Source organism: Urocampus carinirostris, chromosome 2 (genome assembly GCF_059441175.1).
Source record: "Urocampus carinirostris isolate Australia breed hairy pipefish chromosome 2, RoL_Ucar_1.0, whole genome shotgun sequence".
Classification (NCBI taxonomy): Eukaryota; Metazoa; Chordata; class Actinopteri; order Syngnathiformes; family Syngnathidae; genus Urocampus; species Urocampus carinirostris.
Window position 1 is genome coordinate 59,643,888 of NC_142350.1, and position 71,797 is coordinate 59,715,684.

General features: G+C 41.0%; 3 protein-coding genes and 1 long non-coding RNA gene across 4 annotated transcripts; 3 read left to right on the forward strand and 1 right to left on the reverse strand.

Moving 5' to 3' along the window:
• The first annotated feature begins 20,826 nt into the window (after nt 1-20,826).
• LOC148372766 (uncharacterized) lies at nt 20,827-21,853 on the forward strand. The gene is made up of 3 exons (XR_015849660.1): nt 20,827-21,028; nt 21,094-21,708; nt 21,775-21,853. It is a non-coding gene; the product is annotated as an uncharacterized LOC148372766 (long non-coding RNA).
• An 887-nt stretch (nt 21,854-22,740) lies between these two features.
• On the reverse strand, nt 22,741-34,055 carry LOC148372767 (uncharacterized). Its single transcript, XM_088327340.1, has 4 exons — nt 33,558-34,055; nt 27,630-27,684; nt 24,598-24,712; nt 22,741-22,878 (listed from the first exon to the last, which is right to left on the reverse strand). Exons 1-4 carry the CDS (start codon nt 33,996-33,998, stop codon nt 22,752-22,754), a joined length of 738 nt encoding a protein of 245 aa, XP_088183466.1. The 5' UTR covers nt 33,999-34,055; the 3' UTR covers nt 22,741-22,751.
• An 11,105-nt stretch (nt 34,056-45,160) lies between these two features.
• Nucleotides 45,161-50,484, forward strand: LOC148372768 (uncharacterized). Its single transcript, XM_088328110.1, has 4 exons — nt 45,161-45,526; nt 49,890-49,944; nt 50,046-50,163; nt 50,238-50,484. The coding sequence occupies exons 1-4, from the start codon at nt 45,194-45,196 to the stop codon at nt 50,266-50,268; spliced, it is 537 nt and encodes a 178-aa protein (XP_088184236.1). The 5' UTR covers nt 45,161-45,193; the 3' UTR covers nt 50,269-50,484.
• A 2,962-nt stretch (nt 50,485-53,446) lies between these two features.
• On the forward strand, nt 53,447-66,055 carry them4 (thioesterase superfamily member 4). The gene is made up of 6 exons (XM_088327344.1): nt 53,447-53,810; nt 58,049-58,238; nt 62,036-62,198; nt 64,275-64,385; nt 65,408-65,532; nt 65,621-66,055. The coding sequence occupies exons 1-6, from the start codon at nt 53,673-53,675 to the stop codon at nt 65,662-65,664; spliced, it is 771 nt and encodes a 256-aa protein (XP_088183470.1). The 5' UTR covers nt 53,447-53,672; the 3' UTR covers nt 65,665-66,055.
• Nucleotides 66,056-71,797: the final 5,742 nt, after the last annotated feature.

The window sequence follows — 71,797 nt, forward strand, 5'->3', positions numbered from 1 at the left end:
ACGAATCAACACTGTACATACCATGGCTGACCATGTTGCTAACGTTTACATGCACGATGTTCATTTTTTTGCAATTATTGTGAGTGTTCTACATCAGTGGTCGGCAACTTTTTTTGTACCGATTTAATGTCTGGCAATATTCTCAGCCAATAAAATTAGAAATAATAACAACAATAATTCTATCTATCTGTGTACCCTGTTCATATCCCTCGAAAGGGGTGACCGACAGCAAGAGAAACACAATACAAAAATGAAGAAAATAAAAAAAGGGGAAAAGTATCAAAAACATTTTGGGAACCATGGCCAACCCAAACAAGTTAAGCGCCTACTTTCGTCCCTCCAGATGAAACGGGACACAAGAAAGCGGCCGTGTCACTCGTATCAGGATGACACAACACTCTCTTCTGTCAACAGCAGGGCCCGACAGCTTTCACTGGTTTACCCCCGCCGCATCATACAGGTGCCCTGCCCAACCCTTAGAACGCGTCTAAACATCCCACTATCCTTTTACGACACCTCCTCACTCATTCCTATCACCAACAAGAGCTCTCGCTTCCACTATATTTAGACCTGATAACAGCATCCATTAACGTCAATCGCGACCTTCCTCTTGGTCTCCTTCCATTTACTCCTGCTCTGTAGATCCTCTCCAACATTCACTCCTCATCCATCCTCTCCATGTGTCCAAACCAACCGAGTACTCTCTTATCCACACAACAGCAAGGCAACAATAATTAAAAGCAGTAATACATCAGACCACGAGGTATCTAGAGCAGTAGTTCTCAACTGGTCTGACTTGAGTACCCACCATCCTACCCTAACTACTCACCAAGACCCAAATCTATGAAGAATTTCTACATTTTTAATGTATTGCATGAAAACATTGTGCAGTTTAGATAAGAGCTAATGTAGAATATCTAGTTTTTTTCAAGACAAAATAACCAGCAAAACCAAAATGATATTCCCTTTAAAGCTCGATTGGATCTAAAATGCGTCACTCAGTATCTTGGGCCATGTTTAAGAGACTCAACATGCACCAATATTAAACGAAAACTACTCAAACGTTTAGCTGGGTATACGTATTCACTGAACCTAAACAATAAACATTGCATTATGGGGAAAAATTTCCTAAGTATCAGTTATCCACACAATTACTCAAGTACGCAAAATGTTATTTCGATTAGCTTATCACTTAAATCCTCTGACACAAGTTTTCCACCCTTTTATATGTACTGTTAAGGAGACAGGACCCACTTGCGTTACGTTTCTCTCAGTTTTATTGGAAGAAAGGAAAGGGTTGCACCTATGATCCGGTGGACGCGGGGAAGCAGGTCTGTCTGAACGCGGAAGTGGGACTTCCGTGGCGAGCGATGGCGGTGTCAGGAACGGAAAAAACGGGTCAGTAGCCAGGACAGGAGAGCAAAAAGCGTGGTCGGGATTGGAAATGAGTCGAAAGCCAGGAGAGGAGAGTATACGTGGTCAGGATAAAAAAAAACTGGTCGAAGCCGGGGAACAGATGGGAGCAAAAACAGGTGGGAGTCGGGGTCGAAAAAGCTTGCCTAGAGTAAACTGAGGTTTGCAGACGGACTGATAACAGGTGACAGAAAGGAGTGAGTTGAAATAGGGACAGGGAGCCAGAGTCCGAGGCAGTTGGCGCCAAAGAAGTGGGCACAGGTGCATCACATTGGTAATCATGACAGTTAAAGGCCTGCGACCCACTAAAAACAGGTCCATGAACCTTCTTTTGTGTCGCAACCCGCAATTGAACACTGATCTAGATGTCATTAGAAAACTCATTCGATGTTGTCACACTATTTTTACTAACAGTACCACGTAGTCTCACCTTTTTTGTTATCTCGAAGGTCCAAATGATTGGTCAATCTCATTTCCAAGTACTTTTCTATTCATGGGGTATTATGGGAATGAGTTCAGCCAAAATATCGTCAAATTAAGATGATGATGAGATAAAATCCTTTGCCGTGATATCTACAATCTTAATCGGTTTGTGGATAGGATTTGGCACTCTCGCGATCAGGGTTCGATTCCCGCTGCATCCATGCTGAGCAAGTAAGGTCAGGGATGACTGACCAATCATTGCTCAGATACCCTCATTGTAACGGGCACCCAAACTTGACTTTATATTTGCACAAATTAATCAAACCGAGGCATTTTTTCTTCTTTCCGGGTGGCTCGGTGTCGGTCCGCGGCCCGGTGGTTGCCGACTACTGTTCTACATAAAATGTTTTCTCCACTTGAGTGGGGTGTACAAAAAAATTGTTACAAAAATGTGTATAAGTCTTAAAAGGGATTTTTTATATATATATTCATTAGGAGAAAATTCTTCATTTCAAGCTAGAATCAACATATTTTGGCCAAATTCGTTTTTTCTAACACCAGTGTTTCAAGTAATTATCAGATTTTGGATCTGAATTTTCCCTTTTTTTGTAATCTATGACAATGTCTCAATTATTTAAAATGCATGTTGTGAAAATAAGACCTGGAACATGAGTGATACTGTGTAAAAGTGAATGTGTTTAAGCCTCTAATGACGCCAAACTCATCTTTTGCCTTCATTATAGAAAGCAGGGTGACCGGGACCAGAATGTCTTCTGCTTCTTGAGTGTGTGACTTACTGTAACTAATGTTGGAAATGAGTAAAATGTTGCATTAACTTAAGGTTGTGGTGTTGTCTTCATTTTCTTTAAAGCCCCAGTGTGTAATCAGTGTCTGAAACTCATGAGAAAAAGTTACCGGACACCAGAGCAGACAACTCTGAAAAGTTGCCTGCCGAGCCATAAAGTTGCATGCCCCATTTTTTACAACTTGAAACACAATGAGACGACTAATCGCAAAAAAAACATGGTTGCAAAGTATTAAGGATTGATAATCAGAATATATAACAGAAAACCACTTTAAAATTAAGTTGATTATAAATCTACTTAAAACATTCATTGCAAGTATATGATATTGCTGTTTTCCATGTGCCGTCGTATGTACCTGTATTTACTCATCTTCATTCATGCAATGTTTGCATTGCGTCGTCTGTTACAAGCCACTTGAACTCCTCTTTTTACAATACTTTTAATGTACGTTTACGTTTTGTAGCGTCATTAATTCTGTTAGCTTCTTTTGAATCTGCCTCTACTTTGGAAAATCATATGCTAATGTCAAGTCAAGTCAAATTTAGTTATATAGCCCTTAATCACAAAAATGTCTCAAAGGACTGCACAGGATTACAATGACACAATTACCTGATCTTAAACCAACATGCGGGCAAGGAACAACTCAAAACCTCAGCGTGAGGAAAAAGAGAAACCTTGAGAAGGGACCTCACAAGTGGTAATCCCCCTTTCAGGATGACCAGGGTGAATTACATTTAGCATTACAGTACACAAACATCGTAAACACTAGGTAACATGTTGAAAATTTGTCCGGAAAGTGCATGACGGCAGCGACGCCCCCAGTCTGTAAACTAGTCCAGAACGTCTATGACAGCCACGACGCAGCTTCCCATCTCTGCCAGCTGGTCCATGCAGGCGTTCACATGCTTCAGGTCAAACGCTGGTCGTCTGACTCATCTCAAATCATCCTTCTCCTTCGTATCACCACCAGGCAGGCAGTCGGAAAAAGACAGGACAATACTGAATATGAGGTGGACATCAATCATAAGCTTTGGAATAGAAGTGTGTCTTTAGCCTTGATTTAAAAACTTCCATTGAGGTTGCAGATCTTATCTCCGGAGGCAGGGCATTCCATAGCACCGGGGCCCCAGATGGAGAACGCTCTCAAGCCTGCAGACTACTTAGCTCTCGGAGTCACAAGTAGACCTGCATTTTCCGAGCGCAGACTCTGTGCAGGAACATAGGGGGAAATCAAATCGGAGAGATAAGAGGGTGCATTTATATGTTAATAAGATAACCTTAAAGTCACATCTTAAGTGGACTCGGAGCCAGTGCAAGTTGGCCAATACAAGAGTAATATGCTAAAACTTTTTGGTCTTAGTCAAAAGTCTAGCTGCTGCATTCTGAACCAGCCGCAAACTTTTGATGCTAGACATCGGGAGACCAGAAAGCAATACTTTACAGTAATCGAGCCGAGAAGTAATAAACGCATGAATTAAAACCTCTGCATCTGATTGGGACAGCATCGAACGAATCTTCGCAATATTACGGAGGTGGTAGAAAGCTATTCTAGTAATATTTTTCACGTGTGACTGAAACGACAGATTAGGATCAAATATAACACCTAGATTTTTGACCGATTCACTCTGGGTGATATTACATTTGTCTAGGTTCAGGGTAGTGTTTGAAAACAACTCACGACAGTGAGCTGGACCAATAATCAACATTTCATTTTTTTCTGGGTTAAGGCGCGAAAAATTAAGTGACATCCATCTTTGAATCTCAGTAAGGCAAGCCTCCAGATTTCTACAACTTAACTCATTGATCATTGACTTTAAAATAAAATAAACATTGGTATAATAGTCCTCGATTTTTGCCTAGTATTCAAATCAAAGTCTTTTTTTTACTGTATGAAAGTTTTTATACTACTTGGTGGCGCAGTGATTAGCGCGTGTGCGGCACAGTTCTGAGGTCGTGGGAACCTCCTGCGTGGGTTCAAATCCAGCTACCAGCCCTACTGTGCGGAGTTTGTATGTTCTCCCCGTGCTTGCGTGGGTTTCCTCCGGGCACTCCGGTTTCCTCCCACATTCCATGATTGCTGGGATGGGCTCCAGCCCCCCCGCGACCCTACTGAGGATAAGCGGTGTAGCTAATGAGATGAGATAATAGTCCTCGATTTTTGCCTAGTATTCAAATTAATGTCTTTTTTTTTACTGTATGAAAGTTTTGATACTACTATGAGCCATTCAATATTACACACTGTGCATTAGCTCCCCCTAAACAATCAGAGATTGCGAAAACGCTGACGTTTGCCTCGACAGTTAGAAGGCCCTGGCTTCACTTGCTCAAAATCTGATTATTTAAAGCAACAGCTTTGTCGACACTTATTTTATGCTGCAGGGCCTCTGCAACCAATTATGAAGGCATCCGGGTAGATTTCTGACCCTGGCAACACGTAATGACTGATATGTGATTGGTTAAATGCTTAAATATGAAAATACATATCTGGAAGCAGCACAACCAGGGGAATAGCAATGAAAGGAAGTTGACAGACAATTTGGAAGTTTTCATAGGCAAAATACAATTTACCTCACATGATTCAGATGTTTATAGTCCAGCAGAGAAGGCCTTGCAGGCCCTGACAGCCTGCAACTGATAAAATGTCACACGTAAATATGATAAGAAAATACATCATGTTCTTATGTACTCGATTTTTTCAAAAGGCTGCTGTGAATGCATCGTGTTCATTCTTCTCGTTGCCGCTAGAGGTCAGCCTTGTCACTTAGTAAAATTGTTAAAACTGGGGAATCAGATTCATACAATTCTGTATTATACTGTAATGCCAATCCAAATAATAGTTGCCCAAGTCATCTTTTTTGACACATTATCAGGGTTGGGTAGGGTTACTTTAACTGGATTACTTTCAATGACTTTTGGATTACTCCAATACCAAATATGCTAATAAAATGGTCAATCTAACATATAGTTAACTTAAATCTAAACGGCTGCTAATTTGACTTTTGCACTAGTGGCAGTTTTTTTTATAGCTTGCCACTCCTTGCACATTTGATCTCTGCACTATTGTTACTTACAGTGTTATTACTACAGTGTTATTGTTTACAATATAATGGTACTGTGTACCTGACTTGTTAACCTGACTGCCCATCTTGCACATCTGGTTAGCGTCTCTTCTTGCACTATCGGCACTATGGTAAATAACACAATACAGCTTTATTATATCTGTACACTGAAGGACACTGAGGGAAACTGTGGGAGTCAGATCCATCGACATTTCGTTCTGTATACACGTGTACTAGAATGACAATAAAGTAGATCTGAATCTGAATCTGAATCTGAAAAAGACAAAAGAAACTAAATATGAATAAAATGATGACTCACAACACGTGATAAGCTTTCTCTCCTGGCTTTGATCTCTTTGATCTCCGGCAAAACTAACATAAAATGCGACAGAAACAAAATGAAAATAAATCCAAACAGCTTGCCAACATTTTGCCGTGCCATGTATTCCGTTACTCCCCAAGCCTGAACAAAATGTAGTCATTTTATTTTTCATAATGAAAACAAAATAATATACGGGGTCCCCGTTTTCAAGCACTATATTTGATATTTAGTTTCGTAGTTATCGTGTAGTATTTTTGTATTTCTGTAGAAGTATTTTGGAGTGGACACACAGTGACATCAGTTAACCACTCTCGGGGGCCCTCTAGTGGTGGTCGGACCCTAAGCAGCCGCTTATCTCGCTTATGCCTTGGCCCGGCTCTGGTTAAGAATGTGAATAATTAACACGGAAATCTGTTTAAATATTAATTATTAACACCGAGGTATTCTTTTCTCTCATATAGGCAAACAGCCATTTTATTTCTACTCCGGGTGGAGTTATACAACCTCTTTGTTGAAAGGCTGGAAGAAGTACTTAGAAAGAAACTTTATGATTACATAGTTAAAAGAAGAAGTAGGCCAATACTGTACAAAGGACAGGATTTTCACATGGTGTAAAATGACGTCACTATCTTATCTCGTTAGATGGCGTAATAAGTAAGAAGTCCTTTGGTTTTATCTTCGGAGGAATTCTGGAAACTGCCATTTGGAGGAGGAGGGAGGATTTAGGAAGAGGAAATAATCAATTATATTCATGAACTTGGATATATATGCAGATATACAAAGCAGTTTTGAAATATGGATTCCATTTATTAAGACACAGAAAAGGTCAAAAGCTATCTGGCCCTGTGAAAAAGTACCGCATTTTCATGACCATAAGGCTCAGTTTTTTCAATTTGTGTCACAACCTGAACAAGCAGTGGACCCAAATGTGTAACGTTTCACACAATGCTTTATTAAAGGATCTAGGAAGTCAGGGCGAGAGGACAAGACGGCGATCTTGTGCTCGCTGGGCAGGAAGAGCAGGAAGCCCTCGCGGCCGGTGACAGGTGGCAAGTCGGGTAGCTGGGACAGGAGAACGAAGCGTGGTCGGGGATCGGAAGCAATTTGGGTAACTGGAGGTGATCGGGAAGCCAGGGATGGGGGATGGTTACAGGAAACAGGGGACGGGATTACGCAGGATGCAGGAACAGGTCAGAATCAAAACGGGAGCCAGAGTCAAAAAGTGCTTGCCTAGCAGGTGCGGAGGTTCGCTGACGGACTGACAAAGAGTGACTGAGAATGAAGTGCTTAAACAGGGAGAGGGATAATTAGGAAACAAGTGGCAGCTGGGGCTGAAAGAGTGAGCGCAGGTGAGGGCAATTAACGGGCAAGTGACAGAATCGTGACAATTGGTACTGTGCGCCTTGGGTCTCATGTAAAGCGGTGGATTAAAGGTTAGGCGCCCACCCTGAGACTAGGAGGTCCAAGGTTCGAGCCTTGGCCAAGTCAAACCCAAGACTTTTAACATTTTTGGGTGAAATCCAATGATTTTTGTGAGATCAGTCCCATTTCCAACTAAATGACTTTTAAGCCTCTCCTGTTAGGACGCCATAAACTTCCCGCTTGTGCAGAATTTGACACGTGACGTGTATATTTATATATATAGGAATATATATATGAATATATATATATATATATATATACAGTGTTCTTGTATGCCCGCGTCCCTGTGTCCTAGACGCATTACTTTTGCTGGGGACTCATCGCAACTTTTTTGACACGAAATTGTCATTATCATTTTTTAACAAAAATTTACCTAACTCCAAACTTTTCGTCAGGCAGATCCGCCATTGTTGTTTTCGTCTCGCGGTTCGAGTTTTCGTCTGCACGCCGATCTGGAGTTCGAGTTGTGTAGTGAAAGTTTTTTCTAATAAACCTCATTCATGTCGAGCAACTCACAACAAAATGTTCATTAACAATATACACAATATAAGGAAACACATGTACAATATAACATGTTAAACTACATGAATAAACATGATTTTTTTTTGTATTTTATAAGGGCATGGAGCACACTAAATTTTGGGGACCCATAGATCTCTGTTGGGACCCATTGATTTTTGAGCATGCGAGTACCCGGCAACACTGATATTATATACATATATATATATATATATATATATATATATATTACTCTTTGTTTTATTACTCTTTTGTGAGTGATACAGATTTCTGGCTTGACCATCCCTAACAGGACCAACAGGCTTCCTATCAAAACCCGACGGTATGTAACAATATTTTCTTAACAATCGCGCTTGCATGCCATACAACCTGTCTTTCGACCTCCTTTGTATGAAAAATTGAAAAAGAAATGCCTTAGCAAATGACTGCTTATCTTATCTCTAGACACTAGTTGCACGACGGACTTAAGGATTGTGCGCAACAAGGACTCATTAGTCGCACATCATTGAACTGATTTTCCTGTCAATGACCCCTCAAAGATGGATTGTTATGTCATTTTTCTAAGTCAGGGGTGTCAAACTCCTTTTAGCTGGGGGCCACATGCAGGGTTGGGTAGGATTACTTTAACTTGATTACTTTCAATTACTTTTGGATTACTCCAATACCAAATATGCTAATAAAAGACAAAAGAAAATAAATATGAATAAAATTACTCAATTTTGTGCAGGCTTGGGGAGTAATGGAATACATGGAACGGCAAAAATGATGTTGGCAAGCTGTTTGGATTTATTTTCATTTTGTTTCTGTCGCATTTTATGTTAGTTTTGCCGGAGATCAAAGAGATCAAAGCCAGGAGAGAAAGCGTACCAAGTGTTGTGAGTCATCATTGTATTCATATTTAGTTTATTTTGTCTTTTATTAGCATATTTGGTATTAGAGTAATCCAAAAGTCATTGAAAGTAATCAAGTTAAAGTAACCCTACCCAACCCTGGCCACATGCTAGGGAAAAAACGTTCGGGGTCCAGACTACTAAGAGATAACGAGAAAAAAGAAAAGAGAAAAGAGAAAAGAAAAAAGAGACAAGAGATAAGAGACAAGACAAAGGAAAAAAGAGAGAAAGCGAGAGAGAGAGAGAGAGAGAGAGAGAGAGAGAGAGAGAGAGAGAGAGAGAGAGAGGAACAGAAAGAAAGGTAGGGAAAAAAAGGAGAGAAAGAGAGAAACGACAAAAAAAGAAAGTGTCATGATTACTGATGTGATTCGCCTGTGCCCGCTCATTTGGCGCCAACCGCCGCGGGTTCTGATTGGCTCCCTGTCACTATTCGAACCCAGTCCTGTCAGTCCCCTGTTGTCAGTCCGTCTGCAAACCTCTGTGTATACAAGGCTGGCATTTTTCAACCCTGACTCCCACCTGTCCCGTTTTTTGGTCCCGTTTGTCCCCGGCTACGACCTGTTTTGATCCCGACCACGTCTGTTCTCCCATCCCGGCTTACGACCTCTTTTTGCCCCCGACTACATCCACTCTCCCGTTCTGGCTTACGACTCGTTTTCAACCTTGACCACGCCTTGCTCTCCCAGTCCCGCTACCGACCAGTTTTTCCGTCCCTGACACTGCCATCGCTCGCTACGAAACTTCCAATTCCATGTTCGGATCCCAGTCCAAGAGCGACTTGCTTCCCGCGTCCAGCGAACAATGGATCGTGTGCACAGCCCTTCCTCTTTCTTCCAATAAAACTTGTGGTAAACGTCACGCAATTGGGTCCTGTTTCCATTCTGGTCCTGACAGTTTGTAAAGCGTAGACCAGCTCAGTGTCCTTAGGGTTGGGCACCCGCCCCCGAGACTGGGAAGTCGCAGCTTTAAGCCTTGGCCGAGTCAAGACTTACAACATTTTGGTGTGAAATTCGATGTTTCTGTGCGATCGTTCACATTTTCCACAAAATGTGACTCCTGTGACTTGTATGCGTCTCCTATGTGAACGCCACGATGTGCCGCTTGCAGAGGACACTTGACATCACATGCAATGCATAGTTTGTGGAAGTACTCATGGATGCTAACGCCTTAGCGTATCTAGCAGTTTGAAAGTTATTGTTATCGTATTGGTCTCACGGTTGCCATGGCACCCAAATGGCCCCCGCCGTGTGGCGCCAGCTTCTGTCACGGTTGCCATGGCGCCCAATTGGCCCTGCCAGTGGGCGCCAGCTGGAGCTCGTTGACAGATTGCTCCCTGTCAGTATTTAAACACTGTCCTGTCAGTTGTTTTTTGGTCGGTTCGTCTGCGAATCTCCGTTTTTCCTGTGTTTTGACTCTTGTTGTTCTCCCGCCACGATCTGTATGATTTTTCACTCTTTTTTTTTTTTTGTCCCCGACACCGTCATCGCTCGCCACGGAAGTCCCGACCAACGATCTCTTTGGTCCTGTTTCCTGTTCTGGCTCTGACCATTGGTGCTTTTGTTTCATCAAACGGTGTCATTTTTCCATCCAGAACAGGACTATGGTGGCGCTGAAACTTACAGCACCTTATAATGAAAAGAATGGATTGTCGACGCTTGGGCTAAGGTTCCCCGGCGTGTTTTTCGAGCTTTTGGAAAGTGACTTTGAAAGTGAAGGTATCGAACCTTTTATTGGAGATGTAACGAAGCTGTTCAGGTCAGAAACAGGACAAGGATTTTCACAGTTTTGTTTAAAATGGATTCCCAGTAACATAAATAATGGGAGCACCGAACTAGCTCTTTTTAAAAAAAGATTATGTTTTATCCGTGTGTTTCACTTTGTCATCGATGCTTGAATAAACCACAACAAAATCAGTTTTGCTTCCGTTGTATTTTAAAAAAAATAAACTTGTATGCTTGTCTGTGTTGTACTGCAGCCGCAGCAGAGGACACCCGCACCTTGTCATGTGTTGCGCCCTGTGTAGTGTTAAAAACAGAAATACAACAAGCTATGGATACTGCGCCTATTAACACAGTGTGCCTCATGCTCTTGAAAATATGCTACTTGAATTAACACGGCTAACAAGTTTTTATATAAGAAATGTATTTTTTCTCCCTTTTACATGCTTAGAAATTCAATAAATCTTAGGCAAGTAAGTTAAACTTCCGAAACTAGTAAAAACATGAAGCGCAAAAGTCCTTTTTGTGACTTCACCCGACAAACACTTTCAAGCACCGGATGAAAGACTTGTGGTCGGGGAGTAAGAATTTCACAATGAAACACAAACAATGGTCGCATTCTTAGTCCATTTATTTACAATTCATCCCCAAACATTGACACTCTTGAAAATTGATATTACGCTATGAATATCGTTGAAGGTCTCAAACAATGAAAACCAAAATGTATCAACAGAAACGACAGGGTGGACGTTTTCCTGTGCTAATATTAGCATGCTTTAGTGGTAAACCTCCATTTTAGCAAGATTATTAAAATGTGTGTTGTTTCTCGGTGGACATCTTAAACCTAAAAACAACAAACTAGACTCATTTGGCATCGTTCCCAAAATTCACATAGCCTAGGTGACTAAATGTAAATGGTCTGCATAGCGCTTTTCAAGTCAATGAAGACCTCCCAAAGGGCTTTACAATATGCTTCACTGTCAGGTTCAAAACGATGTCCGGATGAAATAAGGGACGCTTTTTGAATTATAAACAAACCTATTTATTCAAGAAAAGCTAGCACAAAGCACTCGGCGACCGCACTTAGATTGCCATGAAATAAATCCCACGGACTGATGCGAGAGCACCTTTCTTATTCTTGTACAAGGATTCTGATTGGAGGATTAAAACAAATCATGCGAACGTATAAAGCAGGGGTGTCAAACCTGCGGCCCGGGGGCCAGATCAGGCCCGCTAAGGGATTGAATCCGGCTCGCGAGACAACGCTCAGTGAAGCGCAAGGGAAAAACGAGCTGCAGGTCTAAATAAGTCCACTTGATGTTGCCAAAGCCAGGTGCCTCTCACAAAGACACTGTACTTGTATTCCTTTCTTTCTCTCTCTCTCTCTCCCCCTCTCTCTCTCTCTCCCTCTTTTCCTCCCTTTTTCTCTTACTCTCTGTGTCTCTCTATCACTTTCTGTGTCTCTTTCTCTTTCTTTGTTTCTCTTTGTCTCTTTTTCTCTCTGTGTCTTTTTACCTTCTTTTGACCCCCTCTTCCATTTTTCCTTTTCTCTCTTTCTCTCTCTCCTGCTTTCCCCTTCTCTCCTTCTCCCATTCTCTTTCTCTCCTTCTCTTTTCTCTCCTTCCCTCTTTCTCTCTTTCTATTTCTCTTTGGATATCATTCTTTCTCTCTCTTTCTTTCCCCCTCTCTCACTATTTGTCTTTATATCTTTTTTGTTTCTCACATTCTCTCTCCCTCTCTCTTCTCTCTCTCTTTCTCCCTTTCTCTCTTTCATTGTCCCACCCTCTCTCTTTTTCTCTCCTTCACTTTGTCTTATTTCTTTCTCTCTTTTCCTTTCCCTCTAATATACTAGTCCGGCCCCCGGGAGAATGTTTGTTCTATCGTGTGGCCCCCGAGGTAAATTGAGTTTGACACCCCTGGTATAAAGCATTCTAAATGGTTTGGACAGGAATCATTTATTTAAATGCAGTGCATAATGTTGGTCGCTAGATAGTGTGTGAGTATAATAAATGAGCAATAAGGATAGTGAAACTTTATAACACAATGCGTCTCTGTAATGTAGCTCTCGGGCAGACTTGGAATGTGGGAGGCAAGGCCATCTTGATTAACAGCTTAGCAGGCCCAATGAAAGGAATGAGGAGTAGCCTGAGAAACTGTTAGTGGTCTTTCAAGTTTTGGCTTTTTAATCAGACACATTCTATGGTGCCTGAGAACTTGTGCTTTTGACCTTGAAGGTGTTTGCAAAATCGTAAAACCACACATTTATTGAGTATACTTTAAAAATAAAGATATAAGAGTAAAAAAGTATAAGAGTACAAGAGTTTATACAAATACAAGAGTATAAAAGGCACATATAAACGATAAATTCCCCTTTACGTTCACAGTTACTCATTCACACACACTCACATACCGCCAGCCATGCTTTTTGGGGGCATTAGGGATTCAGTGTCTTGCCCAAGGACACTTCGACATATAAGACAGAGGAGCCGGGAATCAAACCTGTGACATCTTAATTCCAAGATCCCGCTTTAACTCCTGAGCTACTGTTGCCCATTCATAACTTTGTTCCATAACAATTTGGCAATTTCGGCTAACATAGGGAGACGAATTCTAATCATGATTTCTGAAAAGTTCATAGTTTAATAGAGAAAAAACATCAACGCTAACGCCGCAAGCCGTAGTGTTTGTATGATTTCTAAAATAAAAACTTATTATGTTATTACATTGTTGCTACTATTTTATTATTACCGTATATTAATTCCAGGTTTTAACAATTATTATTATATAAAATAGGCTAAAAAGGCCAGAAACACATTTGTTTAAAAAAACACAATGACCGACCGAACACTAGTAAACAATTTTTAAAACCGGCCTAGATGCTACTCAAGTGTTTTTAGGGGGCTACTGTCACGACCAGAACAGAAGTAGGACCCAGATGCGTAACGTTACTCACAATTTTATTGAAATATAGAGGAAAGGCAGCGCCAGCGATACGGTGCTCGCTGGACGCGGGAAGCAAGCCGCTCGCGGGATCGGAACGTGATTCGAATGCGGAAGTGGATCTTCCGGAACGGGAGATCGTAGCGTAGTTAGACGGAAAAACAGGTTGTTAGCCGGGACGGGAGATCAGAACGTGTTCGGGGTCAAAAAACGGGTCGTTAGCCGGGACGGAAGATCAAAACGTGGTCGGGGTCAAAAAAACGGGTCGTGGCAGGACACAAACAGGGAAATCAGGAACGGACGAGTGGAAAACGGGCGACAAAACAGGGCCGACGGGAGTCAGAGTCAAAAATGCTTGCCTTGTGAAAACAGAGGTTCGCTGACAGACAGGCGAGTGAAAGGACTGAGCTTAAGTAAGACAGGGAACCAATCAGGTAGCTAGCAGCAGCTAAACGACTCATTTCAACCTATAATTTGTTTAGAAACTGTTAGCTTAGCATTTGTTGGGACATTCTAGAAGCATACGCTTCCCTCGCTTGTACGGATTATAACAACAAACCTATTAACCATGTAAAAAAGCTTTACTTTACAGCCTATTGAAGGAGGCCCATCGCCAACATTTCGACCTAAAAAAGTCGGTAGATGTCATGGTGCATTCCAGGTTTACGTGGTACTGAGTTGCTCGACATGAATGAGGTTTATCATAAAAAAAAGTTCAAAAATGAAGTCGCTTGGACGTTCACTGTAGAAGGAAAAAATACATGCAAATATAATTAAGTAGAATAATACATTTTCTTATTCAAATTATGATTTCATTTTCTGCATTAAATTATTGTTGGTAATATACTGATTAAAGGGATAACCACAAACCCGTCTTTTTCATTTTCTCCTTTTATACTTCCTTTTTTTCTTAACTTCTATATACAACATAATAATTTGTAATATAATGCATCAAAGCAAGTGAGCCGTTTGAGATCCGGCTCTCTTTAACGAGTTGAGCCGAACAAGCCGGTTCTCTAAAAAGAGACGGACTTCCTTTCACTACACAACTCGAACTGGTTTGACTTGATTGATTTGCCGTTTCGTGATAGTTGGTGTATACCTAATTGACAAATTTGCGGTTTTTCCGTAAAGATTTTCTTGTACGTCGTACACGTCTTAAAATGCATAATATACGTACTTTGTATGGCAAAAACGTACTGGTTGACAGGTATGAAGTCTGTCTCCTGAATCTTGAAAAATACAAACAAACATGTGCTTGTTTGAAACTAGAAGTTGCAACCGTTTACCAAAATGGAAATCTAATGCAACGTTCGAGCGCTTTATCCAGACTTAGTCTTGCTTCAAGATAAAGCAGCAATAGACTAAAATAACGAATAAAACGGCGGTGTCGCTGAGTATAAGGTCTCTCTTCTGCACGATGCCAATGCCGGGCTCTGTAGGAATATGTCTGATATTTAGTTGACATGTAGAAGCACGAGAACAACCGAATATCAAACATATCACACAGCGTCCAACTGATCGGATTTCTCCAGAGTACGCCAAGGACCTAAAAACCTGAATAGAAATGAGCCAATAACATATTTGGGAATACAAAAGATAAAAAATGGAGGAAAAACAAAGGTTTGAAATCTGAAATACGACACTTACCCAGATTTTTCACTCCAAAAAGTCAGAAGATGGGTAATACCAAGTGAGCATTAACTGTGAAAAATGAATATGTGAGCAATACCTCTGTGGGACGGTATTTATACAGAGCAGTCTGGATTTGGAGGGTGACCCGTGTTAGCGACATGTGCGTTCACACACATATTGTAATTAGACTCGTATTGATCCGGGCCTGCAGCCTTTCCTCTCTGCGTCGGCCTGATCGATAAACACGATGTCCATCCGACTGTGAATTCTCTCTTACACATAGAAATGCACTCTAATGACTGCATCGACTCCATCAAGTGACTTCCAGTCGTTGCCTGTAGGGAGGTTCAACTTTGGAAATGTGACTGTAGTCGAGTCAAGTCAATTTATATAGCCCTTAATGACAAGGAGTCTCAAAGGGCTGCACAGATTATTACACTATATTACAGCCGACGCGAAGAGTAGGTTATTCATATGCAATGGAGTAGAAGTGTGTTTTAAGCTAAGATTTAAACATTTCCACTGAGGTTGCAGATCGGATCTCGGGGGGAAGAGCATTCCACAACACCGGTGCCCGGATGGAGAACGCTCTCGAACCTGCAGAACACTTCTTTGCTCTTGGGATCACCAGAAGACCGGCACTCTCAGATCGTAGGCTTCGGACCGGGACATGGGGGCAAGTCAGATCTGAAAGGTAAGAGGGAGCAAGTCCATGTATGATTTTGTATAATACTAAGAGAACCTTGAAATCACATCTAAGGCTAACTGGGAGCCAATGCAGGTTAGCTAAAATCGGTGTGATGTGATCGTACTTTTTTGTCCTAATTAAAAGCCTCGCTTGTACCAGCTGAAGAGACTTGATTCTAGACTTCGGGAGACCAGAGAGTAGTGCATTACAGGTTTCGAGACGGGAGGTAACAAACGCATGAATTATAATTTCCGCATCCGACTGAGACAGTATTGAACGGATTTTAGCAATGTTACGAAGATGGAAGAAAGTGGTTCTAGTAATTTTCTTTACATGCGTTTCAAAGGATAGATCAGGGTCAAATATGACACCTCAATTTTTAACTGTTGCAAACTACAGACTATTATGACACCATCCCCTGATCTTAAACCTACATGAGGGCAAAGAAAAGCGAGTCATCAATCAATAGGGGAACTTGCATAAAAATGCAAAGAAACTGTTTGATTTCACAATCAAATTATCCATCCATCCATCCGTTATCTGCACCACTTATCCACAGTAATAGGATACCACAGTCCTTCCTGTTTTGAAACAGCCAAAAAATGCTGAATTACAAGTCACACTTGCTAGAAATATTTGACCAAATAAGCCAAAGATTGATTAAGATTCCAACCTATTGAAGGATTTTATTATTTTGTGCAGACATGTAGAGCTATGTTAACTGTTTTTGATAATTCAAAGCTGTATTGCAAATAAGTCATTTTATGAAATGTGGGAGGAAAACGTATGACAAAGAGGAAATCCATGCAGACATGGGGAGAACATGCAAACTCCTCACAGGGAGGGGGGTAGTTGTATTTGAACAGGGGACCTCTGAACTGTATATGTATGATATATTATATATTTTGCGCATCGGCCCCACAGTTCAGAGGTCCTGGGTTTTAATCCAACTACCCCCCCTCCCTACATATATATATATATATATATATATATATATATATATATTATATATATTACAGGTCTTTCAAGGTTAGATTTCTAGATGATACACAGGTGTATTTGCAACTGTATCACACAAATTGTTAAAAAAATCATGCATTGTCCATTCATGCATCCATTATCTGCACCGCTTATCCTCAGTAGGGTGGCGGGGGTGCTGGAGCTCATCCCAGCTATCCTCGGGCAGTGGGCAGGGGACACCCTGAACCGGTTGCCAGCCAGTCGCAGGGCACACAGGGACAGACAATTCGCATGCTCATTTACACCTAGGGACAATTTGGACCGGCCAATTAACCTGACATGCATGTTTTGGGAATGTGGGAGGAAAGGATTTTTCTTTTTAGTTTATCTCTCTCACAGTGGACATGCACCTAAGATGGAAATTTCAGACCCCTTCATGATTTCTATGTGGGAGAAAGAGCAAAATAGCAGTGTGTTTAAATACGTATTTACTTCACTGTATATTTATTTCCTTTTTACCTACTTCTAAAAAACATGCTCCGTTTACATTATAACATGCCATAGGAATACATTTAAGGAACTGACATTTGTAAGATACATCTGTTCAATTACTTCTTTCAAATCAAAGACAAATATTTAATATTCATCTGATAATATGAACATGGGTCAAGACAATGAACAATAGTCTTTTTGAAATAAATGTAAAATTAAATGTGTTGTCATTTCATAGTTTAAACTGATGCTTTCACCTTTGGTGGTTTCGATTTTGTCTGGTGAGAAGGAAAAGCAAGTAGCTGGTAAAATGGTATCCATCTTTAAGGAGAAAATTTGAATTCAATAAAAAAATTAAAATAATACGTTGTTAACCCAATTAGTTTGACTCGTTTACCCAACGGAAACCCTTGACTTGACCCTTCCATTTCAACTGCCATTGTTTCAGTAGCCACAACTGCGTTGACCTTGCGGGCCTATTGGGGCAGAATGACAGCCCCGATTGGCTCGTGGTGAGCCCGGGGCCACTTTTTGATACACTCAGATAAACCTGATAATGTGTGCACACAGGGCCAAGGTCAAACATGTCCCACAAGGTTAAATAACAACTGTCTGTTTTGTCAATTGAAGTCTTGCAATACGAGTTTTTTACAAAATCAAATGATTGCTGATGAAAAGTGTCGTAAAAGTACTGTATGTACAGGCTTTGGGAGTAATGGAATACATGTGATGTAATCAGGATACAAAAAATGTAATTGTACTCAGTTACATCCAACCATCCTTCCATTATCTGCACCGCTTATCCTCAGTAGGGTCACGGGGGTGCTGGAGCCCATCCCAGCCGTCTTCAGACAGACAATTAATTCGCTCATCCACATCTAGGGACAATTCGGACCGGCCAAATACCCTAACGTGCATGTTTTTGGAATGTGGGAGGAAACCGGAGTGCCCGGAGGAAACCCACGCAAGCACGGGGAGAACATGCAAACTCCACACATGAGATTCGATCTCATGACCTCAGAACTGTGCCGCAAACGCGCTAACCACTGCCGTGCTGCCCTATTCCGTTCCAATTACAGAAAACAGACGTCATCATATTGAAGGTATATTTTTGCAAAAATAAGGATTACTTTGCAGGATTACAAATTGATTTAAAAGGATTTTTATGTTGCACACTACAGGGAACAATAGTGAAGTTTCTTTTTATTCTTTTTTGTCATGTCAGGTCGCGCCGCTCTCTCCCTGCTGCCTCATTCAATCCATTTATATAAATAATATATATATATATATATATATATATATATATGAGTAATAAAATAGACATTTACTGTATATGATAGTTCCTGTATTTCTTTCTATTAGAAGAAGCTAAATAATGTGTCAGGACCAGAACGGAAACAGGACCCACTCGCGTAACGTTTCTCACGTTTTATTAGAAGAAAGGGGAAGGGTTGCACCCACGATCCGGGGATTGCTGGACGTGGGAAGCAGGTAGCTCTGAACGCGGAAGTGGATCTTCCGTAGTGAGCGATGGCGGTGTCGGGAACGGAAAAACCGGGTCAGTAGCCGGGACTCGGAGAGCAAGATTTGGTCGGGATCGAAAACGAGTCGTAAGCCGGGACGGGAGAGCAGACGTGGTCGAGATCAAACAGGTCGTAGCGGGAGACAAAGACAAAAAACAGCACAGGCGTAAGTCAGGGTCGAAAAAGGGCTTGCCGTGTAAAAACAGAGATTTGCACATGGACCGACAACCGGGGATTGACAGGACAGGGTTTAAATAGTGTGGAAGCCAATCTGTCAACAAGCTGCAGCTGGCGCCACACGGGCGGAGCCAATTTGGCGCCATGGAAACCGTGACATAATGTCCCTTAGACAGTGTTGACAAACACAAAACTTTTAGACTGAAAAGCAGTATTGGGCACGTTACTCTAAAAAAAGAATTATTTACTCACTACTTATTCCAAAAAGTAACTGAGTAAGTCAAAGTAACTAGTAACGGTACCTGAAAAAAAAAAAAATGCTGATTTGACATTTTTGGTTTTGGTGACTCAGCTTCTTTCCCAGAAAGACATTCTACTCTGCCAAGTCAGAAGAAGCCAGAATGTTTTGGAAGTGATCAGGTAGGTCACCCGAAGAGTGAAAATGCAAAATGCAAAAAAAACAAAAAACAAACAAAAAAAAACCCTGACACAGCACTTTTTGTTTTGCAGATGCAGTTTTTCCAGAAAGACACTCCCTTCATCCAGGCCAGAACAACATTCAATTCCAACAGAATGTCTCACAGACAGTGACAAGGGTTGACCTATGTGAAGAAAAAATGCCAAAGAAGTCAACTCGGCACTTTTGGTTTTGCTGACTCAGCATTTTCCCGAGAAGGATATCCCACTCTTCCTGGCCAGAATGCCATTGAATATCCACACTATAATTTACAGGCAGTCAGGTACGTTACCCCAAAGGTGAAAACTGCTAAAAAAGCTGATTTGACATTTTATGGTTTTGCTGAGCAGCTGTCGCAGAAAGACATTCTACTCTCCCAAGCCAGAGGTTTGGCCAGGATTAGAATGTTTTACAAGCATTCAGGTAGGTCAGTTGAAGAGTGAAAATGCAAAAAAGTTTAAGAAACCCTGACACAGCACTTTTTGTTTTGCAGACACAGAAGTTTTTTCCAGAAAGACATTCCCCATCATCCAGGACAGTACAACATTTAATTCCAACACAATGTCTCGCAGACAGTGACAAGGGTTGACCTATGTGTAGAAAAGAAATGCCAAAGAAGTTGACTCTCCACTTTTGGTTTTGGTGACTAAGCATTTTCCCTAAAATATATTCCACTCTCACTGGCCATAATGGCATTAACTATCCACACCATATTTTACAGGCATTCAGGTAGGTTATCCCAGATGTGAAAACTGCAAAAAAGCTGATTTAACATTTTTGGTTTTGCTGACTCAGCTGCTTTCCCAGAAAGACATTCTACTCTCCCAAGCCAGAAAAAGTTTGGCCAGGTTCAGAATATTTTCCAAGCATTCAGGTAGGTCACTTGAAGAGTGAAAATGACCCCCCCCCCCAAAAAAAATCCCTAACACAGCACTTTTTTTTCTGCAGACGCAACAGTTTTTCCAGAAAGACATTCCCCTCATCCAGACAAGAACAACGTTCAATTTTAACACAATGTCTCACAGTGACAAGGGTTGTCCTATGTGTGGAAAAAAATGCCAAAGCTGACTCGGCACTTTTGGTTTTGCTGATGCAGCATTTTCCCTAGAAAGACATTCCACTCTCCTTGGCCAGAATGCCATTGAATATCCACACAATCATTTACAGGCAGTCAAGTAGGTTATCCCAGATGTGAAAACTGCAAAAAAGTTGATTTAAATTTTTTGGTTTTCCTGACTCAGCAGCTTTCCCAGAAAGACATTCTACTCTCCCAAGCGAGAAGAGGTTTGGCCAGGATAAGAATCTTTTCCAGACGATCAGGTAGATCACTCGAAGAGTAAAAACGGTTTTAGTGACTAAGCATTTTCCCTAAAAAGATATTCCACTCTCACTGGCCAGAATGGCATTGACTATCCACACCATCTTTTACAGGCATTCAGGTAAGTTATCCCAGATGTGAAAACTGCAAAAAAGCTGATTTAACATTTTTGGTTTTGCCGTCTCAGCTGCTTCCCCAGGAAGACATTCTCCTCTCCCAAGCCAGAAAAAGTTTGGCCAGGATCAGAATATTTTCAAAGCATTCAGGTAGGTCACTTGAAGAGTGAGAATGACCTAAAAAAAAAACTAACACAGCACTTTTTGTTTTGCAGACGCAGCAGTTTTTCCAGAAAGACATTCCCCTCATCCAGGTCAGTACAACATTTATTTCCAACACAATGTCTCGCAGACAGTGACAAGGGTTGACCTATGTGTAGAAAAGAAATGCCAAAGAAGTTGACTCTCCACTTTTGGTTTTGGTGACTAAGCATTTTCCCTAAAATATATTCCACTCTCACTGGACATAATGGCATTGAGTTAATTTAACACTTTTGGTTTTCCCGACTCAGCACCTTTCCCAGAAAGACATTCTACTCTCCCAAGCCTGAAGAGGTTGGGCCAGGATCAGAATTTTTTCCAAACGATCAGATAGATCACTCAAAGAGTAAAAAATGACCGCCCCCCCCCCCAAAAAAACCCTGACACAGCACTATTTGTTTTGCAGACGCAGTTTTTCCAGAAAGACATTCCCCTCATCCAGGCCATAACAACATTCCATTTCAACACAAAGTCTCAATGACAGTGACCAGGATTGACTTATGTGAGGAATAAATGCCAAAGAAGTAGACTTTTGGTTTTAGTGACTAAGCATTTTCCCTAAAAAGATATTCCACTCTCACTGGCCAGGATGGCATTGACTATCCACACCATCTTTTACAGGCATTCAGGTAGGTTATCCCAGATGTGAAAACTACAAAAAAGCTGATTTAACATTTTTGGTTTTGCCTTCTCAGCTGCTTCCCCAGAAAGACATTCTACTCTCCCAAGCCAGAAAAAGTTTGGCCAGGATCAGAATATTTTCAAAGCATTCAGGTAGGTCACTTGAAGAGTGAGAATGACCTAAAAAAAACTAACACAGCACTTTTTGTTTTGCAGACGCAGCAGTTTTTCCAGAAAGACATTCCCCTCATCCAGGTCAGTACAACATTTATTTCCAACACAATAACTCGCAGACAGTGACAAGGGTTGACCTATGTGTAGAAAAGAAATGCCAAAAGTAGTCCACTCTGCAATTTTGCTGACTCAGCATTTTCCCTAGAAACACATCCACTCTCCCGGGGCAGAACGACATTTAATATCAGCGCCATCTCTTAAAGGCGCAGAACCATTCTAAGGTGAAATTGTTGGCCGGAATGGGCAGATGGTTCCAGCGAATTTCTCGGAAGTGTTTACACAAGAACACAGATGAAATGTCCTCTCATAAAACGTGTGACTTCGGAAGATAAAGATTATCCCGCCATTTTGTTTTTCAACAGTGTTTTTTTTTTTAATAGACCGTTAGAGTCATTTCCTCATTGGCTACGTGATGCATTTCAAGTTCCTTATCACGAGCACTCGGCGACCTACCAAATGATATAATACACTGAGGAATTGTGTGTGAGAAGGTAAACAACTGCTACCGGCCAAACAGGCTGGGAATAAGATTTCAAGCAACCGAATACTCGATTACATTCCGTCTTTAGGTGCACATGGACAGATGAAACCGTTGTATTTCTTAATAAACATATCACATGATATAAAGACAGAACATGCAATTTGGCCTCCAATGTGAGACTATTTTATTCATTCCATAAAAATAAATAACATGTTGACATTGGATAGCAAGATCGAACTTGACAACTTCAGTAAGGGTGCAAAATTAGTAAAATAAAAATAAATTGTTTTTTAATGTTGGGTGTCTTTCTGTTCCCTCTTCAAGTGTTCAACGTCCTCAACCCTTTGCTGCTGGATTAGGAGCCTTAGCATTTGGTTGCTCTGCTTTTGGGTCCTCTGCGTTTGGCTTCTGCGTCTTAGGCACTGGGGCATTTGGTTCTTCTGGTTTACTGCTGCACAATCTCCTGCAAAAAAAAATATTAAAAAGAAGTGTTATTACCGTACCGTATTTTGCACCTAAAAGCCTTTATTTTTTTCAAAAGCTGACCATGCGCCTTATACTACAGTGCGCCTTATATATGGATCAATATTAAGTCGCAAAGTCTTGCAACTAAAGCAAGCAGCCGCCGACTAGATTTTCCCCCGAAGGCGAAGTCGTCCGCGGTGTATGCTGGGATTTATATACACCGGCGTTTCATTTCCTAACCAATGTGTCAATCATCATTTGAATCAGTCACTATTGGCTAAAGTTATTCGGAGGTAAAGGGGGTGGATCCTTTTTATCAATTACAGGCTCGCATAGGCTAAAGGGGCGAAACAAAGCCTGCAATTGGCCGAAAAAGATGAATGTGAATCACACGTTGGGTTGCACTACGGCATAGAGAAAACATGTTTTATTATCCTGTATTTGTAAATATTATACTCTCCTGGATTTACTACACTCACGGTTGTAAGAAGACCATGCTTACGTATCATTAATGAACGTGATGGCTGCAAGAGAACTTAGGTGAGCTACTACACAATAGAACAAACCGGACTAGTAGATTAAAGAGAAAGAAAAAGGGAGAGGAAGAAATGAGAGAAAAGAGAGAGGGTGGGACAAAGAAAGAGAGAGAGAGGGGGGGAGAAAGAGAGAAACAGGGAGAAAGAGAAAGAGAGGGAACGTGAGAAAAAAAGAGATAGGAAGAGAAATAGTGAGTTAGGGGGGAGAAAGGGACAGAAATAAATCCAAAGATCAAGAGCGAGAAAGAGAGAAGAGAAAAGAGAAGGGGAGAAAGAGAGAAAGGGAAAGCGAGAGAGAGAGAGAGAAAGAGAGAAAAGGAAAACAGGAAGAGAGCAAAAGAAGGTAAAAAGATAGAAAAAGACACCAAGAGGATCAAAGAAAGAAAAAAAGAGAGTGAAAGAGAGAGAAAGAGAAGGGGAGCAAAAAAGGGAAAGAGAAAGAAAGAAATCCAAACAGAAAGAGTGAGAAAGAGAGAAGAGAAAAAGAGAAGGTGAGAAAGAGAGAAGGGGAACGCGAGTGTGAGAAGGGGAGAAAGAGGGAAGGGGAAAACAAGTGAGAGAGAGAAAAGAGAAAAAGAAAAATGGAAGAGAGAGCAAAATGAGGTAAAAAGACAGAAAGACACATAGAGGAACAAATAAAGAGAAAAAAAAGACAGAGAGTAAAAGAGAGAGTAACACAAAGTGAGAAAAAGGAAGTAAAAGAGAGAAAGAAATACAAGTACAGCGTCTTTATGAGAGACACCTGGCTTTGGCAACATCAAGTGGACAACCTGCAGCTCATTTTTCTCTTGCGCTTCTCTGAGCGTTGTCTCCCGGGCTGAATTCAATCCCTTAGCAGCCTGATCTGGCATTTTAGAGGCTCAGTTAGCGGAATGAAGAAATTGGGGGGAAAAAAAAGGGTGGTAGATGATTGTCAGTTGAATGGCCTGTGCTTGCATTAGATTCTAATATCACACCCGGAGTGAATGACATCACGATTTTGTTTTTCTTCTCATTTTGAAGGCGATTTGTTAACCACTAGAATTCAACACTTTTTACTGCATAGATAATGCAGAAGGATTTGCATAGCAAGATAGATGACAAAATACTAATCCAAAGCACTGTAATAAGATACAGAAATATTACCAATCTCGGGATTACGGATGGAAAATCCCCAGAGAGAGAGACCGAACAATGCATACCTAGCGGAATCGGCTCCCTTCTTTAAAAAGGAACACAGTGGACTCGGCGCCTGGAGTTCCGTTTTCAGCGATTCCAGTTTGGCAAGCCATGAGTCCTTCTCTTTACTCGTTTCGCCTGAAAGTCAGACAAAGACATTTCAACCGGCAACGACAACAAACCTCGTTTTCTGTGAGTGATTGGCAGCAAAAACTCGGCAGAGATAATATCGGAGCCATAACAGAGGCTGGATGGTGCCCGTGTTGTTAGTATAGTGGTGCAAACGTTAACATACCTGTCAACAATGTTCCCTCTAAATTTTCCAGGGGTCTGAGCGTTCACACAAAGTCGGTGAGCAACGCTTGAAACAGCAGTGAGCGACAGCAACCCCAAGTGTGGCAACTAAATCATGATCAAACATGTCCGAAACTTGACATCACGTTACATTTTGCTGAGTTTCAGCCAATGCAAAATTATTTTTCACTTTCGAATGAATTGACTCATGTACGGTTGCAAAGGTTGTACGGCCTACAAACGTCATTTTTTTTTACAATTCTTTCACAGTTCCATTTTTTTATTCCTGGTATCTTTTGTCGCATAATACTAACATTTTTGGGGGCTTATTTAGTCGGTTATAAAATACAGAACTGTACTTAATCACATTTTTTTGTGGAAGTACAATGTTGGCAACAAGATTGACTTGATATAATTGAAAATTATTGGAATGCAACACAAATTTTTCTTCTTTTTCCCCTGTTTTAATTCCTTTAAAAAAAATCTCATTGTGTTTATTTTTTCCTAGCTTTTTTTCGTTTTGTCCTCTATTTACTTTTTTCCTTTGTTTCTTTCTTTTCTTTTTTTCTGGCTTTTTTTCTGAATTTCTCCTTTTTTCTCTTCCTTTTGTTTCTTTTTTTTCTCAGCTTTACACTACTTTTTCATTTTGGTATTTTTTTTCTTTTTTGTTCTCTTCCCCCTTCCTTTAAGTCATTTTGTGCATAATTTTACATAATATTTGGTCATATAGGGATGAAAGAAGAAAAACAACCTGAAAAGCCGTTTAGGACCCGAAAGAGCCGGTTCATTTTAGTGAGCCGAGCCGAAGAAGCCGGTTCTCGAAAAACTCTACTGACTTTACTCAACTTCGTTCTACTTCGACCTTGACTTCAAAATACCGCATTTAGAACACAACGTCATGCACTGTAACTTTGACTTAATCCGCTTCTTAATTAGCAATTTCGAGCCCTGATTTTTGTGAGCTGGCTAGATTTTCTTGTGCACATAAAAGCTCTGGGTAGTGCGCAATTGCGCACGCGCGCAGCTTAGAGGGAACACTGATCGGGACATTGCTATGAGTTAGATTTTGTATTGTGTGCACCTTATTCTGAGGACAGGACACTACTGTAGTGCTTCTTTCCGCCGCTACTGGCATGTGGTGGCGCTCTGAGAGCTCACCTAGCATCCACCCAGAAGAAGAAATCCGGCTTCCTCTTCTTAGTTCGTATGTGAACATTCTATACTGCATCTCTAGCGCACTACGAACTTTGACAGTTTTATTGTTTAATATCTCGTGCATCCATTTAATATGGTTGGTGTAAAGTGTAAAGAAGAGACAGGCCGTTTCTTTCGAAACGAAAGTGGAATAAGAAAGCTTGATGCGGTTGAGAAAACGGTTGGATCGCTTTTTTTCGGCCACTTTCTACCACGGAGGAGGAAGTCGCCTATCTCTTGAAGCTCATCTTTCAAAAGTAGGTTAAACTCAACTTTATCTTTATAGAGCATATTACTCTATGAAATATCTATTTTACAATACAAAACAATACAGGTGACTTATACAAGCCTTAAACATACTTATATAAACCTTAAACATACAAAATATAGCACTGAAGCAGCTTACGAACAAATTCAATTTACGAACGATCGTCTTGTTCATAAGTAGGGCAGCGTCCGTGTCGTGCCGAAAAATGAGTGCGCCTCCAGTAGTGTTAAATTCTAAAATACAGTGGAACCTCGGTTTTCGAACGCCTCTCAGTTCAAACTAATCGGTTTTCGACCAAAAATGTTGAGAAATTCTTGCTTCGCTGTTCGGTCAAAAATTCGGAGTTTGAACGCCGGTAATGCGTGAGTGCGTACGCTAAAGTGCCATGCTGAGCGGTGTACGGATGTAGATCGCCCCTACCCCTCGTGACCAACTGTTATCACGTGCGCACTTGCCTCTTTTTGCTTTCGCTTTTTATATCGGTGAACGGAGTGTTTTAGCCCCTAACTATGCCTCTGAAGAAGGTTGGTGCAAGCAGGACAGGTGAAAAAAGAAAAGTTGTTCGTACAACTATTGCCTTTAAGAAAGACATAATAGCTAAATATGAAAGAGGTGTGTGAGTTTCCGATCTTGCTAGCGAATACAGCATGCGCCTTCTGCTGACCACCACAAAGGTAAGAAATCCTATTCATAATTCTTTTCTTTATCTTTTTTTTTGTACACGTTTGTGTTGGCGTAATCTTTCGTACGGAAGATTACGATAATGCGAACGTACAATTAGCCTGGGTTAGCTTTATGATTCGAGGTAAACATTCAGGCTGTTGGAACTGAGCCCAAAATTCAGGGTGTTGGAACGGAGCCCCCTTTCCAATGAAGCGCTAGCCACTTGTGGTGCTAAATGACTTGTAAACGACCTGATTTTTTTTATTTTTACACGTTCATGTTAGCTTAATCTTTCGTACGGAAGATTACGATAACGCGAACGTACGATTAGCCTGGGTTAGCTTCATGTTTACATTAAACATTCATGGTAAACATTCAGGGTGTTGGAACGGATTAAAACGATTTACATTATTTTTAATGGGGAAAATGATTTCGGTGATCGAACAAATCGGTTTTCGAACAGGGTTCTGGAACGGATTATGGTCGAGAACCGAGGTTCCACTGTAGAACAAACTATGGACACTGCGCCCTTTCACACAGTGCGCCTTTATGGGCGTGAAAATACAGTCACAACTGAAAAAGCTGCCTTGATTAGCTTTGATGTGGCTTTTTTGCAAGCATGGACAATTTCATTACCTTCCAGATTCCGGCGATTTCCTTCTATATCAGCGATCTCCTTGTTTACCGATTTCTGCGGCAAAGGAAAAACAAAGTCAGCGACATTGTTTATCCGATTTCGATCTGTGGTTACGCAACACACCCATGCAGAACCCACAGTAAAATTTCCCACACCTCTTTATCGCAAGATGATCAAGGACAAAAGACACATTGTCAACATGTCAAAACCTTTTATTCTTGGTAACTGCTCAAAATTGTTCAACGGGGATGGTTTGCTCACGCTTACTTGGACATAATGGTAATATTGTTGCAGTATATGAAAATTTTTTTGAACTCTCCAATGGAAATACTGATTTCAGATTCAATCTCATCTCATTAGCTGCACCGCTTATCCTCAGTAGGGTCGCGGGGGTGCTGGAGCCCGTCCCAGCAATCATCGGGCAGTGGGCAGGGGACACCCTGAACTGGTTGCCAGCCAATCGCAGGGCACACGGGGACAGACAACTCACTCGCTCATTCGCACCTAGGGACAATTAGGACCGGCCAATTCACCTGAAATGCATGTTTTTGGAATGTGGGAGGAAACCGGAGTGCCCGGAGGAAACCCACGCAAGCACGGGGAGAACATACAAACTCCGCACAGGAAGTCTGGAGCTGGATTTGAACCCACGCAGGAGGTTCCCATGACATGAACTGTGCCGCACATGCGCTAACCACTGCGCCGCCGTGCTGCCCCGATTTCAGATTAAATTATTAATCCAATTCAAGGGACCTCATTACTCACAATTCATATGGCTATAGCTAGTTTTTAAATCTCGTAATGGTCTTAGACCGACACCACGGCAGCGCAGTGGTTAGAGCGTGTGTGGCACAGTTCTGAGGTCATGAGATCGAACCTTCCTGTGTGAAGTTTGCATGTTCTCCCAGTGCTTGAGGGGGTTTCCTCCGGGCACTCCGGTTTCCTCCCACATTCCAAAAACATCCATGTCAGGTTAATAGGCTGGTCCAAATTGTTCCTAGGTGTGAATGAGTGGTTTGTCTCTGTGTGCCCTGCGACTGGCTGGCAACCGTTTTAGGGTGTCCCCTGCCCACTGCTTGAAGATAGCTGGGATGGGCTCCAGCACCCCCGCGACCCTACTGTGGATAAGCGGTGCAGATAATGGATGGTCTTTGATGGTCCAATCCATTTCATTTGCTTTTATTATATCGGCCCTCACAGTCCCTGAGGTCCTCTGGCAGAGGTTTGTTGACTGTTCCTAGGGTGAGGACCAAAACCTATGGTCAGCCACTTCGGTCCTCACCTATAGAACGGTCTGCCGGAGGACATCAGGTCTGCTGGGCTCATGACCCACTTTTTAAATGTGGCTTTTAACTGACTATAGTTTTGATTTGTTTAACTTCTTGACATATTTTACTTTTTAATTAACATTCTTCTGTTCATGCCCTGCGACTGGCTGGCAACCAGTTCAGGGTGTCCCCTGCCCACTGCCCGAAGATGGCTGGGATGGGCTCCAGCACCCCCGCGACCCTACTGAGGATAAGCGGTGCAGATAATGGATGGATGGATGGATTTTTCTGTTCAATTCTGCAGTTGTTTTCAATTCTAACTTTATATTTCAGTGTTTCCTCATTTGGGGGCCCCCCGCCCTAGTAGGGTGTGGATCAATGGCTGAAAATCCTGAGGGCATCTGTTGCTGTTATATTTTGTAAAGCGTATTTTGTAAACTCTTAACAGTTTTTCTTTTAGATAAGCTCCGTTTTGTTCATATTACATAATAATGCAGTTCAACACACTGCTGTTCAAATAATAGTTATGATCCCATATCAACTTTGTATTGCAAAGATTATCGATACTCGCAGAACGAAAAGGGAAGATAGATGTAAAATCTAGATCTTGCGACAAATTTGGGCACGGGGGCTTTGTTAAAAAAAAACGTAAGTAATTCCTCGTTTTTCCACTGTGATTACGTTCCAAAACGCACACATGATAGGGGAAATCTGTGAAGTACCGTATTTTCCGCACTATATGGCGCACCTAAAAGCCTTTATTTTTTTCAAAAGCTGACCATGCGCCTTATAATACAGTGCGCCTTATTTATGGATCAATATGAAGTCGCAAAGTCTTCCAAATAATGCAGCAGCCGCCGACTCGATTTTCCCCCGAACGCCAAGTAGTCCGCGGTGTATGCTGGGATTGATTTACCGGCGTTTCATTGGCTAACCAATGTGTCAATCATCCTTTGAATCGATCACTATTGGCTAAAGTTATTCGGAGGTAAAGGGGGCGGATCCTTTTTATCATTTACAGGCTGGCATAGGCTAAAGCGGCAAAACAAAGCCTGCAATTGGCCGAAAAAGATGAATGTGAATAGCACGTTGGGTTAATGGCATAGAGAAAGCATTTTTTACTATTCTGTATTTGTAAATATTTTATTCTCCTGGATTTACTACACTCACGGATATAAGAGGACCATGGTTGCACATTATTATTGAACACAACGACTTCGGTGAGCTACTCCGGCTATATATTTTCCCTGTATCTTGTTTCAGACTGAACTCGATGTTTCTGTGATAAGCGGTGCAGATGATGGATGGAATGGAGTGTCTATTTTTAAATTAAACTCAATTCCAAGTGTTTATTGTCACATGCACAGTAAAGTTGCGAGCGAAAAATAAAATAGAAACTAAGGAGTGGTTGGCATTTCTTGAATCCCAAGACTTTAACCTTCCAAATGATATTTGGAACGATGCATTTGAGTGACATCGTACGGACACCGCATCTGCACGTGTCTACGACACGTATTTGCTTCTTTGCAAGCTTTGGGAATGTTAAGGGGGTAATAAGTTGGACTGAACTATCTGACTGTTTTGTCCACATTCCCATTGTAGCGCCTTATAATCCGGTGCGTCTTATGTATGTCAAATATAGGACCAAAAACTATTTTTTCGGGGCGCGCCCTATAACCCGGTGCGCCTCATAGTGCGGAAAATACGGTACAAAGATTTGTTGTTTACAATAAATACACAATGAAGTCCTATACATCACATATTTCAAAGTTAAGGCCCGTGGGGCAGATTTGGCCCGCAAGAAAGTTTTCTACGGCCCGAGATGATCTTGATCCATTAGTAAATCATACATCTGGAATCAATGTTTTTTCCCCCACTTCCACGAAGATAATGTTCATGGTTAAATCTGTTTTACACTTAATGTTATTGTATTTGAATCTCATATTTTTAAATTATTTAATTGAATATTGGAGAACTTCTATTTATTTTATTTGAAACTCTTGCTAATTTAGCTATTATAGGCGAGTTATGGTGCCTGAATTATACAGGATAAAAGATTACAAAACAAGTTAAAAATCCGAACAAGAAAAAAAATCTCACACAAAAAATGACATTTCAGGCATGCAATTACATAGCTGACATCCAATAATTAAAGAAAGTTTTAAAATATTTATGAAAACATTCTTAAAATTATATATTTAAAATTGAAATAACTCATGAGAGTTTAATGTAAGTGCATCCCACACAATGGATGGATTAACGTATTACTTTTTTATTTTCAAACAAATTCTTAAAGGGACAGTGTGTAATATTTGAACATTACATGTCGCTAGATTGTGTAGATCAACCTAACACGTTTGATAAAAGGCACAAGGGAGAATACAAACTACAGATTTTCTAATTCACCAGGCTTATGCAAAGTTTTGGTTTTTCAGGTACCCGTAGCAGCAAGATGGTGGACAATCATGTCGGCTCCCTCTAGATGAGCCTCATGTTATGTCATTGTTGTGAGATACTGAGTTGCTCAACATGAATGAGGTTTATTATAAAAAAAGTTCAAAAATTAAGTAGCTAATTAAGTAGAATAATACATATTCTTATTCAAATAATTAATATATTTTCTGCATTAAATTATTGTTGGTAATATACTGATTAAAGGGATAACCACAAACCTGTCTTTTTTCATTTTCTCCTTTTATAATTCCTTTTTTTCTTAACTTCTATATACAACATAATAATTTGTAATATAATGCATCAAAGCAAGTGAGCCGATTGAGAGCCGACTCTCTTTAATGAGTTGAGCCAAAAAAGCTGGTTCTCCAAAAAGAGACGGACTTCCTTTTACTACACAACTACCACATGAAATGAAAATGAAATGATCTGCATTTATATAGCGCTTTTCAAGTCAAGACTTCCCAAAGCGCTTTACATTGTGCTTCACATTTCCCAACAGCGACCGTGCAGCCATGTAAGGCGCTAACCTGCTTATTGGGGGTATTAGGGGTTCCGTGTCTACACAAAGACACTTCAACATGTAACTCTCGGGATTCGAACTGCGATCGCTTGATCCCAAGACGAGCGCTCTACCTCCTGAGCCACTGCCGCCCACATGATATCCGATGTTGAATGATGCATGATGGGAAATCCCAGGGCGGCAGACGCATGCGCACAGTAGCATCAAACCGCTCGCTTCGTTTGCAACGAAAAAACCCGATACCGACAGGGTTGGGTAGGGTTACTTTAACTTGAATACTTTCAATTACTTTTGGATTACTCCAACACCAAATATGCTAATAAAAGACAAAAGAAACTAAATCTGAATAAAATGATGACTCACAACACGTGGTAAGCTTTCTCTCCTGGCTTTGATCTCTGGCAAAACGAACATAAAATGCGACAGAAACAAAATGAAAATAAATCCAAACAGCTTGCCAACATCATTTTTGCCGTTCCATGTATTCCGTTGCTCCCCAAGCGAGCACAAAATTTAGTCATTTTATTCATATTTAGTTTATTTTGTCTTTTATTAGCTTATTTGGTATTGGAGTTATCCAAAAGTAATTGAAAGTAATCCAGTTAAAGTAACCCTACCCAACCCTGATTGTATACAACAAGATCATTCTCAGCACTCCAGGTTAAACACGGGATGAAATTCTTAATCCAGTTAAAGTAACCCTACCCAACCCTGGATACCGAGATAGAGGCTACCGCGGCGAACTCGTTTGATTTTGATTGATTAGCCGTTTCGTGATAGTCGGTGTATACCGGATGGTACCCATCATTGACAAATATGCGTTTTTCCGTACTGATTTTCTTGTACGTCGTGCACGTCTTAAAATACATAATAAATGTACTTTGTACGGCAAAAACGTACAGGTTTGAACAAATGTATTGACACAAATAACAGAAAACAAACAGTGTGAGGTTTGAACAACCCCTCTTGACAATCTCAACAGCAATCAAGCACATTCCCAATATTATATTCCAATATGACGTTTAACAGCAAACACAATGTGAGGTTTGAACAACCCGGTATTTTTTATTTTTTTTTAAACACAGGTTTGTCTTTTATTCGCGCCTCTTTTCTGTTGCCGTTTCGTCATCTCTTCGTGTTTCTCCGCGTATCTTCGTACCTTTTCGTCTCTTCTTCGTGTCTCTCCGTGTCTTTTCGTGTCTCATCCGTGTCCCGGAGTCTCACTATTATTTTTTTTGTTTTTTTTGTTTTGAACAAATTTATTGACACTAATAACAGAAAAACAATCATGACAATCTCAACAGCAATTAAGCACATTCACAATATTATATTTCAATATGACTTTTTTAACAGCAACCACAATGTGAGGTTTGAACAACCCTTCTCGAAAATCTTAATAGCAATCAAGCATATTCACAATTTCATTATATAACATCTTTGTTAGTGTCAATAGATCCGTCCAGGCCAAAGTCGATTATTTTTTGGTCTTTTTTGGTCTGAACAAATTTATTGACACTAAAAACAGAAAACAATCATGAGGATTGAACTGCAAAATACTGTGATTAGGTTTAGAAAGCACTTTCCTACGCCTGGGGGTATTAATACCGCTTCAAAGCGTCATCCGAGACTAATTATGACGTGTCACAATCGAAATAACAATCGTAAGCGTCCTAATTGTTTCTTACCACGGATCCCTGGCACGCTTCCACTTCTTTCTTCTTCTTCCCCGCTTTCTGTTCCCACGACGCCGCGTCAGTCTGCAGCGTTTTCACCTCCTTTTGGCCATTCTCGATTTTATTCTCCACGGAGATCTTTTCCGTTTGGTGGTCCCCCAACACGTCGAGGGTCACTTGCAGTTTCATCCGCTCGAATTTGTTCCTTTTGTCCTCTTTGTCGTGCTCTTGTCTGCGGGTTTTGATGACCACCACCAAGGCCACGGTCAACGCAATGGTTAATGGCAGCAACAGTTGAAACTTCATCCTCTTCGCACCCCGACGCCTCGTTTCTTTAACTGAACAGCATAGCACCGCGTTGCTAGTTTTCGGGTTCCTTTTCAGCTTTGTCGGATGGAAAATGTATTTATTTCGATAAAAGGCGACCGCTGGAGCACCGAGTGTGACGTTCATCAACGAGGTGTTCGGGTCTGCCGTAAACACGCCCAGGTGTGACGTAAAACACGCCCTTACCTGCTGGCTCTATTTCCTTGTCATGTATTCGTTTGAGGGACTTATCAACGTGTTGTGTTTAGTCTATCGTGTTTTATATTTCACTCTAGTCTTGTTATTTACATATTCTTTCTTTTCAAACCACAGTAATCCCTCAGTTATCGCGGTCAATGGGGACCAAAACCACCCGCGAAAAGTGAAAATCCGCGAAGTAGCGACGCCCCTTCAAAAACGCTTAAAAAAAATAATATATATATATATGCAGCACGGCGGCGCAGTGGTTAGCGCATGTGCGGCACAGTTCATGTCATGGGAACCTCCTGCGTGGGTTCAAATCCAGCTCCAGACTTCCTGTGCGGAGTTTGTATGTTCTCCCCGTGCTTGCGTGGGTTTCCTCCGGGCACTCTGGTTTCCTCCCACGTTCCGAAAACATGCATTTCAGGTGAATTGGCCGGTCCAAATTGTCCCTAGGTGTGAATGAGCGAGTGAGTTGTCTGTCCCCGTGTGCCCTGCGATTGGCTGGCAACCAGTTCAGGGTGTCCCCTGCCCACTGCCCGATGATTGCTGGGATGGGCTCCAGCACCCCCGCGACCCTACTGAGTATAAGCGGTGCAGCTGATGAGATGAGATATATATATATATATATATATATATATATATATATATTTAATAAAAAAAAATTTTTAATTTTATTATTTTTTAGACCAGCGAAGCTCTGAACCCGTGAACGTGGAACCGCGAAGTAGCGAAGTCCCACTGTATTCTATATAATTGCTTTGTATTATACACTACAGTATTTTTATTTCTCTATTCTTTTATATCAATTGTATTATCATTATTGAGAGTTCGAGTGTCAAATGATTTCTTGTAAATATCATGTTTATGGTTTATACTGACTGAATACAAATACATACAATAAAATACTATACAATATTTGTATTTTGTTCTCAGGGTGTTTTTTGTTTTGTTTTGTTTGTATTAGTTTTTTGAAGTGCTGGGCGCATTACTGATATCCAGTAATTGGGTACAGTTATACTTTCTTCATTTTAAAAGTACTTCCTTTACCCTCGGATTACTGACACCCAAATGTAACGTGTTACTCAGAAAGTACCTAACAAGTTACAAATTACCTTGCATACCGTAATGGGACAGAAGCCGACCCCTAAAACTACTTTACAATAGCCACGTAATAAATAGTTCATAGTTCTTGGTTTGTGCAATCTCGAGAGCTTGCAAACAAACACTTAGCCGAGACACTCCATGTCCATGTTGTCCCTGGAGTTCAAACCACTCGAAGATCCTCTCCATTTCCGGGTACTGTCCAAGACGTTTTCTTTTTTTCTTCACGCATTGTCATGGTTGCCGTGGCGCCCAATTGGCCGCGCCCGTGTGTGTCACGGTTGCCATGGTGCCCAATTGGCCCCGCCCGTGTGTGTCACGGTTGCCATGGTGCCCAATTGGCCCCGCCCGTGGGCCGTCAGCTGCGGCTCGTTGAGAGAATGGCTTTCTGTCCATATAAAGTTCAGCACTCTCTTGCTTCGGGTGTCAGCCCGTCAAACGAACTTCTGCCCCACAAGACATGGGTTCTAACTTGGTCCTATCTTCAGTCCAGTATTGTTCCCGTTTATTTTTGTCCTGTTTAATTTCGGGTTCCAGTTTTGTTTCCGTCTATTTTGGTCGCGTTTGTCATTTTCTCCAGTTTTCGTGCCCGTCTAGTTTCTCCTGTTAGTTTATCGATATCCTGATTTGTCGTCAGTCTTGTCTGTCCCTTCCTGTCCGGTATCGACCCCATCTGTCCGATATCGACCCGGGCAATTGGAATCGGTCTCGTCGGTCTCTGGCTTCCTGTCCTTCCACGCCAGACCGGCTTCCTAACGTGCATGACTCCCCGTTTCCCATCAAATTAAGGCTTGTGTGAGAACGTCACGCGATTGGGTCCTGTATCTGTTCTGGTTCTGACAGGCATGGTGTACAAAAAATCATTCTACAAATAAAAACACCAAAATTCAACACACTTTTACTGTAAATTCTGTGCTCAGGTTTGCCCAATTTATTTCCCATTGGTTCGTTCCTGTGCAAATGGCTACTAATGGCTATATTTGGAGTTTTCTGAGGGGATAAGTAATTTTACACTGCTATATAAGCTTTACACAGACTACTTTTCATTGTGTCGAAGTGATATTTCTTTAGTGTTGTTCGATTAAGCATAAAAATGAAATATCTGCCGAAATGTGAGGGGTGTGCTTACTTTTGTGACATTGAAACAAAGGGCCTTTTAAAAACCTTTTCCAATGTCATCTTCCACTATCAGTAGAGGACCAGTAGCATGTTAAGAGCTGTTTTATGGGTGGCTGATTCACGGCCGTAAACATTTACAGGGGTTTTAGCATTTAATGACAGATCTGCATACAATATTTTGAAGTCACTCGTGGCACAGATTTCTCTTGTTTTCATAAAATATCTCATCTCATCTCATCAGCTGCACCGCTTATCCTCAGTAGGGTCGCGGGGGTGCTGGAGCCCATCCCAGCAATCATCGGGCAGTGGGCAGGGGACACCCTGAACTGGTTGCCAGCCAATTGCAGGGCACACGGGGACAGACAACTCATTCGCTCATTCACACCTAGGGACAATTTGGACCGGCCAATTCACCTGACATGCATGTTTTTGGAACGTGGGAGGAAACCGGAGTGCCCGGGGGAAACCCACGCGAGCACGGGGAGAACATACAAACTCCGCACAGGAAGTCTGGAGCTGGATTTGAACCCACACAGGAGGTTCCCAAGACCTTAGAACTGCAGCACACGCGCTAACCACTGCGCCCCCGTGGTTAGGTTCCCTTTCTCTTTCTTTTTCTTTCTCTTTCTTTTTCTCTCTCTCTCTTTTTCTCTCCTTTTTTCTCTCTTCTTTTCTCTCTTTCTCTCTCTCTCTCTTTCTCTTTTTCTCTTTCTCTCTCTCTATCTCTCTCTCTTTCTCTTTCTCTTTCTCTCTCTCTTTCTTTTTCTTTTTCTTTCACCCTCTCATTTTCCACCTGAAATGCATATCTTTGGATAGTGGGAGGAAACCGGAGTGCCTGGAGGAAACCCACGCAAGCACGGGGAGAACATACAAACTCCGCACAGGAAGTCTGGAGCTGGATTTGAACCCACGCAGGAGGTTCCCATGACATGAACTGTGCCGCACATGCGCTAACCACTGCATCGCCGTGCTACCTCATAAAATATCATTCTTATTATTATTTTTATGTTGCTTAAGCAGCTCTAACATTCATTCTCTCACTTTGATGGTGGGGTGCATAGTTTGAGGTGTCCTTCAAAAGTTTCAAATTAAATATGTTCTCTGTAAAATAATAATAATAATAATAATAATAATTTCCTTGTATTGTCATTCTGTGTAACAATGTACACAGAACGAAATGTCGATTGCACCTGACCCGTTGTAGCGAGCCGATGCAGCCGCAGCCAACAGAGGGCGCCGCCGACCACTTTTTAAGTCTTAGGAATGACTGTGTTAGGCCAGCACGGCGGCGCAGTGGTTAGCGCTTGTGCGGCACAGTTCATGTCATGGGAACCTGTCCAGGGTTCAAATCCAGCTCCGGACTTCCTGTGCGGAGTTTGTATGTTCTCCCCGTGCTTGCGTGGGTTTCCTCCGGGCACCCCGGTTTCCTCCCACGTTCCAAAAACATGCATTTCAGGTGAATTGGCCGGTCCAAATTGTCCCTAGGTGCGAATGAGCGAATGAGTTGTCTGTCCCTGTGTGCCCTGCGATTGGCTGGCAACCAGTTCAGGGTGTCCCCTGCCCACTGCCCGGAGATGGCTGGGATGGGCTCCAGCCCCCCCGCGACCCTAATGAGGATAAGCGGCACGGCTAATGAGATGAGATGAGATGAATATGTGTTAGCAATGCCCGACTGAGCTCAAAGAGCCTTTATATATTTTCTTCACTTACTTTTTTCAACTGTGTTCCAGTCACGGAGCGCATTAGGCTGGATGAAAGGAAGCGGGGTGAAGGGGGGGTGTAGAGTGATGTAGAGCTGGTTGTATTCATTTATTCTAGGATGAAAATGGTGAAAGTAAGAAAAGGACTTTTTCAAAATACAGTCCAAATTACAACCCAAAACCCCAAAAAATGAAAAAAAAAAAGAAGAGTTTAATTAAGTTTGTCAAAGAGAAAATTGAACAGGGACACTGCACTGAAGCAGTTTGACAGAGGCTGCATTGATGATTTCAGCCAGGAGACGGCGTAGGTATGGAGAACATTTTAAACTTATGGACACCAGCTTTACACAAAGAAATCAAAGGGAGAAAAAGCAAGATTTTCTGATTAGCTTGGGTCGTAAAAGTGAGTATACTCCACATGAGCAAGTCGTGAATAGAATAGACAAAGGAGAAGAAAAGAAAAGAGAAGAGAAGAGAAGAGAAGAGAAGAGAGGAGAGGAGAGGAGAGGAGAGGAGAGGAGAGGAGAGGAGAGAAGAGGGGAGAAGAGAGGATGGGAGAGGAGAGGAGAGGAGAGGAGAGGAGAGGAGAGGAGAGGAGAGGAGAGGAGAGGAGAGAAGAGGGGAGAAGAGAGGATGGGAGAGGAGAGGAGAGGAGAGGAGAGGAGAGGAGAGGAGAGGAGAGGAGAGGAGAGGAGAGGAGAGGAGAGGAGAGGAGAGGAGTCTCAAAGAGGTGCACAGACCACAGATTATTGCAAACCACAGACTATTATTACACCATCCCCTGATCTAAAACTATAACTTTATTTTCACGGTTTGTGCCCTTGTTTAGGGTGGTGGTGGCCTTTGGGAAGAAATATCTCTGAGCCTGTTTTTCCTTGTTTTGTAAAAGGAAATAGAAAACGCTTCATGGTTTTGGGATCTCAGCCTGTGGTACATTTGTGATCTAAAACAGACATTTTAGATAAGCATTAGTTGTTACTGCACATAATGTGTATTCAAATGTGCCCTGCGATTGGCTAGCAACCAGTTCAGGGTGTCCCCTGCCCACTGCCCGATGATTGCTGGGATGGGCTCCAGCCCCCCCCCCCGGTCCTACTGAGGATAAGCGGTGCAGCTAATGAGATGAGTTGATATTTTATTTTGATAATTTTTTGACTGCCCATGTTCTTAATGTCAATAATAATAATAATAATAATAATTTCCTTGTATTGTCATTCTGTGTAACAATGTACACAGAACGAAATGTCGATTGCACCTGACCCGTTGTAGCGAGCCGATGCAGCCGCAGCCAACAGAGGGCGCCGCCGACCACTTTTTAAGTCTTAGGAATGACTCGGCCGGGGCGCGAACCACCGACCTCCCAATAAACGTAGGTTTATAAAAAAAATAACTACGGACCAGTGGCATGCAGATGTATTTCTAAATTGCTTAAACTATTATCAGATATCATACCACAGATCAAATTGTCATGGCTGCCATGGCGCCCAATTGGCCCCCGCCCATGTGGCGCCAGCTGAGGCTGGTTAACAGATTGGCTTTCCGTCTATTTAAGCTCAGTGCTGTCACGCTTCCCTTGTCAGCCCGTCAACAGACCTCTGCCCCGCAAGACGTGAGTTCTGACTCGGTCGTGTTTTCCTGTTGTATTTTCCTGTCCGGTATTGTTCCCGTTTATTTTGTCCTGTTTAATTTCGGTTTCTAGTTTTGTTTCCGTCTATTTCTGTCCTGTTTATTATTTTCTCCAGTTTTCGTTCTCGTCTAGTTTCTCCTGTTAATTTTCGATATCCTGATTCGTTATCCATCCTGTCTGTCCCTTCCTGTCCGGTATCGACCCCATCTGTCCGATATCAACTCGGGCAATTGGAATCGGTCCCGTCGGTCTCTGGCTTCCTGTCCTTCCACACCAGACCGGCCGCCTAACGCGCATGACTCCCCATTTCCCGTACAATTAAAGGCTTGTGTGAGAATGTCACGCGTTTGGGTCCTGATCCTGTTAGGGTTCATAACACAAATACAACAAAGCATATCATTTTATCCAGGATTCGGTCAGAATGAATCACATTGCTCAGTTATGAAAAATAAAAACACAAAATGAAAAATACATCATGTTTATCGGTGTTTGCTGAGAAACATAGATAATATATTCCGCACAAGGAAAACTACCAGGGGAGCTATTGTTATTATTCGGACTGGATTACTAAAAAAAAAGAAAAGAAAAATGCAGTCGGGACAATACAAGTGTCATGTTGTTTTCATTTCAAAATCTTAGAGTGTCAAAGAGTTAAGACAGGTGTCAAATAACTACTATGGGTTTTTAAGTAAGGTGTGTTCTTTTTGTCAATGATTAATACTGCTGAAAATAAACACACATTAAACACGCCAATCTCACCTATATTGAGTAATCTTACATATAAAATGAGAGAAATTGTGATTGTGCACTTTGGGGATATATTAAAAATGTGAAATTTCACATATATTGTAGTAGAGAATGTCCCAAAAGTCAAGACAATGTAGATCAGAGGTGTCAAACAGGCGGCCCGCGGGCCGGATCAGGCCCACTAAGGGGTTGAATCCGGCCCGCGAGACAACACTCAGAGAAGCGCAAGAGAAAGACGAGCCGCAGGTTGAAATAGGTCAACTTGGTGTTGCCAAAGAAAGGTGCCTCGAACAAAGACACTGTCCTTGTATCGCTCTCTCTGGCCCCTTTTCTTCCTCTCTCTCTCGCCCCTTTTCTTTATCTCTCTCCCCTTTTTGTTCCTCTCTCTCTCGCCCCTTTTGTTCCCCTCTCCCTCTCTCTCTCTCTCGCCCCTTTTGTTCCCCTCTCCCTCTCTCTCTCTCTCTCGCTCCTTTTGTTTCTCTCTCTCTCTCGCCCCTTTTGTTTCTCTCTCTCTCTTGCCCCTTTTGTTTCGCTCTCTCTCTTGCCCCTTTTGTTTCTCTCTCTCTCTCGCCCCTTTTGTTTCTCTCTCTCTCTTGCCCCTTTTGTTTCTCTCTCTCTCTTGCCCATTTTGTTTCTCTCTCTCTCTCTCGCCCCTTTTGTTTCACTCTCTCTCTCTCTTGCCCCCTTTCTTCCTCTCTCTTTCTCGTCCCTTTTCTTTCTTTCTCTCTCTCTCTTGCCCCTTTTCTTCCACTCTCTCTCTCTTGCCCCTTCCTCTCTCTGTCTCTCTCTCTCTCTCTCTTGCCCCTTTTCTTCCTATCTCTCTTTCTCTCTCTTGCCCCTTTTCTTACTCTCTCTCTCTCTCTCTTGCCCCTTTTCTTTCTCTCTCTCTTTTTCTCTCTCGCCCCTTTTCTTTATCTCTCTCCCCTTTTTGTTCCTCTCTCTCTCTCGCCCCTTTTGTTCCCCTCTCTCTCTCTTGCCCCTTTTGTTTCTCTCTCTCTCTCGCCCCTTTTGTTTCTCTCTCTCTCTTGCCCCTTTTCTTCCTCTCTCTCTTTCTCTCTTGCCCCTTCCTCTCTCTGTCTCTCTCTCTCTCTCTTGCCCCTTTTCTTCCTCTCTCTCTCTTGCCCCTTTTCTTTCTCTCTCTCGCTCTCTCTCTCGCTCTCTCGCTCTCTCTCTCGCCCCTTTTCTTCCAATCTCTTTTTCTTTCTCTTGAATCTACTAGTCCGGCCCCCAACAGAATGTTTGTTCCATCGTGTGGCCCCCGAGTTAAAATGAGTTTGACACCCCTGATGTAGATATACTTCCTTTTAAAATTTAATTTCAAGCTGGTAACGTAAATGTAGATTTTTTTTAAATTGTAATTTGACGGACAAAGATTACCGTATTTTCCGCACTATATGGCGCACCATGTTATAAGGCGCACCTTCAATCAATGATATATTTTAAAACTTATGCCATACATAAGACGCACCCCATTATAAGGCGCTATAAGTGCATGCTGGTTTAAGATCAGGTAATTGTGCAATTTTGTAATTGTAATCCTGTGCAGTCCTTCGAGACATTTTTGGGATTAAGGGCTATTTACGGTAAATAAATGTGACGACTTGACTACAGTAGAGAATGTAGTTACTTTATGCAACCTCTAGATGTTGCCACGCTCAAGGGAATGTCAACAAAGCATTCAAAAAGGTCAAACTTTATTAACAAACAAGCTTTCCACAACTCCATTCACTCCCAAAATAAATAAACAGCCGTTTTATTATTTTCTCTGAGGTAAAGCATTTTCGTGACACATCTTTAACATCTTTGAACAACATCGACATAACATTTTATTTTTTGTCCATTTAGTCAACACGCAAAGAAAAAAACGTCTGATACTGTTATTTTAAATGAAATCGCAATAAAGTGACACTCGTAATGTGCAAAAACAACGAGTGCAAAGCAATAACATAATAACTGTAAAATGTAAAACGTAAACACACAAAAGAAAAACAAAGATCACTCTATAAGCTCCTCATCGACGAATCCCTCGAATTCTTCTTCTGCTGTGTTCGAATTGACCATATCTCAGTGAATGGGCCATCCAACACGTCCGGTGTTTTTGTGCCAGCGCTGTTGCCTTCATACGTATAGTTATCGTACTGACACTTCTGCTTGCCGCTCTTTGTTGAACAACCCACTGTTCAAGTGTCTCCTCTAACTCTGGCCATCTTGCTTTATTGCCACGGAAACTTTGTTGAGTTTTCCTTACTTGGCGGAGCTTATCTTCATCCTTTCTCCACTTCCGTACCATCGATTCATTTAAGTTTAACTCTCTCTCTGCCGCTCTATTGCCGTGTTGTGCTGCGTGACTGATCGCTTTGAGTTTAAACTCGGCGTTGTACGCGTGTCTCTTAACAGGAGCCATTTTTTATACAAATGCACGTATGAAAGAGAATCTCGCTCGCTCTCTCTCTCTCTCTCTCTCTCTCTCAAACGTGACATTCTGAATAATTCTGCGTTTGTTTAAGGTAAATTGTGCTTTACATCTTCACCAGTCATAACCCTGGATTCAGACAAATACTGTATTTGTTGAATATGAATCAAGCAGTTTAATGGGGTAGCCATTTTGCCACTTAGTAAACAAATACAACACGAGCCCCGGCAACTACCAATCGTTTAATATTTCCCAGTATGCACAGCGCGAAAAATGGAGTCGGCGGCTGTTTCTCGTAGTTGCGAGACCTTGCGAATTTAATATTGAGCCATATATAAGGCGCACTGTGTTATAAGGCGCATGGTCAGCTTTTGAAAAAAAAATAAACTTTTAGTTGCGCCTTATAGTGCGGAAAATACGGTATGTCTAATAAATACAAAAAAAAATACATAAAAAAAGTTTATTCAGTACAGTCCTGTTGTTTGAAAAGTTCTGTCCACGTCATTTTTTTGTTTTCTTAATAATGTAAATGCAACTTGAAGGCGACAAAATATCATACGAAGAAAAGTGGATCGTGTTCTGAATAGATTAATATCCCAGAAAGATTATTTTCTAAATTGTAATTTGACATTACTACCGGCCTTACTGTGCGGAGTTTGTACGTTCTCCCCGTGCTTGCGTGGGTTTCCTCCGGGCACTCCGGTTTCCTCCCACGTTCCAAAAACATGCATTTCAGGTGAATTGGCTGGTCCAAATTGTCCCTAGGTGTGAATGAGCGAATGAGTTGTCTGTCCCTGTGTGCCCTGCGACCAGTTCAGGGTGTCCCCTGCCCACTGCCCGGAGATGGCTGGGATGGGCTCCAGCCCCCCCGTGACCCTACTGAGGATAAGCGGTACGGCTAATGAGATGAGATGAGATGACAATTTGACATTAAAAGAGTTAATTGTAAAAAAAAAAAAAAAACACTCGCAAAAGACATTTATAAAGTACACTATTGAATTTTTTCATTGCTTCATCCTGTAAATCAGGGGTGTCAAACTCATTTTAACTCGGGGGCCACACGATAGAACAAACATTCTGTCGGGGCTGGACGAGTAGATTAAAGAGAAAGAAAAAGAGAGATAAAGAGATAAGAGAAAGAGGGAGGGAAAAGCAGAAAGGGCGGGAGAGGGAGAGAGCGTGAGAAACAAAAGAGGTAAAAAGTTGCGAGAGAGGGGGAAAAAAAGAGAGAGGAAGAAAGAAATCCAAAGAGAAATAGAAAGACAGAAGGAGAGAAAAGAGAAAAGAAAGCGCGAAGGGTATGAAGAGAGAAAGAGAAAAGAGAGAAAAGGAAAAAAGGAAGTTAGAGCAAAATAAGTTAAAAAGACACAGAGAGAGATAGAGACAAAGAGCAACAAAGGAAGATAAAAAGAGAGACACAGAGAGTGAAAGAGACAGAGACAGAGAGTGGGAGAAAATGGGGGGAAAAGAGAGAGGGAGAGAGAGAGAAAGAGAAATAAATACAAGTACAGTGTCTTTGTTTGAGGCACCTGGCTTTGGCAAGATCAAGTTGACATATTTCAACCTGCAGCTCGTTTTTCTCTTGCCCTTCTCTGAATGTTGTCTCACGGGCCGGATTCAATCCCTTAGCGGGCCCGATCTGGCCCGCCGGCCTCCTTTTTGACACCCCTGGTACAGCGTACCTTGAATGTTTAACGTAAACTTAAAGCTAACCCAGGCTAATCGTATGTTCGCGTTATCGTAATCTTCCGTACGAAAGATTACGCTAACATGAACGTGTAAAAATTTAAAAAAAAGGATAAAGAAAAGAATTATGAATAGGATTTCTTAGCTTTGTGGTGGTCAGCAGAAGGCGCAGGTGGACGGTGGAGATATTATTTCTTTTTTAAATGCAATAGTTGTACACACTACTTTTCTTTTTTCATCTGTAGCAACTTTGCTGCTTGCATTGACTTTCTTCGGAGGCATAATTAGGGGCTAAAACACTTCGTACACCTATATTAAAAGCGAAAACAAAAACGAAGCACTTACCGCACGCGAAGTGGCGTGATGAGTATTTCCTAGTTGCGTGACGTAAAGCTAGACGCACGGAAAAGCAAGGTTCGCCCTCGATTTTTCGGACGGCGTCGGCGTTCGAAAAGAGGGACTTTGATAGTCAAAATCCCGAAGTAGAAACCTTTTAATTTCGTTGCTTGATTGTTTATTCGTTTGTCTGTAAAAAATGAAATGAATTTACCAGACAAACGAATAAACAATCAAGCAACGAAATTAAAAGGTTTCTACTTCGCGGATTTTGACTATCAAAGTCCCTTTTTGGAACGCGACGCCCGCGAAAAACGAGGGAGAACCTTGCTTTTACCTGCGTCTCGCTTTACGTCACGCAACTAGGAAATACTCATTCACGCCCTCGCGAGCGGTAAGTGCTTCGGCTATGTCCAACCTGAAGCACTTCGACCTCGAACCGAATATGAAGTTAGCGGTTATTTTAACTTTCGCTAGCATGGCTGTCATGGCGGTGATGATCCTGCAGACTGTTCGTCAGGAGCTGCAACTACGACATTTAAAAACCCGCACGGTGGAGCACCTGGAGGAGGCCAAGAAGGGCGAAGAAGTGATCACTTCGATCAGAAGCCAAATCAAGGAACTCAAGACGAATTTGGCGTCCGTGATGGGCACGGTGGACGGACTGAAGAAGCGAAAAACGGCTGCGGAGAAAATGGAGCAGACGCATGATAGAAGTTTGCTAGGGTGCAACAAAGAGAAGGCAAGAGCGTTTAAAGCACATCGTTTCCTGACTTTTCGATATGTGTGAAGCTTTTGGTGGGATCAAATTGAAATTCAACCTTTTTGGTTTATCGAAATGATTATAATATATGAATTTTATAGCGTAAACACACGTTTGGGGCTAGATTTGTCGAATCGAATTATTCAATTAGTATTAATGTGCAAGAACTGTTTAACCTGTGATTTTTTTTGCTTACCGCTAGAGGGAGCCCGCGTCCCACTGTTAGAAATCTATAATACTGTACAGCAGGGGTGTTAAACTCATTTAGACTCAGGGGCCACACGATAGAACAAACATTTTGTCGGGGGCCGGACGAGTAGATTAAAGAGAAAGAAAAAGAGAGATAAAAAAGATAAGAGAAAGAGGGAGGGAAAAGGAGAGAGGGCGGGACAAAGAAAGAAAAAGAGAGAGAGGGAGAGAGCCTGAAAAACAAAAGATAAAAAGTTGTGAGAGAGGGGGAAAAGAAAGGGAGAGGAAGAAAGAAGTCTAAAGGGAAATAGAAAGACAGATGGAGAGAAAAGTGAAAAGAAAGCGTGAAGGGTATGAAGAGAGAAAGAGAAAAGGAAAAAAGGAAGTTAGAGCAAAAGAGGTTAAAAGACACAGAGAGAAAGAGACAAAGGGCAACAATGGAAGAGAAAAAGCGAGACACAGAGAGTGAGAGAGACAGAGACAGAGTGGGAGAAAAGGGGTGGAAAAGAGAAAGAAAGAGAGAGCGAGAGAAATAAATACAAGTACAGTGTCTTTGTGAGAGGCACCTGGCTTTGGCAACATCAAGTTGACATATTTCAACCTGCAGCTTGTTTTTCTCTTGAGCTTTTCTGAGTGTTGTCTCGCGGGCCGGATTCAATCCCTTAGCGGGCCTGATCTGGCCCGCGGGCCGCCTGTTTGACACCTGTGCTGTACAGTAATCCCTCGGTTATCGCGGTTAATGGGGACCAAAACCACCCGCGAAAAGTGAAAATCCGCGAAGTAGCGACGCCCCTTCAAAAATGCTGAAAAAAAAAATATTGTTATTATTTTTTTAAATTATTTTATTCTATTATTATTTTTTTAGACCCGCGAAGCTCTGAACCCGCAAACGTGGAACCACGAAGTAGCGACGCCCCTTCAAAAATGCTTAAAGAAAACATTTTTTTTATTTTTTATTTTTTTTATTATAATTTTAATTTTATTATTATTATTTTTTTAGACCCGCGAAGCACTGAACCCGCGAACGTGGAACCGCGAAGTAGCGAGGTCCCACTGTATAGTGCAGGGAATTCAAACTCATTCAACTCGGGGGCCACATGATAGAACATTCTCTCGGGGTCCAGACGAGTAGATTAGAGAGAAAGAAAAAGGGAGAGGAAGAAATGAGGGAAAGAGAGTGGGAGAAAAAGAGAGAGGGTGGGACTAAGATAAAGGGAGAAAGAGAGCGAGGTCAAGTCAAGTCACATTTATTTGTGACGCCCTTAGTCACAAAAATGTCTCAAAGGACTGCACAGGATTACAATTACACCATTACCTGATCTTAAACCAACATGAGGGAGAGAAAAAGAGAGAGAGGGTGGGTCAAACAAAGCCAGAAAAAGAGAAAGAGAGAGTTAGGGAGACTGAGAAGAGCGAGAATGTGAGAAACAAAAGAGATAGTGAGGGGGGGAGAAAGACAGAGAAAGAAAGAAATCCAAAGAGAAATAGGGAGAGGGAGAGAAAAGAGAAGAGAAAAAGAGAAGGGGAGAAAGAGAGGAGGGGAAAGCAAGTTAGATAAAAAGAGAAAAGGAAAAAAGGAAAAGGAAGAGAGCAAAATAAGGTAAAAAGTCACAGAGAGAAAGACTCAAAGAGGGACAAACAAAGAGAAAAAAGAGCCACAGAAAGTGAAGGCGAGTGAAAGAAAGAGAGAAAAGTAAAACAGGAAGAGAGAGACAAAAGAAGGTAATAAGACGGAGGGAAAGACTGAAAGAGGAACAAAGAAAGAGAAAAAGATGGAGAGAGTGAAAGAGAGAGTAATGGAGAGTGGGAGAGGAAGTGAGAGAGAGAAAGAAATACAAGTACAGTTTTCGTGAGAGGCACCTGGCTTTGGCAACATCAAGTGAACATATTTCAACCTGCAGCTCATGTTTCTCTTGCAAACATCATACAACAGTATTTTTCCACCTTGTTTAAAGTACGGCACACTATTTTCATTAAAAAAAATCTCCAGGCACACAACATGAAAATAGCGCTCGTCTTGGGGTCTAGAGGTCGCAGGTTCGATTCCCGGCTCCTCCGTGTTATATGTCGAAGTGTCCTTAGGCAAGACACTAAATCCCTAATGAGCATTTTTAGCACTTTTGAAAAAATAAAAGTATTGTAGATTTACAACACGGGGTCTTACAGGGTTAATACATTTCCCTGTACTACCTCATGAGCAGATCATTATCATACATTTATATATATATGAAATGAAATGAAATGAAATGATCTGCATTTATATAGCACTTTTCAAGTCAATGACTTCCCAAAGCGCTTTACATTGTGCTTCACATTTCCCAATAGCGGCCATGATCTGTGCAGCCATGTAAGGCTGCTAACCTGCTTATTGGGGGTATTGGGGGTTCAGTGTCTTACCCAAGGACACTTCGGCATGTAACACGGACAAGCCGGGATTCGAACTGGGATCCCTTAATCCTAAAACGATCGCTCTACCTCCTGAGCTACTGCCACTGTGTATATATATACCGTATTTTCCGCACTATAAGGCGCACCGGGTTATAGGGCGCACCCCCAAAAAATAGTTTTTGGTCCTATATTTTCCATACATAAGGCGCACCGGATTATAAGGCGCTACAATGGGAACGTCGACAAAACAGAAGCAAATACGTGTCTCAGACATGTACGGAAACGGTGTCTGTACGATGTCACCAATAACTCTAATGCATCCTTCCAAATATCATTCGGAAGGTTAAAGTCTTGGGATTCAAGAAATGCCAAACATTTCTTAGTTTCCATTTTATTTTTTGCTGGCAACTGTGTGGACAGCAAAGTAAGAATTTGATTGTGCAGGGAAACGGGGTTCTCTACTGTGCATATGACAATAAACACTTTGAATTGAATTTAGAAACATCAAGATCGTTCTAAAACAAGATACCGGGAAAATATAAAGCCGCATAGCTCACCTAAGTTCTCTTGCAGCCATCACGTTCAATAATGATACGTAACCATGGTCTTCTTACAACCGTGAGTGTAGTAAATCCAGGAGAGTCAAATATTTACAAATACAGAATAGTAAAAAATGTTTTCTCTATGCCGTAGTGCAACCCAACGTGTGTTTCACATTCATCTTTTTCGGCCAATTGCAGGCTTTGTTTCGCCCCTTTAGCCTATGCGAGCCTGTAAATGATAAAAAGGATCTGCCCCCCTTACCTCCGAATAACTTTAGCCAATAGTGACTGATTCAAATGATGATTGACACATTGGTTAGGAAATGAAACGCCGGTATATAAATCCCAGCATACACCGCGGACTACTTCGCCTTCGGAGGAAAATCTAGTCGGCGGCTGCTTGCTTTAGTTGCAAGACTTTGCGACTTAATATTGATCCATATATAAGGCGCACTGTATTATAAGGCGCATGGTCAGCTTTTGAAAAAAATAAAGGCTTTTAGGTGCGCCTTATAGTGCGGAAAATACGGTATATATAGGCCTGGAGAGGGATGGGTCCCATCAGGCTGTAAATTTCACAAGACCGACCACTACGACCCTAGTGGGTAAGGGATCCACTCACCCATTTTTTTTTATACATATACATATATATATATATATAGAGAGAGAGAGAGAGAGAGAGAGAGAGAGAGAGAGAGAGAGAGAGAGAGAGAGAGAGAGAGAGAGAGAGAGAGAGAGAGAGAGAGAGAGAGAGAGAGAGAGAGAGAGAGAGAGAGAGAGAGAGAGAGAGAGAGAGAGAGAGAGAGATCCGGGCGGAGCAGTGGTTAGCGAGTGTGTGGCACAGATCTGAGGTCATGGGTTCAAATCCAGGTACCAGCCTTCCCAGGCGGAGTTTGCATGTTCTCCCCGTGCTTGCATGGGTTTCCTCCGGGCACTCCGGTTTCCTCCAACATCTCAAAGACATGCATGTCAGGTTAATTGGCCGGTCCAAATTGTCCCCTAGGTGTGAATGAGCGAGCAAGTTGTCTGTCTCTGTGTGCCCTGCGACTGGCTGGCAACCAGTTCAGGGTGTCCCCTGCCCACTGCTCCAGCACCCCCGCGACCCTACTGAGGATAAGCGGCGCAGCTAATGAATGGATGGATATATAGATCCACTATCTGCATTTTATAATAGCATTTCCATTCCAACAAATTATTTTAACAACAGCTTTTCCGTTCAACAGGAAAGTGTCGCGGAGAAGAAGAAACTAGCAATCGAGGCTATCAATAAATTGAAAGGTATGCTAACCAAATATAGAATGGCTAAATCTGTGCAAAAGCCTTCTTTTACATGTCAACAATCTTTGTTGTGGTTTTTTGGTCTTGTATCACTCTCCCAGCCAATCACGCGGAAGAAAAAAGAAAATCAGAGGAGGAAATCCAGAACGTAAAACAACACATTTTGGACCGCGACAAAGCCCTCTGCATTTTCGCCGATCCGAGCTTTGTAGAAGTGCGGTAAGAATAAAAAAAAGTTTGTACCTTTTCTTCTTAAAACACATTATTTAAATTCCGTTTTTATTGGTTCGTAGGACATTATGTGGTATCGATTCTCCACTGTAAAGACAATCGGAAAACAACCGCTGCTGAAAGAGGACTTGTCGAGGATCTGCCCAGGATTGTTATTTTTTACAGTTGTGTGACATCATCTTTTGAATGATTTAAGAGCCGATATTTCATAATTTTATTGCACAAGATTAAAAGGGTCCTGAAGTGATTTTTTTGTTGTTGTATTTGTTTCCTTAATGGCAGCAAAATAAAGAAATACTCTATATAGTGCAGGGGTGTCAAACTCATTTTAACTCGGGGGCCACACGATTGAACACATTCTCTTGGGGGCCGGACTAGTAGATTAGAGAAAAAGAAAAAGGGAGAGGAAGAAATGCGGGAAAGAGAGGGGGAGAACAATAGAAAGGGTGGGACAAAGAGAAAAAGAGAGTGGGTCGGACAAAGAAAGAGAGAGAGAGGAGAGAGAGAAGGTGAGAAACAAAAGAGATAAAGTAGAAATAGTGAGGGGGGAGAAAGAAAGAAAGAAATACAAAGAGAAAGAGAGAAGAGAAGGGGAGAAAGAAAGAAGGGGAAAACAAGTGAGAGAAGTGGAGAAAGAGAAAAGGAAGAGAGAGCAAAAGAAAGTAAAAAAGACAGAGAAAGACAAAAAGAAAGATGGAGAGTGAAAGAGAGAGAGAGACGGCATTTTGAAAGGGTATCTGTTGGACTTGTGTAGGGACGGGACACAGCAATGCACAGCTAGCTGAGTGTCGTCAGCGTAACTATGGAACGTGACTCAGTTTCTTCTGATGACATCCCCAAGGGGAAGCATGTACAGATTTAAAAGTAGTGGGCCTATAATTGAACCTTGGGGAACCCCACATGTACCTTCATGGGTTCTGTAGGAACATGTTAGGAATTAAATATTAAAAATGTACCGTTTACCAAATTGTTCGAATTAGTTATCTGACTCCATTAACCAAACACAACCTGCGTTCTCCTAGGAATCCGTGCTCGTGTCCTGATGGAAAAAGATGGACAAGAGACCGGCATTTCCACAAGGGGGCAGATTTAATTTCTTAAATAATTTAACTAAGTGAACTCCATCAAATTAGCCGAATTAGTGTCGCTCGAGTCTCTGTCAAGCCCTCTCTCGATTTTCCCTCCCTTCTTCTCCTGGCCCACGGGTTTTTTCCACAAGCTGGTGTGCCGGCTCCTCCCATGGGCGGGTCAGAGAATCCCCACGTGGGCTCCACCTCCTCGCCTCGATGTCTGGACCCCGAGCGTTCCTGCGTCACAAAGGCCCCTCTTGCATCTGGAAGCGCTGATTATCATATCAGCCCTTCGTCCCAGTTCCTGCTGTTTTCTGTAAACATCATCCTCCACTAGGTTGCAATGACCTGCCCCACAGCCCAGCCAGTGAATATCTTTTGCATTAAATGTAATTTGTATTTGATCGTACAAAATCCCTTAAAGTCAAATGTATAAAATCCTTCACTACAAAGAAATGTCAGGTCTGTGAGAACAAAACCAGCTTAAAACTGTTTCATAAAATGCGTGATTTACTCTGTCAAAGGCAGCAATGAGATCTAGTGGCACCAGAACTGTGTGTTTTTTAAAATCCATTTTATACCCGATATCCTTTGACATTTTTAAAAGGGCAGTCTCTATACTGCGGTTGATTGTAAAACAAGACTGATTTTTCAGTAAAATGTTTTTCTCTTTTAAAAATAATTCAGCTGAATAAAAAAACAAGATTTCTAGAACTTTTCTTAAAAAGTAGGTTGGACACTGGACGGCAATCATTAGAAATGCTTGTGTCTAAATTGCTCTTCTTTGAACGGCGCCTATATGTAACCGCGGTGTACGTGTCCCACCAAAGATCCACATTCCCGCTGGACTGGATGATGAGGTTTTTATTATTACAGTTTCTGCAAATGGATGAGTCACAACATTAGCTTTTCTGCTGGCTTTGATCTCTTTGATCTCATTGCAGTTCTCTCTGGTAAGACTGCCAACAAAGCATATCAAAGAGCTTTCTTTTCACTTTACATAAAATACATTTTAGAATATCACAATACATTTTTACATCTTTACATATTAACAAGATACTTTTAACAAGAGATTGTATAGTGGATTTTTAACGTTTACAATGAATTCAACATATTTTTCTTTAGTCTGAATTTTAACCAACATCATCCTTTTTAATGTATATGAGAAAATAGAAATAAAAAGAATAATGAGTTTAAAAACGGGTACAATTTACCTGCAGATGGATGAGTCACATTAGCTTTTCTGCTGGCTTTGATCTCTTTGATCTTTACAAGGGGAATTCATATTTTAGTAAAACAGAAACAAAACGAAAATAAACATAAACAGCTTGACAATATCAATCACACTACTGTGCATGTTGAGAGATTTGTCAGCTGGGGTTATAATGTTTAAGATTAACTTCTTTTGTGGAGCACCAAAAGATGTGTCTTACCGTTGCAGTTCTCTCTGGTAAGACTGCCAACAAACCCCGCCTCCCGGTCACATGTCAGAAGCCAAAACCAAACCCCACCCCATACCAGCAGATGGCACTGTTGGACTCAACATTGCAGGACATTTACCAAAAACTATACACATATTTCAGCAGGAATTTCAATAAAACAAAAGTCATTATTACACTCGTTACATATATACGTAGTATATAATAATATAAATGCAGTATATGGCTGGGGGATTAGTGAGCAGCCCCACGATGCAGAGGTTCAGGGTTTGAGTCCAGCTACCGCAACCTCCCCGTGTGGAGTTTGCATGTTCTCTGTGCCTGCGTGGAATCCCTCCGGGCACTCTGGTTTCCTCCCACATTTCAAAAAACATGCATTTCAGGTTAAATTACTGGTTCAAATTGTCCATTGGTGTGAATGAGTTGTCTGTCCCTGTGTGGCCGAAGGATGGGCTCTAGCACCCCGGCGACCCTACTGAGGATAAGCGTGCAGATAATGGATGGACGGATAATTGCCGACCCAGAGATTTCCATAAATTATTTTACTTTAAATGATGTTTGACAGTGTGTCTTGCAGGTAGCATTTTGGGGAGGACAAGCCATTATAAATAAATGGAGCTAATTTCACTTTGCTTTGGCGTATTTAGTACGTTTACCATGCGTACGAGCGACGTCAAAAGGAACTTTTTCATCCAATGACAATGCAGGAATGTATCACGTGAATGAAATGACGTCACGATGTGTGTTACCTCATGGCGGAAGTTGACAAGGGTGAACCGGTTTTATTGAAAGTCAATGGAATCACATCCATATTTCACTTAAGTTAGACTGAAATATGATAAAATATCATTTGATAAAATGATTTATCGATTGTGAGCCTATTTTATTGTTTTAACGCCGGAGCCACTTCATTCGGCAGACATTTCATACGAATGTAAACAGTTACTACACTAGCAGTTTAGCACTGGTGATCTAGTAACGAATTGTCATGCCGAAGATGGCGAAGACGTTTTTTGGACTGTTAACAGGTTTTTTTCGCCTTGCTTCTCGTTCATCCTTGCCTCCTCATCCCCTACAGTCATTTACCTGGTTGCCATTCAGAAGCAGCTTCGTGCGATCCATGGTGGTACGTACTGAAGATGATTGGAGAAAAGAAATGGAAGTAAAACGGAATAGAATATACCTTTATTATCATTGTTACAAAATGGGTGGAACATATTGTGACAACGAAATTGGACGTGGCACTCCAGTTTCACATTTAACTGTAGAGATAAAAGATTGATTTTTTTGGGGATATATTCATCCATTCATCATCTGCACCACTTACCCTCAGTAGAATAGAATAGAATAGAATATACCTTTAATGTCATTCTTACAAAATGGGTTGAACATAATGTGACAACGAAATTGGACGTGGCACTCCAGTTACACATTTAACTGTAGAGATAAAAGATTGATTTTTTGGGGGATATATTCATCCATTCATCATCTGCACCACTTATCCTCAGTAGATTAGAAAAGAATAGAATATACCTTTATTGTCATTGTTACAAAATGGGTTAACATATTGTGACAACGAAATTGGGCATGACACTCCAGTGTCACACTTTCACAGTGATGTAAAAAAACCAAGAAGATAAAGGAACAGAGAAGATAAGGTTAACTGTACGGGTCAGGTGTATCGACATTTCGTTCTATGTGCATTGTTACAAAGAATGACAATACAAGTAAATTATTATTATTATTATTATTATAAAATAAGGAGGATGAGGTTATAGTTATAATTTACACAAGAAATTTCGGCATGTACGATGTTACATACAGTTTGGTATCGCGGGGGTGTTGGAGCCCATCCCAGGTATCTTCAGGCAGAGGGCAGGGGACACCCTGAACTGGTTGCCAGCCAGTCGCAGGGCACACAGGGACAGACAACTCACTCGCTCATCCACACCTAGGGACAATTTGGACCGGCCAATAAACCTGTCATGCATGTTTTTGGAATGTGAGAGGAAACCGGAGTGCCCGGAGGAAACCCACGCAAGCATGGAAAGAACATGCAAACTCCACACAGGAAGGTGCGATCTCATCACCAAATAACTGTGCCGCACACGCGCTAACCACTGCGCTGCTGTGCTGCCCGAATTTGGATATATATGATCATAACATATTTACACAAGAAAGTGTGGGCTTGTAAAAGCAGAAAATATTTATTAACATTGGGTGTTTACGTACAGCATTGGGTGTTTACTTACAGAATATTGTGAATGAGTTGTTTTCATTCTAATAAAACCCTAATTTAACCGGAATATGATTTAGCCCCTAGGTTAAGAATATGTCTTTATTGTAATTGATTAAGATCAGTTACTGTACATGGTTCACAACGAAAAGGAAGGTTTTAAAAACAAAAACGACTATTGGAATAGTGTTGGGAATTAACTATCAAAATGTACTGTTTACCAAGTTGTTCAAATTAGTTATCTGACTCCATTAACCAAACACGACCTACATTCATCCAACAATTATGCTGCGCTCGTTTCTTGAGAGAAAAATGACCAGGAAAGCCGACATTTTACACGAGGGCGGATTTATTTTTCCCAAGAGAAGAACTAAGTGTAATCCATCGGAGACGGCTGAAGTAGTAACGTTGGAGTGTGTGCGGGAAGCCCTCTTCTGAACTCCTTTAGCTTTTTCTTATTGGCTCACGTCTCCCCGCAAGATGGCGTCTCGGCTCCTCCCATGGGCGTGCCAAGCAGTTGTTTTGCGCCCCTTGAGGTCTGGCTCTCCCACAACAGCGCCTGTCGTTCAGCGTCAGCAGATCCACGAGTCCTGTTATCAAAATTTCCTAGACAAAATAATATGCATTTCGAACAGCCTGCCCTGGGATTGAACTAAAGCCCAGTCAGTTAATATCTATTGCATTGAACTCAATACATGTAAATTTGTAGTCAATCATATAAAATCCTTTATAGTCAAATGTATACAATCCTTTAACAGGCAGTGTTGGGTGCACCACTGAAATAAGTTCCAGTTACTTTATTTAATGACTAATTGCGTTACCCTGCAGATCACTGACACCCAAACGTAGCGTGTTACTTTAAAAGTAGTTATCTCGTTGCAAATTACCGTACACGCTCACGTTAAAGCCGAGCAGGTGGGTTCTTCTAGACTGGGCAGAGAGCATCTGATTATTTTCTAGGCTGCGTTGACGGCCTTCTATAAGGTTTTACTGTCCGCTGCAATTCACCGAGCATTTAGAACAGGTATTCCCCCCACCCTAAGAAAACCTAATTTGCCCACTGACTGGATGTGAAAACATCTCACGGGTCATTGTGATTTTCTACAAAATTTGTTTTCTAACTAGCATGATGTTTAGTGGATGATCGAGCCTAGTTAACCTCTAATTATTAAAACATGAAATGACCATAGTGATAACTTTATAACAACCTAGTGTTAGGAATTAAATATTAAAATGTACCGTTTACCAAATCGAATTAGTTATCTGACTCCATTAACCAAACACAACCTACATTCTCCTAACAATGCGGCTCATTTCTTGATAGAAAAATGAACAAGAGACCGGGGGCAGATTCAATTTCTTAAACAATTTACTTAAGTGAACTCCATCGAATTAGCCGAATTAGTGTCGCTCGAGTCTGTCAAGCCTCCTATCTCGATCGTCCGTTTTTTTCTCGACCCACGTCTCTCTGCAAGCTGGTGTGCCAACTCCTCCCATGGGCGTGCCAGGAAAACTCCCACATGGGGTCCACCTTCTCGCCTCGATGTCTGGAGAAACTCAAAAGAGCAGAGCGTTTATCAAAACAATGCCTGACGTCCTTCGTCAGAGTCCTGTTATCAAAATTCCCCAGCCAAATCATTCCGAATTTGGAACAGCATGACCTGAAGCCCACTCAGTGAAAATCTTCATTGCACTCGATAAATGTAACTTGTATTTAATCGTATAAAATCCTTTATAGTAAAATGTATAAAATCCTTCACTAGTTATAACGTGCTATTACAGAAATTCATGTCAAAGTTGTAGCCCTTTGCTACAGTCAGTAACAAAAAAGTAGCTGTCAGCTTTAAATATGTTGGTGTACTCTGCTCTCAGTCTCTGTTTTGGGTTTTTTCCTGAGCAGTCACAGGAAATGGACCGCCGGTGGGCCTCCTCAACACATAATTTTAGAAAAATATTCTACTACATTTAATAATAATAATAATAATTTCCTTTGTATTGTCATTCTTTGTAACAATGTACACAGAACGAAATGTCGATACACCTGACCCGTTGTAGCGAGTCGGTGCAGCCGCAGCCAGAGGGCGCCGCCATTATACCAATTAGGTATGTCTCGGTCGAGGCGCGAACCAGCGACCTCCCAGTCTCAAAGCCGGCACACTACCATCTAGGCTACTGAGCTGGTAATTTAAACATGTTAAATTATAATTTACTGTAAATTTGTCTCGTTAATATACTTAATCTCAACAACACATTGCGCCTCCGCCATGTCTTGCCGAAAGACCCTGCAGAGCATCGTGAGAACAGTGGAACAGGTCAATGGTATACCCCTTCACGTCCCTCCTGGACATTTACGACTCCTGCCTCACCCACAAAGCCACCAGGACCACAGGTGACCCCACCTACCCATTGGACAGCCTCTTCAACCTGCTGCCATCAGGGAAAAGACTGCAGTCTCTCGGAGCAAGAACCAGAAGACTCAAGGACAGCTTCTTCCATCAGGCTGTCAGGACTCTGAACTCTCTCCCTTCCCTACCCCCTACTTCCTCTATGCTTTCCGACAAATGAATGCAAAACTGTTCTACTTAGATTCCGACTATACTTTGCCAAAATATTTTTTAAACCAATACAGGTTTCAAGGTTTTTTTCATTGTCCTTATGTTGAGGTTTTTGAGTTTTTCCTTTCCCTCATGTAGGTTTTAGATCAGGTGATGGTGTCATAATAGTTTGCAATAATCTGTGGTCCGTGCAGCTCTTTGAGACTCCTTGTGATTAAGGGCTATATAAATAAACATGACTTGACTTGACAATCTTATATAATTTGATTTGAAAATGTTCTGCTTCTTGTTCTTAAATCTTGCTATTTATTCTTGCTGCTATTGTTTTTTAGTATTGTGCCTAATCTATTGCACGTTTGCATGCGCAGAAGAGAAGGACATTTTATATGTGCTGTATGATGTACATAGAGCATTTCTGGCAATAATTTTAAAGTTGAGTTGAACACCATTAAAAAAACAGGCCTTCAGGTGGACCAAATCTCGAGAATTTTTCTTAGAGGGAACCAAGATGGATTCTTCTGTGGAATTAGAAAACAACGTTGCACACTAATTTAGCATGCTCTTATCTTTTAGGGGATGCCATTTTCCTTTTCCCTCAAACCTCGGGACTTCAGCTTGCCTAACTCATCCTGGGGAGCAGAAATGATGCGCTTGTATGACTTCTACAACAATCAGTGTGAGGTGGTAAATGAAGCTGGAGAGAAACAGTGGGGACCCTGGAGGAGAGTTCCCAGTTACAATCGCAGCCTCAAGTACGCCAAAGGTGAAAGTGCAACTGTTAACACACACACACACATTAGGGATCCACCAATATGGGGTTTTCAGGGCCGTTACCGGTTATATAGAGATAGATAGATTGATACATACTTTATTCATCCCCGTAGGGAAATTCACACTTCCAGCAGTATCCTTGTGTTGAAAATAAAACAATAATAAAGGGAATATAATACATAAATACCCTATGTAACTTGTTGACATAGAGCAGCGGTCGGCAACCTTTGACACCGAAAGAGCCATTTGAACCCGGTTTCCACGGAAAAGAAAACACTGGGAGCCGCACATCTAAAATGAAAAAAAAAAACTTCTACTACTTTACCGCAGCATGTTTCTTATGAAATCCACGTGCTACAGAGAAAATTACATTTTATTCATTTAATGAACACATTTTGAACGTTTTGAATTCTTGAAAAATAATAACAATGAATGTCTCTTTCAAATAAATTAAAAAGCTGAATTTAAACTGTCCATGTAGCAAACGAAAGCAGAAAAATGCCATGAGGCGTCATCCTTATATCCATTTATCTTATCTAAAATGAAGATAACACTGTATATATTGCTTTTTCTTACCTTTACACTTTGTATAAACAACTATCATCACAGGCGATTGAGTACGCTGCTGCTGAATTGATGTCTTTGATTTGCTGTTTTGTGATATTTTCTGCCATTTTTATGGTTCTGTCTTTGACAGTCTTCGCAGAGAGAGGCATCTCTCTGATTTTCTGCACAATTTCGTCTTTGTTTTTAAAGTCCGCAAATAAGTGTTCTGAAATCTTGAGGAATGATTTTCATATATTCTCCATCTGTGAACGGTTTCCCATGCCTGCCTATTTCCTGAGCGGCCACAAAGCTTGCATATGTAGTTGAATTTGCAGACTTTACCCACTTCTTGAATTGATTTTTCGTCCGGTCAGCCTTCTGCATCAGTTCCGAAACAGCTTTTTTCCTCTCTTCTCCCTCTGGATATTTTTCAGCAAAGGCTCTGTGTGTATTGTTAAAATGTCTTGCGACATTTGACCGTTTATTGTTAGCCAGTTTTTCTCCACAAATTAGGCATACTGGTAGGCCACTCTCGCCCGAGGTAAATGCAAATGAATCTGCCCAGGCATCATTGAATGTTCTATTTTCTTGAGATATTTTTCTTTTCTTACATATCTCCATTGGCTTTGCCGGGGTTGAAAGTCGCTCAAAATAGACGGCGTTTCAGCGGGTATACCAGCTTCCGCAGTGTGACGTCTATTTTGAGCGACGAAAAAATAATATCAAATAATTTAATTAATATTTTAACATTTCAAGATCACAATAATCTTCAAATTTAGAACTAAAATAATATAAAAACTAACACAAATAAAACACACTTCAATTAAATACAAAAATTTTTTTTTAGTAATTTATTTTCCCAAGCCAATCAGAGCCGCATTATAAGGATGAAAGAGCCGCATGAGGCTCCGGAGCAGCGGGTTGCCGACTGCTGACATAGAGTATTTAAACAGTGCTACATAAAATACACACTGTAATAAAAATAGGGTAATATGAAATGAGGGGGTGTGGTTTAAGGTGGGCTTTTACTCCCCCGGGTGGAGTTAAAGAGCCTCATGGCATGAGGAAGAAATGATCTCCTCAGTCTGTCCGTGGAACAGGTTAGTAGTATTAGGAGGAAGCTGATAATTGATACTTGGACCTGATATTTCTTTGTTGTATAAAAGATTAAACAATGAATGTTTGTTAAAAAATAAAATAAAACTTTATTAGCTCTCTGAAACCTTTTACAGTAAATACATTCAAATTTCAACACAACTAACGTGACTAATTTTTCACCTAAACCAAAAACTAACAGGGCAGGAAATAAAATTAGGCTTAGCAGCAACTTCTATGAAGGTACATAAAAACCCAAATAGCTCCCTGATATTTTTTACAATAAATAACAAATGTCAATACAACCAACATGACTTCAATGAACTTCAAACGAAAAGTGCAAAAAGCAATGAAAATTTAAATTGAGCTCTCTAATTGAAAAGTGACGGCACTCCTGTCTTAGAGCCAGATTGACAAACTAATGTTATGGTAACAGCTAATCAATCAGCCTCACACTTTAGTGAGCTTTTTATGGTCGCTCTCAATCACAAGCACACACGCTTGATTGACAAACTAATGTTATGATAAGAGCTAAAAATCAAACTCTGACTTAATGTTTTAACTACAAGTTAACTACATTTTTGACTTTTTTAACTTTTAATTACACACATGCTTTGCTACCACATACTATCAGCGGTTTGATTCAGGTCTGAAATGTTTGGAGACGGGCACGCTATTGCTTTAGTGGTTCTGCCTCCGGTCGCTTATCCGATCAAAAGGTGTGGGGTGGGTAGCAAGGAGCGAAGACCGAGGGGAGGAGTGGGAGCAAGAAGAGGAAGGCTCAGCTGCATCTGAGCCTAAATGACCTACCGTAAATTCCGGACCATAGAGCGCACCTGATTATAAGCCGCACCCACCACATTTTAAGAGGATAACCGCGTTTGTACTTATACAAGCCGCACCTGTTTATAAGCCGCATGCGCCCACAATTTACCATGTAAAATAATCACAAAATGAACCCAAGCCCGACTTAGAGTCCCGCGATTGTAACTGACTATAAAGTACAAAGTCCAAAAATCATAGCCGGTCAAATGAACGGAAAATGATATCGGTACTTAAAGTTTGATGCAGACCTGCAGAGTCTGGGTCCCGTTGAAAATAATCCAAGGAAAAAAAAGGTAAGGTAAGGTAAGGGTGGGAAAAATATATATCCACTATTGTCTGCTGCGTCCACAAACACGTCTCACCTTTACTCCACTTCCCGTCAGCCCCCGTTGTTTAAGCCCCTTCTTTTTGATTCGCCCGTGGAAAACATATCAGGATAAGTCTCTAAAATATACAGTTGCAAATACATATTATACATGGTTACACATATTTACAAAGAAAGACGGTACACCGAGAGTTTTCAAAGCTTTAATAATAATATTATAACTTTCATCCCAAACCGTGCCTGTGAAGGGTAGCAAAACGCTACTAATGACACGCTCGCAACACATCAAACGGAACTGTTAAAAAAAACATATCGTAATTGAAGAGACCACAGTAAACCGTCCTCATCTTCCTCCTTATGATTGACGTCATTCAAGTCGTCTTCCTCAGTGAGGAAAGAGACTTTGTCAGTTAGACGTCGTTCCACGCTCCCTTTTTCGAAAACACGCTAGCAACACGCTCACAAAGTAAAGTTACATGCAGTAGCTCTGTTTCCTTCTTTATCGGATTGCTCGATTGCATTTAGCTTGAAAGCTGCCCCATGTGCCTTTCTTTTTGCAATTTGCATGATGAGGATATGTCTACGCTAATTTAATTTCTGCACAAGCTAAGAAGTTGCAGTCTTCCTCGGCGCATATATTCCACCGGTCTAAATCCTATCTTTTGTACTCGAGCGCCGCTGGCGGCCGTTAGAAAAATGACATGGATTGGCCGCATCACTGAATAAGCCGCAGGGTTGAAAGTTTGGGGAAAAAGTAGCGGCTTATAGTCCGGAATTTACGGTAGTTTTAAATATATTGGGCCGAATAAATAAAAATGCAGATTCCAATATCCGCCAAATTCCCATCGGTGCGCTAAATCAGCCCGCCGGATAATCGGTCGACCTGTTGTTTCTATGCTGCAGGCAGTTAAGTTTCAAATGTTTGTGTAAAACAACATAAATAGCACAAATCTGATTTCTCATCGTGCCCCTTCTGTTGTCTCCTCTTGTGGTTTCAGGAGGAGCTTATCTTAGCAAGATCATCCAGTCCAAAAATCGTCTTTTCACGCGTAGCATCAAAACCGCAGGAGCCGCGTTTGAGTACGTCATGTTTATTAACAAAAAGGAGAAGAGGTGCGTCTGCATTTTCCAAGGCGGACACTTGCTGGAGGGCCCACCAGGGTGAGTTATTGGTCCATCTAAAATTGCCTGCCCAAAAAAACGATCAAGATAACCTTGAAAATAGTGAGATGTTTCCCGTGTTGACTCCCTGAAGCATGTCCCGAGTATTTTAGATGAGTAGTTTTTATGAACCGCGAGTCGAGGTGTGTGTTGATGACATTAGCCAGGGGTGTCAAACTCATTTGAGCTGGGGGCCACATGCAAGAAAAAAAACCCACGGGGGACTGACTAGTAGGTTTAAGAGAAGGAGAGAAATAAAGAGATAAAAGACAGTAAAGAGAGTGATAAAAAGAGAGAGAACAAGGGAGACGGAGTAAGAGAGAGAGAGAAGGTAAGACAGAAAAAGGGAGAAAGGGTGAGAGAAATAGAGAGAGCACAATAGAGAGAGAAAGTGTGGGGCGAGAGAGACCGAAGAAGAAAGAAAGACATCAAAAGAGAAATAAAGTGAGAAAGAGAGAGAGAAGTATCCAAAGAATGCAAGCAAAGAAAGACAAAACAAAGAGAGAAAGACAAAGAAAAACGTGAGGAAAAAAAGAGGAAAAGTGAAAGAGAAAAAGAAGAGCAAAATAGAAAAAAAGGAGAGCGAGAAAGCGAGAGAAAGAAAAAAGATTAATAGAAATAAGGAAGTGAAATAGAGGGTAGCTCACCAAAGTCGTCTTGCAGCCGTCACATTCAATAATAATATGCAACCATGGTCCTTTTACATCCGTGAGACCTTGCATATATAAGCCTCACTGTATTATAAGGCAAGGTGAAAATACGGTACTAACTGTACATAACGTATTTTCCGCACTATAAGGCGCACCTAAAAGCCTTTTTTTTTTTCAAAAGCTGACCATGCGCCTTATAATACAGTGCGCCTTATATATGGATCAATATTAAGTCGCAAAGTCTTGCAACTAATGCAGCAGCCGCCGACTAGATTTTCCCCTGAAAGCGAAGTAGTCCGCGGTGTATGCTGGGATTGATTTACCGGCGTTTCATTGGCTAACCAATGTGTCAATCATCATTTGAATCGATCACTATTGGCTAAAGTTATTCGGAGGTAAAGGGGGCGGATCCCTTTTATCATTTACAGGCTCGCATAGGCTAAAGGCGCAAAACAAAGCCTGCAATTGGCCGAAAAAGATATGTCAATCATCAGTTGAATCGATCGCTATTGGCTAAAGTTATTCGGGGGTAAAGAGGGCGGATCCTTTTTATCATTTACCGGCTGGCATAGGCTAAAGGGGCAAAACAAAGCCTGCAATTGGCCGAAAAAGATGAATGTGAATAGCAAGTTGGGTTGACGGCATAGAGAAAACAGTATTTTACTATTCTGTACTGTATTTGTAAATATTTTACTCTCCTGGATTTACTACACTCACGGATATAAGAGGACCATGGTTGCACATTATTATTGAACACAACGACTTCGGTGAGCTACTCCGGCTATATTTTTTCCCTGTATCTTGTTTGAGACTGAACTCGATGTTTCTGTGATAAGCAGTGCAGATAATGGATGGAATGGTGTGTCTATTTTTAAATTAAACTCAATTCCAAGTGTTTATTGTCATATGCACAGTAAAGTTGCGAGCAAAAAAGAAAATAGAAACTAAGGAAAGGTTGGCATTTCTTGACTTTAACCTTCCGAATGATATTTGAAATTATGCATTTGAGTGACATCGTACGGACGCCGCATCCGCACGTGTCTACGACACAAATTTGCTTCTTTGCAAGCTTTGGGAATGTTAAGGGGGTAATAAGTTGGACTGAACTATCTGACTGTTTTGTCGACGTTCCCATTGTAGCGCCTTAAAATCCGGTGCGTCTTATGTATGTCAAATGTAGGACCAAAAACTATTTTTTCGGGGTGTGCCCTATAACCCGGTGCGCCTCATAGTGCGGAAAATACGGTACATACATACATACATGTATATCATTATTTTTTTGTTTTTGAAGATTATTTTTATCCTTTTGCACCGTTTTACCTTTTTAATTTTTTCACTGAAAGGAGAAGAAATTCAATTCATGTATTTATTTGAGTTGTACCTGAATAATGAGAATAAAAATTCCATTCATTCATGTTTTTACCAGGCACATCCACGGAGGGGCAATCGCCACCATGATCGACTCTGTTACTGGGGCACTCGCAGCTTTTTTCTCCGGACCAGTCATGACAGCCAATCTCACCATCAATTATCGCAGGTAACAACACATTCACCATGGCGTTTAATTACAGTGGAACCTCGGTTTTCGAACGCCTCTCAGTTAGAGCAAATCGGTGTCCGACCAAAAGTTTTAAGAAATTCTTGCTTCGCTGTTCGGAGTTCAAACGCCGTTAATACGTGAGTGCGTACGCTAGGATGCGATGCTGAGCGGCGTACGGGTGGAGATCGTGTAGATCGCCCCCCACCCCTCGTGACCAACCGTTATCGCGTGCGGACGTGCTTCGTTTTGCTTTCGCTTTTAATATAGGTGTACCAAGTGTTTTAGCCCCTAATTATGCCTCCGAAGAAAGTCAGTGCAAGCAGCAAAGTTGCTACAGGTGAAAAAAGAAAAGTAGTGCGTACAACTATTGCATTTGAGAAAGAACTAATAGCAAAATATGAAGGAGGTGTGCGAGTGTCTACCCTGCCGTCCACCTGCGCCTTCTGCTGACCATCACAAAGGTAAGAAATCCTATTCATAATTATTTTCTTTATCCTTTTTTTTATTTTTACACCTTCATGTTAGCGTAATCTTTCGTACGGAAGATTACGATAACGTGAACGTACGATTAGCCTAGGTTAGCTTTATGATTCGAGGTAAACATTCAGGGTGTTGGAACTGAGCCCAAAATTCAGGGTGTTGGAACGGAGCCCCCTTTCCAATGAACCACTCACCACTTGTTGTGGAGACCAGGGTGCTAAATGACTTGTAAACGACCTGATTTTTTTATTTTTACATGTTCATGTTAGCGTAATCTTTCGTACGGAAGATTACGATAACGCGAACGTACGATTAGCCTGGGTGAGCCTTATGATTACGTTAAACATTCAAGGTAAACATTCAGGGTGTTGGAACGGATTAAAACGATTTACATTATTTTTAATGTGAAAAATAATTTCGGTGATCGAACGAATCGGTTTTCGAACAGGGTTCTGGAACGTATTATGGTCGAGAACCGAGGTTCCACTGTATATCGTGTTGCTCTCATTACAATCTTTCAACGATCATTTTGTTCAAAGCCCCATCGCTTTGGGAAGTACAGTATTGATGGAATCCTCACTTGATAACCAGGAAGGCAGGAAAGTATTCATTTCATGTAAAGTGACCAGCACTGATGGCTCCAAGATGCACACCGAAGCAACAGGTAACATCATTTACAGCACGCTACTGTTTCCGACTGCTATACTATTTCCTTATTCTTGTGTTATGTTGTTTTTCCTTCTCTCTCGAAGCCCTCTTCCTTTCTATCAATGTCAGTCATTTATTGGGAATATGACACAGAAACACACATCTGGATTTCAACAAGCGGAAGCCTTACTGGAGTGCCTTGAAGTGCAGGAATATAATAGTAATGCTGATTTTAAATATTTATTATTTGACAAGTTCTGTACGTGAAGATCGTGAGAGTTTAGCACTTCATTATCACAGTTTTGAGTCTAAATCCAGGGGGTCTCCGGGTGCTTAAAGGATTTGAAAATGCTTAACTTTTTATGTTATGTTTTCAAGGACTGGAAAGTGAAGTTTGGGTGACGTGCTTGTAAATGCTTGAAATTGTGGCCATGTTTCGCAACAAGTTTGCTTATATATCCCGCCGACACTGCTCACTGGCGGCTTTGCTTTGCCATTGCATTTCTTTTTCTTCCATTATTTACGGCAGCTGGCATTTGTTTGTACTACCGGTTGCGCCCAAGAGGATAGGTGCTTGCTACATCTAAAGAGGGCACTAAGGATCACGAATCAATTATGGATCATGCAAAAAAAATAAGGTAGTGTTTCCCAGTGGTAAATGGTAATAAGAAGAACTTCCTGTAACTGAAAATAAGAGCAACATATTACCCTCAATTTACCCTACACCCATGGATACATTTGTCCCAAAAATATTTAAATCATATATCTTGATAAATGCACATGCAAGATTTAAATATTCAGATGTAAATCGCAGATATAGTTTTCCATCTGCAAAATATATGATTCACACCTGATTTCTTCTTTTCAATGGTACTGGAGAAATTGAAAAAAATGGCTTTGGAAAAGCTTAAAAGGTGCTTAAATTTGGGCATTATATAAGCAATACAAACCCTGTAATTTGCTCATGATGTAAATTTGAGTCAACACACTTGCTATGGATGAATGTACAAGCAACTTATTATCACTTGACTACCTCTAGTTTTACTAACCAACACATATCTGATTGTTATTTATTGAACTGTTTAAACTCATTTTGTCGTTGCTGAGTGGAGCAAACTAGTAGTGGATTTTTTCAAACTTTTTGTGATGTGTTGTGTTGAATTATTGTTACATCCGAGCACCCCTAACCAGAAGTTTTTTTTAATAATCGTATACATTATTTCTTATTTTAAGCTTTGTTTGGTGGTCCTTCCCTATTTATGAATATGTGCCACTCTCCCTTTGAATGATGAATGAATGATTAAATTAATGACATTTTGTTCTATGCAAAAAGTGTTACATTTTGGAAGTACATGATGGACCCATGTGGGGGAGGCAGAAACTGCAGGCAGATGTTCTCAATACAAGGGATCGTATTTAATAACAAAACCAGGATCGGAGAAGCAACAGAGGAATGGGCAGAAAGCAACTAAAATGTCCCAACAAAAAAATCAGAAACCAATAACAAACGTGAAAAAACCCCAAACTAGAAACACCGAAATTCTAAATGGAATTACGTAGGGAACAAATAAATTGGAAATAAACAAACAAACAGAACAAAAGTGATAATGAAGAAACCAATGTGTGGAGGTCAAAATGTCTTTTTAAAGGGTGCAGGATAGTTGGGCGAAGGTTTATTGGTATTGGACACACCTATGCCCAGTTCAAACCTCAGTTGGGGCACTCTGGTTGTAGGAGGTGTGTCAGATCCTAACACAAAGGCCAGTTATAGAAAAATGTAGAAAAATAAGTAAAACTGTCCTTTTTTGAGTCAAACACTTTTGTTCTGTGTGTTTATAAAATTGCTTATTCTTATTTTTGTTTCTCATTTATATGATTTTTGGGGGAAAATGGTCAGTAAAATGTAGTCAAAGTTGTATGTTGTTTCAGAAAACTTTTCAAGAATAATTTGATCATTTTACGAGAAAAGCCTCCGTGTTTATTTTCTATTTAATAAAAAAAAAATCTACTATTACCTTTGAAATACCACAGTGCAAAATAATAAGATATCTTATTGCAGTTCTTCTCAATTATTTTTCAAGTGATCACATAATATTGTCAGAGATGATGATGACTGATTGCTTGATATTGATTGTAACACGTCACCTCTGTCCATAGCAAATTTCCGCCGTTCGGCACGTTTCCTCATACTCTGTGCTATATGCTATATGTACGCTAAATGTAAACAAAACAATCTGCCTACAAAGCACCAATGCTCCCCTAGTGTAGTGGAGGTGCAATTGCACTTAATTCCGGGGCAACCGCGCCCACTATTTGAGAACCACTGTACCTTATCTTGCACCATCAAAGATGGTACTTTTTAATGAGGTGTTAATTTCACAAGTTACAATGACAATAAATTCTATTCTTAAAACCTGTTCAAGATAAAAGAAAATATAAAAAAATGTTCTTATATTTACTTGCAGTTTTACCATAAGATTGATGTCGCCATGTCACTTTACTTTCTTCGGAGTCACAATAAATTACTAAATTTTGTGCAGGCTTGGGAACGGAATACATGGAACGGCAAAAATGATGTTGGCAAGCTGTTTGGATTGATTTTCATTTTCTTTCTGTCGCATTTTATGTTCGTTTTGCCGGAGATCAAAGCCAGGAGAGAAGGCTTACCACGTGTTGTGAGTCATAATTTTATTCATATTTAGTTTCTTTTGTCTTTTATGAGCATATTTGGTATTGGAGTAATCCAAAAGTCATTGAAAGTAATCCAGTTAAAGTAACCCTACCCAACCTTGTGTATATATATATATATATATATATATATATATTACAGTGAAGAAAATAAGTATTTGAACACCCTGCTATTTTGCTATTTCTCCCACTTATCGAGGGGGTCTGAAATTTTCATCGTAAGTGCATGTCCACTGTGAGAGAGATAAACTAAAAAGAAAAATCCAGAAATCACAATGCATGATTTTTTTAACCATTTATTTGTGTGACATAGCTGCAAATAAGTATTGAACACCTGAGAAAACGAATGTTAATATTTGATACAGTAGCCTTTGTTTGCTATTACAGAGGTCAAAATCATGCACTGTGATGTTTCTTTTTAGTTTATCTCTCTTACAGTGGACATGCACGATGACAATTTCAGACCCCTCCATGGTTTCTAAGTGAGAGAAATAGCAAAATAGCAAAGTGTTCAAATACTTATTTTCTTCACTGTAAGTACAGTATACCTTTTCTTATATTATGAGAAAAACAAGTAAAAATAGCCCCAAATAAAAAACTCCTATATTGTAAAACGACTAGCAATGTTATTTAATACTAACTCTTAAATTAAATAAATACTTTTATTTTTTAGTTTGTTCAACATCACACATACTCCCTGAAGTATTTTTATGTACCCTCATCTGGAACTACTGTGCTAGTGTATAATTTGATCATTTGTAAAGCCATAATGGTGGCTAAAAATAATTTGAGCTCAGGGATAGTCACCCAAAATTGCGCGTTTTTTAAATATCCAGGTGAGCTGCAGAACTTTAAAACGGAAAATGCTACAAAGGGATATCAAACAACTGTTTTTGTCAGATCTTGTGTTCACAATTGCACAATTCAGAAGTATTCATCAGATCGCTGACACGGCAATTGCACTTAGTAAGGCGTTCACAGTCGTGCGGTTTGACAGTCTCGGGGGGCCCTCACCTCTTCTCTCGGGGCCCCTCACTTCTTCAACCTCGGTTACACGCCGTCGGAAAAGTTTTCGCTTGTTTGCGCGCGCGTGTGAGGAATCGTGGTCAAGTCCGTGGAGGTTTTTCGGTTAAAAACTCTTTATCGGAGTCACCCAGAACACAGTCGAATGTTTTGGGGTTTTGGCTGCGTTCTTTTGGTTAGGTGATTGAACAAGCGTGTATCCGAAAATTAAAGAAAGTTCTGTTTTCATTGCCGTTATATATTAAACCAGGGGTGTCAAACGGGCGGCCCGTGGACCGGATCAGGCCCGCTAAGGGATTGAATCCGGCTCGCGAGGAAGTGCAAGAGAAAAACGAGCTGCAGGTTGAAATTTGTCCACTTGATGTTGCCTCTCGCACACACTGTACTTGTTTTTCTCACTCTCTCTCTCTTCCTCACTTTTTCTCTCACTTTCTCTCTCTCTTTCACTCTCTGTCTGTTTTTCTCTTTCTTTGTTCCTCTGTCTCTTTCTCTCTCTCTGTGTCTTTTTACCTTATTTTGCTCTCGCTTCCTTTATTCCTTTTCTCTCTTTTGCTCTATTTTGCTTTCCCCTTCTCTCTTTCTATTTCTCTTTGGATTTCTTTCTTCCCCCCTCTCCCACTATTTTTCTTTTTATCTCTTTTGTTTCCTATGTTCTCTCTCTCTCTTTCTCCCTTTCTCTTTTTTCCCTTTCTCTCATTTTCTCTCCTTCTCTTTCTCTCTCCCTCTCTTTCTCTTATTTCTCTCTCTCTTTTTCTTTCCCTCTAATCTACTCGTTCGGCCCCCGAGAGAATGTTTGTTCTATCGTGTGCCCCCCGAGTTTAAACGTGTTTGACACCCCTGGATTAGACATTTATTTTAATAAAATGAAACCTTGTGACCTTGCATTTTTTCATTTTAAAACCATTCCAAAAGATAAGTTAATCAAGTATGTCTTTTGTTAATTAGTCTTGTTTAACACTTTTTGGTGTCCCTTCTGTGAAATATTTTTTCAGCCAATCACCCCTAAGCAGTATTCTAGGTTAAGGATAATAAACATGTTAAAAAAAACAATTAAAAAACACTTGGGTAATAAAAAAGTCTTTATTTGTGGGAAAATATGTATAATATATATATAATTTTCTCCAATGCAATTCGGGTCAATTTCATTGAACTTTGGTTTTTGTGTGTACAAAAATAATAAAAGAAAATATTTACTGTTTCAAAATTTTTTTTTATTTCTTAAGAACATAAGACTAAATGAGCCAGTTTTGAGGAGTTAGTCTTTTCTATTGTAAGCATAGTTTAGTGTGTTTTAAGCCTCAATATATATAAAGAATGGCCCAGTTTTTTGTTTTTACACAAAATGACTCTTTGTTGGCGATGATGGGGAGCTTATTTTGTAAATTGATACAATTTTTGGGCAAATGAGTCCAATTTTCACTGAAAATTTGTTTTTGTTTTTTTACCTAGCTACAATATTCTTTCATTTGAGGATTTTGGTATAAACCTCATACAATAATGACCTAATTTAATAAAAATAGCACACACAATTTATTAACACAGAGAATCTACGATAGGGAGAAATTAAAAGGGGGGGACATATGTTTAAATGTCGTATCTCCTGGAGTGCCATTAAGTAATTTATATAGTGCTTTTCAAGTCAATGAAGACCTCCCTAAACGCTTTACAATGTGCTTCACACTTACCCTTTTACACATGAACTAACAGATAGCAGTGTCAGCCATGCAAGGCAACTACTTGATTAGGGATTTAGTGTCTTGCCCAAGGACTCTTCGACATATAACACGGAGGAGCCGGGAACCGAACCTGCAATCTCTTGATCCCATGACGAGCGTTTTACCTCCTGAACTACTGCATCATTAATGTACCAACACTGTATCTCCGCTGGTTTAGTCTGTTAAATAACATTTACATTATCAAGAGTGTTTTTCATTGTATTGATTTATAAACCATCACGATTCTTTAATGCCTTAATGTTGGCTTATTGAAATGTATTCCTTTTTTGTGTGCTGTAGACTTTTTAATCCTAAGACCACTGTTACAAAATATATGAATAAATAAGAAACTAAAGACGGTGATTCCTCATTCATGTTTATTCGTTTGTCTGCCTCAACATTACAAAACACTGGCCCACAATGCCCAGAGCATCTGACAGTTCCTGCCAAAGAACATCATTGAAGGATTTTATACATTTGACTATAAAGGATTTTATACGATTGACTCATAATGCAATGAAGATTTTCACTGAGTAGGCTTTAGTTCAATGACAGGTCAGGCTGTTCCAGATGCAGAATATTTTGTCTAGTTCTGTTGATAGCAGGACTCTGACGTAGGACGGCAGGGGTTGTTTTGAGAAACGCTCGCCGTTTTTTTTTGAGGAACCACAGACATCGGGACACTCTTCTCTGGGATTGTGAAGCCCACGTTGGGCTTCCTTGGCACGCCCATGGGAGGAGATGGCACACCATTGTGCGGGGAGAAGATGGCCAATGAGTGGAGAGAGCTAAAGGACTTCAGAAGAGGGCTTCCCAGAGACTCCAACAACACTAATTCGGCCGTTTTCGATGGAG

What these genes read in the sequence shown, in the direction of transcription:
- LOC148372767 (XM_088327340.1), bottom strand. Translation starts at nt 33,998, where the DNA reads ATGAACGTCACACTCGGTGCTCCAGCGGTCGCCTTTTATCGAAATAAA. An exon ending in AAGCGTGCCAGGGATCCGTG is followed by an intron (nt 27,685 to 33,557) that starts GTAAGAAACAAT and finishes CCTTTGCCGCAG; the next exon opens with AAATCGGTAAACAAGGAGAT. An exon ending in AAATCGCCGGAATCTGGAAG is followed by an intron (nt 24,713 to 27,629) that starts GTAATGAAATTG and finishes TCTGACTTTCAG; the next exon opens with GCGAAACGAGTAAAGAGAAG.
- them4 (XM_088327344.1), top strand. Translation starts at nt 53,673, where the DNA reads ATGCCGAAGATGGCGAAGACGTTTTTTGGACTGTTAACAGGTTTTTTT. An exon ending in CTCACCATCAATTATCGCAG is followed by an intron (nt 64,386 to 65,407) that starts GTAACAACACAT and finishes TTTTGTTCAAAG; the next exon opens with CCCCATCGCTTTGGGAAGTA. An exon ending in GATGCACACCGAAGCAACAG is followed by an intron (nt 65,533 to 65,620) that starts GTAACATCATTT and finishes TCTCTCTCGAAG; the next exon opens with CCCTCTTCCTTTCTATCAAT.
- LOC148372768 (XM_088328110.1), top strand. Translation starts at nt 45,194, where the DNA reads ATGTCCAACCTGAAGCACTTCGACCTCGAACCGAATATGAAGTTAGCG. An exon ending in GGCTATCAATAAATTGAAAG is followed by an intron (nt 49,945 to 50,045) that starts GTATGCTAACCA and finishes TCACTCTCCCAG; the next exon opens with CCAATCACGCGGAAGAAAAA. An exon ending in CCGAGCTTTGTAGAAGTGCG is followed by an intron (nt 50,164 to 50,237) that starts GTAAGAATAAAA and finishes ATTGGTTCGTAG; the next exon opens with GACATTATGTGGTATCGATT.